Source organism: Elaeis guineensis, chromosome 3 (genome assembly GCF_000442705.2).
Source record: "Elaeis guineensis isolate ETL-2024a chromosome 3, EG11, whole genome shotgun sequence".
NCBI lineage: Eukaryota > Viridiplantae > Streptophyta > Magnoliopsida > Arecales > Arecaceae > Elaeis > Elaeis guineensis.
The window spans coordinates 3,865,764-3,934,574 of NC_025995.2; the positions used below are offsets into that span (position 1 = coordinate 3,865,764).

Consider the following 68,811-nt stretch of genomic DNA (forward strand, 5'->3'; position numbering starts at 1 on the left):
AACCTTACCGAAAAACCCTAAAAACAATCAAAATCACACAAGAACTCTAAAAAAGAGAAATGAGTACGACAAAAAAACGAAGTAATCAACGTAAAAAGGATAGAACAGCAAGATTCTCGAGACTTGAAGACAAGAGATACCGCTGCTATCGTTCTTCAAATACTCCATCAAGCGAAGAGAGACGAAGAACGGCCCGAAATTTGATCATGAAGGAAGGATCCCGCGGAGAAGACGTAAGAAATCTCGTTCCGGCGAGCTTCTCCGGCCGTCGGTAGCCGGAAAAGTATAACGGAAATCGAAAAGAAAACCCTAGTGCCGTCACCGATGCGTCAGACAAGATACCTTCGTCGAAAAGAAAAGAACCAAGGCGAAAGATGTAGGTAAGTTGCCCGTCGGCATTCTTGAAAAAAAAAAGATAACACAGCTACAGGGCAGTCCAATGGCGTTTCTCTCGTTTTTTCCGTTTCCCCAAGAAGAACTCGTTTCTCAGACACCGGGCTGGTCCGGCTGGACCTGACGATGGCCATGTCACGAAAGTTGGAGCTTTGGGTTAACTAATTTACTTTAAACAGTGGATGGTTGTGATTAGGTTTGAGATCTTTTATTTTACAGTGGAGTGGATGATAAACATACCCTCTTGTTTTTTTTCTTTTTTATTCACATCCTACATATTTTGTTCGTGGTCTTTTAAGCAAGAGGATAAGATACAGCAAGCACATATTTATTCAGCTTTGATCTAACTTTGGACATGAGGATAAAGTTTTATGGGATTGAAATAGTTTTAGATTCGAGTTTCTCGAGTTGTTTATCATTTTTCTTGATTTTAGTTATTTATATTATTTTAAAAATTAATTATAAGGATTGAAGGATTAGATTTGCTAGGTTTGATTAGATCGATAAAGGACTGAGTCTTGCAAAATATATTACGTCAGAGTCAAATAGGTGACTTAAAATGACTTATTATTTTTATATGGATCCAGAGATCTTGATCTGATTTTATGTTTGCTCGAAGGGCCAGCTTGATTAGTATTGGACTCATGATGGAAAAATTGGCTTAGGAAAGGAGAATTTTTTTTTTTTTTATTTATATAGGCAAAGAATGTTTTTCCTTATTCAGAACAATACCCTAATTTGAATTCTAAATCTTTGCCAATGGAAAGCTGTTAAGAGATGTCAACCAACAGAAGCACCAAATCTATAATCTAAGAGGGCTAAAAATGGATATGATGCAAATTGTACATTGATTTACCATTTCCAGATCCATATTTTTTATAAGTAAGAATATAAAATATTAATTGAATCACAAATTGAGATCTGTATTTAACTTAAACAAAATATATATGAATGAGATATTAATCATATTTATATTTGTACCGAACGAAAAGAGATACTAATGAGATATTAGTTTACCCATATTTTCTCTATTCAAATATAGTTATAAATTGGATATTATTTGAATACAAACCAGACTTTTTTTAGCATTTTAATAACGAAAACCAAACTAAATAATATAGGCATAAGGGATGAAAATGGAATTCAATATCCAAATTGCACGGGATATACAAATAACTACGGGTCTAGATTTATAGTTATTCAACTTATATGGATATCGATCCGGCCAACAGTCTGGGTCATCAGTTAGTATTTTTCTTTAGATTTATTTTTATTTATTTTAAATAAGAGAAGGGTTGGGACTTAAGCCGGCCCTATTTGGAAGCGAGATAAGCAAAGCAAGGACAAGAGAGAAATTTATTCCCGGTGGTTTACTTTGTGTAAACCTTATCTGCTAATTTGGAAGAAAAAAAAAAAAGGTTATCTTGTGTAATCATTGCAGTTATCCTACTTTCGGCATTTGGATACAAGGAGGTAACAAACCATGAATAAGCTAGAGCTAGGCCTCTGCTTGCATAAAAAATGAGCTAAGTTAGAGCTTGGCATAGCTTTGCTCACGTTGAGCTCATTTCCACACCTAGTTGGTCCTGCATTAAATAGCCGTCACTAGTTACCATAAGGTCATTTACAAGTCTATGGTGGTTGTTGTAATTAAGTAGCACGGCCTTCTGATTAGATCCAATGATTGACATACACGCTTTGCAGTTTTATGCAAATTATTTGATGTACTTATCTATATATTGATTAGTTTAAATGATAAATTGATAACATAAATATTATATTTAATTACATTTATACTATATTAAGCTGACTACAAGCAAGCTAGATTTGATCATGTTTGCTTTATTTATTTACAAGCTTAAAAGGTTGGCTTGTGTTCGGCTTGTTTGCTAATCCAATAAAGCTACAGCAAGCTCAATATAATCAACCCTACTTTGAAATAGCTCATCATTTGACCATTTTACAGTATTCTATATTTTCTACTATTAATTTTCTCAAAAGAATAGCGTGTTGGTTAGTGAACTATGTATGTTAGAATTTAAAACTTGATCAAATCAAATTTAGTTATTGATAAAATGATTATTTGGTTTTTCCCCCATATGCTTTCTCTTGGTTATAGCATATCATTATTTTCCACTTGATGAAAGGCTTGGTATTTTCACTTGATGAGTCCAACAAAGAATACAAATATTTTTGCATTTGAGGAATAGAAATCTAAGATACTTTAGAAGTAAATTATATTCGTAATATAGGATTTTGTTTATATGCCTAGGGCTGGAGTGGGCCTGGGCTGTCCTGAGGCCTGTCAAGCTAAGCTGATCTTGGAGCGGACTAAGAATCTATCTTTATTTCATTTCTAATAAATCCACCTATATTTTTTATATGGATGGATTTATTACATTTTCATAGCTGCATCCAAATAATACTGTTGAGTTTTGTATTTTGACTATATCAGGGGAAGGTCACTTAATATTTTGTTATTGTGAAGCACTTCTGGCATCAGATATTATTTTTTGCCCTCAAATCCAATAATCTCATTGCAATCGAGTGCAACAGCAGCCATTCATTAAAAAAAAAAAAATGAATGTTCTTATATCTATTCTGGATGCTTTATATAGACTATATGCAGATTATATTGAACACGAAATATTCAAAGCTTTATAGGAAACATCCAAAACATTTCTTATATTTTTATTATAGAAAAATATGCAAAATTCAGAAATATTTATTATTCATTTTTTTTTTTTTTTTTTTAAGCTACTGAATGAAAAAAATTCAGAAAAGTTATTGAAATACTGATGGATTTGCTAACTAATGTCAAGGCTTGCAAAGGTGTGAAAAGGGTTATGTCAAGATTTTTTAGAATTTTGCATGGCTTCCTTAGATGCATATGAGTATACTTTTATATCTGATCTGTCTATACTCAGGTTGGATGTAAGTTGTTCTCTTTTACTTATTTAAGATACAGTTGATGCTTATTTTGACCATGCATTCTCTTGGTAAAAGTGTTAGAGTGCGTTTAGTTCATAATCAAAATTAAAATCAGAACTGCAATGAATTGAAACTAGCACTCAATCCTCGCATTGTGAGAGTTTAATTGATAATATAATAATAATAATAGTAATTTTTTTATGCTATTAATGTTAATAAATCTAAAAATCAAGAATGCTATAAGATAGGTTTGTAGAATATATTTTATAAATATCAAAAATAAAATATAGGTTGTTTGATATCTAGAAAAAAGAGCTGTCTTTCTGAATTTTATCTTGACAATTCTAGCATATAAAATTGTAGCATAAAGCTTAAAAATAACAAAAAAAAGAAATTCAGACTCTACAAAAAAAAAGAGAAAAAATTGAAAAATAAAAAGTTAGCAAATCTATTTTAAGAAAATAAGATTTAAAAAAAAATGATACAGACTATGATCCATGATGACTTTTGAAATAGTAAACTCTACACATTTCAAACAAAAGAATAATATTTAAAATGAGATTTACAATAGGTTGAAAAGAAATTTTACCTGTAAAGAAGAAAAGTAAATTGCAGAGTTCATGCATCAACTTAGCTTCAATTCTTCGGTGCAGTATACTGCTACCATTGAAATATCTAATTGCCAATGCTTTTGTAGAACATATTATTCTTTTTTCTATGACAGGCCACCGCATTATGCAACAGGTATTGTCTTTTTAAGAGTAGCAAAAAGAACGTAATAAGCAAGTAAAAGTCCCAACAATTACAAACACATGAACTTGATGAGAGGCAGAACAATCTAATTCGTGCAGCTTATTGAACGTAAAATCGCAATTACCAATTGAGAAAAAGACAAACCAAAGTAGCACCTGCAAAGCAACTCCTCTATTTAGACAAATAACACATTCACACAAACAATTTATAGATGACTACAGATATAATAGCACCATATCTGAAGCGTATTCCACGAAGAGTCCAACCAATTTACCAAATGTCCAACTCATCAAGTCTACTCACATTTATTGTTAAGAAGCAAGATAGGATACATCAGGCAAACTGCCTTGGGATAACATTACGACACAATAGGAAAGTACCAAGCAAGTCATGTTACTCCAGTGCAAAGAGCCCCAACCATTGTCTTTAACCTAATAGTATAACAGAAAATATGAAATAACTAAAAAAACCTCGGTTCACACTTGAATTATTTTTTCATATTTTTGCCTTATGGATGGCTTTAATCGACCGCACGAAATCCCATGGTGGATAACATGCCATGTTACCCCTTGTATTTCATTATTCCTAATTGCACGCTGTCCACCATGCATATACTCCGTGATTTGCCCTGATTCACTTCGACCTCCCTATTCTCTCGCCGCCACCTCCCATCGATCTCCACTGTCACCTTCGTTCCCATCGTCACTTGCATCAACCTTCCCCTTCGATCTCCCTCAGGTGCTTTCCTTCATCATCACCATCGTCACCTTCTTTTCTATCACACTGTCCTCACGGATGCCCACCTCCTGCCGATCTTCACTGTCGCCTTCCCCTCATGGATGCCCTCACCGGTGTCGGCCTTCTCTCTTGTAGACACCCACCTCCCGCTCATCTCCACCGTCACCTTCTCCCTCATGGATGCCCACCACTCGTTGGTCTCCGCCTTCACCTTCTCCCTCACGGATGCCCATCATCCGTCGATCTTTACTGTCATCTTCCCCCTGATGGATGCCCTCACCGACGTCGACCTTCCCCCTTACGGATGTCCACCTCCTGCCGATCTCCACCGTCACCTTCCCCTCACGAATACCCTCACTTGCATCAGCCTTTCCCCTTGTGGATGTCCACCTCCTGCCGATCTCGCCATCATCTTCTCCCTTGCGAATGCCCACCTTCCACCGGTCTCTGCTATCACCTTTCTCCTCACGGATGCCCTCACAGACATCGCATTCCCCCTCCAATCTCCTCTATGCTTTCCTTCCCACAGATCTCTAACAGAGAAAAAAAAAAGAAGGAAAGGAAAAAAATTTGATTAATCTACATGGGAAAAGAAAAATTTTTCCTTTTTCCATCTTTCTTTTTATATTTTTTCTAGTTTTTTCTTCTATTTTTTTCATTCTGTAGAGTAACTAAAAGGGAAGGGCATTTAGGATATTTCATAAAATTGAACCTTTAGTTACTCTCACGTTGTAACATTGCCTAATAGAGACAGATGGCTGGATCATTTTACCGTATTTAAAGTTTTGGTGGATGGTTAAAATTTTTTTCTTTTGAGATCTAAGTGTAAAGCGGTCAAACTTTAAGAATATCTCTATAATTTTTTTTTCAAAAAAAAACTATAAATTATAAAAAAGAAAATCAATTCTGAGAAAAAAATCATCTATTCAAATTAAATGGAAAAATTAGTATCCACATCTTGAGCGGCATCATTTGCATCACAATATTTGTCATCTTTATATTTCTCCAGCCAATATAAGCAAAATTTTGAGAACTGCAAAATTACTCATCTGAAGAGCTAGGTTAAAGCTTTTTCCAATACCTACAACACCACTGATAAAGAAACGATTGCACTGCATAAGCTCATAGGCGCTACCCAAGGTTTCTTTTGCTTTTCTTGTGTATTTTCTTGGTTTCGCCCATCACCTTCCTTGCTGGAGTCCACTATATGAACCTTGCCAATTGTGGTGACTCTAAATAAAAATGGAATCATATCTATAGAACACCACCATACTAAATTAACCAACCATTACATAATTGAAAGTAGTTAGAAAATAAAGGCATTATAAATTCATGAACCCATCCAAAACAATCAAAAGAAAATAACAATAAAAGACAATTCAAATAATAAATTATTGCATGCTCAACATCAATTTCCCTGTGTCAGCCTCAATATCATACTAAAATCCTATTTGATTATTTAGTTCCAATAGGAACTGATATGCTTTCTGTTTAAAAAAATAATATAAATCTTATTTGAATGTGTCATCACTCAAAAAAAGCATTTACATATGTACAAATTGTCATTATAAAATAGATTATATTTTTTGATTTGATTTTATACAAATAGACTTGTATGGATAGCACAATTTAAATTTATACTTGGCTTCTTTGAAACTTCTCCGTAGCTTAATATCAAGTATCATTACCAGTCAAGCCAACAATATGCCAATCTGTTCTAAGCATTATAAATTTCAGTTTTAAGTTTAAAATATCAAGCTACAGTTTAGTTAGCTAACGAATCATCTATGTAATAATATTAGGACGTCTAAAATGTATAATATGAATTAGGTGTTGAATTTCTACAAAATCAATTGAAGATGATTTTTATAAATCAACATAAAATCTGCCTTTTAAATCTAATTGCATAGCAAATGCTTCTGAATCAAAACACTTTAAGAAGTTAGCTTAAAAAGAAGAACCAAATGCTTCATAATAGCTTTCTCTAAAATTTTCAATTATGTGACAATGAAAATGTTCTTAAAAATTGAAACAATAGTAATTCAAATTAAAAATTTCTTGAACATCTGATAAATTGAAATATGATCATCAAAATTAGAGAGAGAAAAAGAGATAGAGAACATACCTTGGTGCCAGTGGAAGGTAATAGAAAACTTTAGCTTCTGATCGGTGGTAGAGAGTAAGATATGCTAGTTGTCCAATCATGACCGACACCAGCAACCATGGACATATTTTTTGTTTTTTTTTATTTATTTTTTTGGTCGAATTCTTCTATTGACAACAAGGGAAAAAAAAAATTTTTTTTTCTAAATTTAATACCACAGAGAGTGAAAATGAGGGCTATAAAGGGTGGTGCATTTGGCATTTTTGTGTTGATTAGTTTTTGGCCATAATGTCTTGATGCGTGAAAATTTGAGAATTTTAAGAGATTTTATTATTTTCAATGCTAATATTCATGAATATGAGAAAGTCATAAATAATCAATTGATATAATTTATTCCTTTTATGTACTTTGACTTTACACTTAGCACAATAGCTTATTACTTTTATATTACTTTTATGCCGTGCTCATGTGGCATCTTAAGATTATGTTTAAGATCCAACTCGTCAACATCACATTTCACCTTAAATCACTTGTTTTTTATTTTATTAATATTATATAGATAGAAATTGAAATAGCCATATCTTCATATTTGATTTATAACTAGAATCAAAATTGAAATGGAATTTGAATAATCGGGGAGAGTAGAGATTGGATTTTAGGGGTTTGGGGCATTTCTCTATTTTCTAGAATAAAAATGAGACTCCTCCAACCAGATGGCTAGAATGTGAGTTAGTTATTTCAATTCCCATTTTAGAGTCCCACTCTCTGGGACCAAACATGCTCTTAGTTTTTTTTACCAGTAAAAGCTGTATCTCCCATATCTTCTGCTACATTTTACGCATCATGTACCATATGTTGAGTGTGGTGAATCCAAACCAAATTAGCCACGATGCTTATCATGTTTCTCATGGAGCTATCTAGAAGAGAACCTTGGAGATGTGATGGCTGAAAGAAATGTATGGGCAACATGCAGCATAGGAGAAACATTTTGCAATAGCGGGAAATCTTTGTTTGGTTTGGCTGAAACAATCATGAAAGACAATGAAAAACAATGTTTGAAACGATGTCTCCATCTTGAGTCCTCAAAATATTCCAACAAATTTCTATATTGATTACCTAATTCCAAAATATCGAGGGCTATTCTTCTTCTTCAAAAAAAAAAAAAAAAAAAAAATTCTGGACTAGCCAGACCATTTGAGAAGGCAATAAGATGAGTGGCCGAATCAAAGTTTATTATAGTTAAAAAATAATTTTTCTGGGGCATTATCCAGCTTGACGTACTTCTAGCCCTGTATGTGTTTTGTGTGAAGGAATATTAATTCCTCTTTATTGGAAATCAACAATTATGACAAATGTAGAAAGTCTAAACTAACAAAATAAACTTTTGCATAGAAAAATCTAAAAATACACATTAGAATTGTTATTGGTGGAACCTTGTGGAACTTCGAAAATGTTCGAATATGCACATTGAGGAGATGTTTGGTTGGAGAGAGTGGGATTTGGAATCGGAATCGAAATGGGTGACTCTCATTCCAACCATTCGATTAGGGGAAGTCTTATTTCGATTTCGATTTCGGGATGGAACGGAATAGCTCAATCTATATAGAACTCAATTCCTACTCTCCTCTATGGATTCAAATTTTCATTCCAATTTTGATTCTGATTTCGGTCACGAATCAAATACTTTGGAGGATTTGACTATTCCGATTCCGATTCCAAGTCATTCTAATTTCTATTCCCATTCTGATTCCGATTGCGAACCAAAAATCCTTGATTTTTTTGTAAGGGCACGTTGATTAGCTCAAACATATGCAATTACTTCTTCACCAAAAAAAAGTGCCATACCTATTTTAAAATATGTCTAGTGAATAATAAGATCTTGCACTGCTAAGTATTATGGTATGCATTGAATAGTCTAAAGGGGTGTTGGTTTGCAATCGAAATCAGAATGGGAATGAAAATCGGAATGGCTTGGAATCAGAATTGGAATAACCAAATCCTCCGAAGCGTTTGGTTTATGACCGAAATCGAAATCGGAATAAAAATCTAAATTCACAGAAGAGTAGGGATTGAGTTCTATATAGATTGAGCTATTTCTGTTCCATTCCGAAATCAGAATCGGAATAAGATTTTTTTCAATCAAACGATTGGAATAAGAGTCATTTCTTTCGATTCCTATTCCAGATCACCACTCTTCCCAACCAAATACCCTTAATGTTATTCATAAATATAATTTTTTTTCTTTCAATACTGAAAACTTTCTAATATGTATATACTTAGATGGGGAGGGTAGGAGGAGAGAGGAAGGGGTTTCATCATGCTTGCCATGATTAAAGATCAAATAAGACTAGCTTGGTTTGTGGGAAAAGGGAGAGACAGGTGTGGTCAACGGTAAAAAAAAAAAACTTATATTTTTTTTAGTAAAGGTAGAAAAACTTATATTTGATTGGAGGAGAGAAACGAGAAAGTATATTTCCCTTGGGAATTACTTTCTTATATTTCATGGAAAAAAAAGAATTATGGTAATTTTATTATTCCAAAAATGGTCCTAAACCATCATACTAAAATAGATCAAATTTGGTCCCTGTAATTAATTTGGAATGTGTTAGCATGACTAACTCTATTTCAAAACTAAAATACTCTTGTACTGATAATTATTCTAAAAGTGGTTACCATGATGTTACGAGAAGGAATAGCTTTGAAGGCACTACAATGATATGTCTCCTGACTCAAGCATTCCTAGTTCACAAATTAGGATAGACAATAAAGCACTAGTAGAAATATTCATGTTCTCCTTCTATTAATGCCATTGATGTTGGTGTTCCAAATATTGGAAGTGATCAAAATATTATATCTAATTCTAAGTGCATAACATGAATTTTATATGATCTTTCTAGAAAAATAGATGCTCAACTATCTCATAGTCTACTAACATGCAAAAATCATTTTCTCATATATCATATATCGTATTAGCTTTTCAAAAAATATATTTTAGTGGGGTGAAATTTTCTACAAAGTAAATGATCCTCAACAAAAACGGTGGTGGTAGCTTGGCTGGTGCGTGAGTGGAAGGAGAGGGAGTGAAGAGGAATAATAAGAGGTGGGATGCTCAATGGAGCTACACGTCATCCAAAGCCAATATCAACGGCTACATGGTTATTTTTCTATATCTTGCACACCGAACATCATCCCACGTATCATAATAGAATTTTGTTACGACACTCCAAAAAACTATTTTAATATTTTTATTTTATATTTATTTTTGATCATCAAATTAAATATAGATCACTCGAATTTCAGCTCTACAGCGTATTCATATGCACGATTGATACAATAAATATTTCAAAAAATTAAAATTTACTCATACTACAACTAACTTAATTTTTTGTTTTGAAAAATTATTCTCCGTGGACCCCTGAAGGCAGAGGAGGCATTGGGTTGGTTGGGGGGGGGAGGAGTGGCGGGGACAATGCCAACATTAAAGGGGAGAGGACTGTAGAGAAGCCACAGGCTGCCACTGGCAGCGGCCAAGCGGGTAGGTGTGGTAGAGGGGAGAAGTTGCAGGCCATGCTGGGGGTTAGCGGTGATAAGGAGAAGTCATGGCCTCCTCCGCACCATCTTCTTGCTCTTCACCCTCACCTCCATCTTCCTCGCCCACTACTTCCTCCTCCATCCCCGCCCCTCCTCTTCCCTCGAACCCTAACCCTAACCCCTCCCTCAAGCCCTGTCCTCCCTCCCTTCCTTCCTCCCTTGGTCCTTCTCCCCCCCGCCACTGGCCCACTCTTGCCAGGCCTACTTTGGCCATGGCTTCTCCTGTCGGATCAACCTCCTCTACTCCTCTTCCTCCACCAACGGCGGGGGGTGGTCTTGATGCTTCTACAACGAGACCCCTTGCAAGCTCCATCTGCAATGGGGGGCAGGGTAAGGATGGACCTGGGGAGGATCTCGATGACAGACTGTCACGCCCCGAATCCGGGACATAACACGGCCATGCTACCGAGGGATGAGCCCACGATAATGCGAAGCCAAAATTCATCTTCTTAAATATAATAACAGGTGCATCATAAATAAATATAATAATAAAGTTCAATTCAAATATTTAATTAAACTAAAACTGGTTCAGAGCATCTAAATCCAAAGATGAAATAATCCAAGTCTCAAAATTCATAATAGCTATAATCCATAAACATAAACTGAATTTCTAGTACAAAATTTTCAAGCTTGCTTTGCCGATCCCCAAGCCTGGATTCTCTTTTTACCAGTCCTAGCCTTATTTCTCTGTACATAAAAAAAAAAACAAAAAGAATATGAGCTACATTAGCTCAGTAAATAGACTTCCGCTTCCTTATCGGATCAAGCATAAATTTTTTTATGATAATGCATCATGTAGCAAATAATAATTATTGTAAAAATAATATTTCATAGAGCATATAATAAAACAAGTTATAAGCTCATCATGTATGCATAAATCATGTATATTTTACAATCATGAATCATAAATCATTTTTGTCATATATTTGTGTCATATTTCAAAAAAAATTGCTCATAGATGTTCGTGCTAAGATCACTATTATACCTATGATCGGGCTATGTTTCTTAATCGATAGAGTTCTTAATTCATGTGCCAACTTTATACCCACTGGCAGGGCCATGTTTCGTGTGGATGCTAGCTCTAGATGTCGACCTTCCCGAAGGGATTCATTCATAGCTATCTGAGAGCTTTTGAAATCTTTATATCTTTTTTTTAAAACATACATATACATAGATGGAAAACAATAAAATCTCATGCTTCATAATCATGCAACTTTTTATAAAATACATTCATGCAATCAATGCTCATAATAAAACATGCTTTTTCATATCACATATGCTGATCCTTATTTTACGAAAAATATGACTCATCAATAAGAGATCATATACATGAAAATTATGGAGATTTAAAAATAAATAAGGAGCGTAAGATCTACATACCTCGATCGTTCTGGACCTTTTAATCTTCCTTAAAGGAATCAGATAGTCCTATTTAAAATATTAAATCATCATTAAATTTTATTTCATATATTTAATAAAATTACATAATATAAGAAGATGACCGACTTGATGATCAGTCCAATAAATCCCTCCTTCGGCTTTAAATCGATTTAAGGTCATAGGTCCCTAGGAGTGGAGAAGATGGCCTAATAAGAGATCCATAGGGCTTCTTAGAGAGAGAATTTTTAGAGAGAAAAAATTTTTAGAGAGAGAAAATAGAGAGAGAAAGTTCAATTCTAGAGGAGAAAAAGAAAAAAAATAGTTTAGACTTAAGAGAGAGAGAGATGAGAGAAACTTTCTCTCATAAGTATTTCTTTTTCTTTTTCTTTTTTTTTTCTTTTTTCTTTTCTTTTTCTTTTCTTTTTTTTTTCTTTTTTTCTTTTTTTTTTTTTTTTCGTGGCCTTCTTTGGCCGAAACAGGGGACCAAGAGGTCCCCTTGCCTTTGACTGGCCGATCATGGTCGTACCTCACCCGATGTGGTCAGCGGCAAGGGGCGACCCTTCCGAGCTCGGAGAGGCCACAGCCGGCGGTCGGCAGTGACCGTCGGTGCCATAAAATCAGGGAAAAGAGAGAGGCCGAACAGAGCTTTCTTCTCCGACGAAATCCGATGACTCCTATCACCGACAGTCGTGCCCGCAGGCACGGGAAAGAAGGGAGAGAAGAGAGGAAGAGGAAGAAGGACTTACCTCAGCCTCCGATGACCCCCACCGGCGTGAAATCGTGGCAAGCACGAGTCAAGGGGCCGCGGCTTCAATCAGAAAAATCGGAGAGGAACACCGACGATCATCGGTGATTGCTATGTCCTCTCTTAAAGGAGAGGAGGGGTTCTTATAGGGCTCATCCTAGGGTCTTTTGATGGCCCTAGGACTCCGATTTCAATTGGAACTGGGGAAGGAGAAGACTCCGATCGGGAGTCTTCTTCCCCTTTTTTTTTTTCTAGGTGGGCTTAGTGGGCTTTAGGCCCAACGGGCCGGATTATCACATTATTTTTTTCTTTTTCTTTTCTTTTTTTTTTCTTTTCTTTTTTTCCCGTGGCCTTTTTTGGCCGAAACAAGGGACCAAGAGGTCCCCTTGCCTTTGACCGGCCGATCACGGCCGTACCTCGCCCGGTGGTGGCCGGTGATAAGGGGAGATCCTCCCGAGCTCGAAGAGGCCATAGCCGATGGTCGGCGGTGACCGTCGGTGCCATAAAATCAGGAGAAAGGGAGAGGCCGAACAGAGCTTTCTTCTCCGACGAAATCCGACGACTCCTGTCGCCGGCAGTCGTGCCCACAGGCACGAAAAAGAAGGGAGAGAAGAGAGGAAGAAAAAGAAGGACTTACCTTAGCCTCCGATGACCCCCACCGGTGTGAAATCGTGGCGAGCACGAGTCAAGGGGCCGCGGCTTCAATCGAAAAAATCGGAGAGGAACACCGACGATTGTCGGTGATTGCTATGTCCTCTCTTAGAGGAGAGGAGGGGGTTCTTATAGGGCTCATCCTAGGGTCCTTTGATGGCCCTAGGACTTCGATTCCAATCGGAACCGGGGAAGGAGAATACTCCGATCGGGAGTCTTCTTCCCTTTTTTTTTTTCTAGGTGGGCTTAGTGGGCTTTAGGCCCAACGGGTCGGGTTATCACACAACAGTGAGGAGAAGCTGGAGACGGTGATGGGGTGTGAGGAGGAGGACAAGCTCCCCAAGTACAAGCTTGGGGCGTTCAAGATCAAAGCCGCAGCATCAGGTGGGGGGGGGAGGGGTGGCGGGGGATCCCAAGTCCCAATGGGGGGTGTTCTCGTGAGCACAGGCGAAGGGGGGAGGGGTGTACTCCACGGGCGCAGGGGAGAGGTGCGGGGCGTACAGAGGAGCCAAGCCACTGGAGAGTGTTCTCTAAAGGCGTAGGGGAGATGTTCTCCACAAGTGCAGGGAAGGGGTGGTGGCACAAAGGAGCGATTGATGACGTTTGGAAAATTGATGATATGTAATGTCTGAAATATCTTTTATAATATTTTATTATAAAAAAATATTTTAATAAAATTCATCATAATATTATTGACAAACTACTGCATTTTTAGCATTGATAGAAATAACTGATGCAATCATCGTTGTGAGTGATAATATGACCCTTTGGAAAGTCTAATCCAAAGACTACAAAGCACTTCTTATCAGATTCTGACCTTGAAAACATAGGACGACCTTCGCTGAATTTTGTTCTTGAAGATATCTCTAGTGGAATAATTTAGAGTTTATTTAATAGGAGATAATTTGGTATAAAAAAATAAATTCTATACTAGATTATCATATTTGAAATGAAAAGTAGATGAAAGAGATGGTGAAATAAATAGTAGATCTGATATCTATTTTTTTAAGAGAAAAAATCAAACAAACACCACCAGAAAGGTGTAATTATTTTTGTCATACTAGATTATCAAGTAGAGATAATCTAAAAATATTATTTCTTGATGGAAATACCCTCACTTATATTATATTAGTTATATTAATAATTGATATTAAATATATTAGTATATATTATATTAATATTATAGATATACTAATATATTGATTAATAATATTCATGAATAATTATAATAAATTATTAATTATCAATAAATATAACATAAAATTTAATTATAACTAATATATTTATTTATATACTAAAATATATTTAGTTTTATTTATAATAAGAAATATATTTTCTAATATATGTATGATTGATTTAAAATATTTATTAACTTATGTAAATATGTTTCAGTATTCAAAATAGCTAATATTGATAATATTTATATAACTAGGCTATAAATGGTCAACAAATGGATTAAGAAAAAAGGTATCATTACTTGAATTGCTTCTTCAAGAGTATTGTTGGAAATTTGGCAATATTCATATATAAGATTATCTTCAATCAACATACTAATTTTTTCATACTACTTTTTTGAATAATTTTTTCACTAACCAAATATGATAAAAGTTATTTTTCTCCATTATTCTTTGTTTAGATAAATAATTTTTGGAAACATATCGGATCTTAAGGTAGGAAATAGAGATGGAAATCCAAAACTACATATAAAGCTTTTTTATTTCGATCATATTTAAAAAGTTCTCATTTCCATGTTTAGAAGAAATAATCACAAGTTCTTTTTTCCTTTTATTCTGGTCTAGATAGGGAAGAAAATTGACTCAATTCCACGGGATTCTTGCTGTGATAGCTAGCAATCTCAAAAAGATTTTTCTTTTTTAAACAATTGAAGGGATTTCACTAGAGATCAGATTTCTTCTTCATCTTCATTTAGCTAGATCGATTTTAGTATGCTGGATCAGGACTGGCACGGACTCAAGTCGACTCATGAACAGTATGAGTCGACTCTATCAAAATAGATAGAAAGTAAAGTTTTCAAATCCTATAATCGAATCAACTCATACAAAGGTCGAGTTGACTTGTAGACAGCTCGAGTCGACACCAGAAGAATCGAAATCAAATTCTAACATCGGAACAGCAATAATGACTAATTTTCTATACTTTTTTAATAGCTAGTTCTTGACTTTAGTAGTTATTCTAAATTTTTTAACAATCAAGACTCACTCTCCAGTAACTTCCAAGCATACTAAAGACTAGAGAATTAATTGGAAAGTAAGATTAAGAAAAATTAAAGAGAGTTATGCTTTATGTATTGAGAGAATATTGAATATCATTGGAAAGGAAGAAAAAAGAGAGATTTACGCAATGAATTCAGAGAGCTTTCAAGAGTGATTATTTCCGACATCTTTTGCATCCTCTCAAGTATCAATTGAAGAGAAGTCAAGTTTCAAAAAAGAAGCAAATTTTCAGTAACTTCTCTACACTTAAAAGAGTTTATTTTTCAGTTTTATGTTGTTCTGAAACTTTACTTATCATATTTTATTTTCTTTATAAGTTTTTTTGGAAAAAAAAACTTGGGATGTAAGTTCGTCCAAACTTGAAATTAGATATTATAGATTTTGATTGGTGAGCTCATAAAACTAACTGGGTTGATTATAAATCAAGAAAATAATCGGTGTAAAAATTTTAGTTAGTGATCCCAAAAAATTAACTAGATTTATTTATGATCTCGGATAAAATAAATACATTATAATCAAACTTATTATAGTAGAATTTTTAAGAGCTTTGAGAGTAGATGTAGGTGTGGAATTGTATTGAACTACTATAAAATTATTTTATTTGTGTCGTATCTTTTACTCTATTACTTTACTTATCTTGCATTATTTTAATTCTTGCATTGTTTTACTTATTTCCTAATTCTGCTGTTGTACATTGTTTATACTTCGTAAGTACTCCAGTTAGTTTTAATTTGGAGTATATCATTGTTTAGATATCAATTTGGTTGAAATTTTTAAACAACCCAATTCATCCTTGGTTTGCTACCTTTTTAGGCAACATAAAAGTTATTTTTCTCCATCATTATTTGTTCAAATAAATAAATTTTAGAAACACATTGAACCTTAGGGTAGGAAATGGAGATGGAAGTCCAAAACCATAGACAAAGCTTTTTTATTTCAATCATATTTAGAAAGTTCTCATTTCCATTTTTAAAAGAAATAATCACAAGTCTTTTTTCCTTTTATTTTGGTCTAGATAGGAAGGAATTGACTCAATTCCTTTGGATTCTTGCTATGGTAGCTGGCAATCTTGAAAAGGTTTTCCTTTTGGGAACAATTGAAGGGATTTCACTAGAGATTAGATATCTTCTCTATCTTCATTTAGCTAGATGGAATTGATCCCAACAGATCATTTAAATATCACATAAATTTGGAAAGAAATTAATTTTTTGATGATTAATCATGCCAAAAATCTTGAACTATTTAGGGTTTTCAATTTCCTCCAAAACTTTGATTTTGTGTAATCAAATTATCAAACTTTTTAATTTTGTAATTCAAATCTTGATCGCGAATTCTATTTGGCTACCATAATTGAGTGATCATGCAGTATCACATGACTTGCTAATGTGGCAGATGTAGATGATATGGATAAGATTTGTCCCTCATTTTAATTTCTTTGGTTAGGATTTTGATTTTTCTTTCTTTGGATGACGAGCTGCAGTCAATTGACAATAGTAGGAAAAGAAAGAAAGGAGGAGATGGATTATGTAAGAAAAGATAGTTCAAGTGGACCTTAGTATTTTTATATTTTTTTGTCTTTGTTTCTCTGTTTTAGGGTTTCTTGAGGTCATAGTTTTGATTTGAGGAAGAAAGTGTGGTAACAAGAAGTCAAATAAAAGAGAAATCAAAGAAGCAAAGATCAATACAAACACAAGATTTACATAAAAAATCCTTTAAATCAAAAGAAAAAATCATGGACAGAGATGGATGGAGATTTTTCACTATCTTCAAAGTTTAGAGATTACAGAATATAAAACAAAATTCTAAAAAAGCATTCACGCCTCAAAGATGACATATATCACTAAAACAGGTATATAGAGATATTATTAAAATCAAAGTTTATGCTTCGTCCAACAAGATGGAAAGGCCCCATATTATCTCTATGACTAGAGCTAATCTAAATGGAAGACACCTCTATAGAAAGATTGAATAATTTTGATATGGAGAAATGGCACGTGTTTAACTATTAATTCTTGTCTTTCTTTCTTTTTCACTTTCTCCCTTAAGATATTCAAGAAGTTGGATTGATATGGACTAAGATAAGAGATTTTCCTGGGTTTACTAATTATGATTCTTCTTTCTTTATCTTAGTTTTCGTTGGTTCTCTTATTTTAAGAAAAAAGAAGAAGAAGAGAGGAATGTTTGTAATGAGTTGCTACAATGCGTGCTCTGAATATTGTCACATAGACTGTCAAATTAAAAAAAAAAAAAGCTTTCAAGACCCCCCAAGTAATGGATTGGAACCCATTGTCATATTTTCCTCCCTTTGTTCTTTCTATTCTTAATTTCTTAATTCCATTGTTTGTGTTTCAAGTGAGAAGAAGGAAGGACTTCAATTTGTAGGAATCAAAAACACTATAATAATTAGTCTTTTACTTCCCCATTCCTTATTGTTTTGTTTTTTTTCTTTTCTTTTTCTTACTCTTGCTACTCACCTCACAGCCATCAAAAATCTCTAGTCACCGAATGGGAAGAAGAAATCGAATTAGGAAGTGAAACCCAAGCCAAAAGAGGAGAGAAAAAGGAAAAGAAAGATTTTAGAGTTTTTTTTAAAGATAAATTATAGAAACATCTTATCTACTTTAGCTCAATTTCATTTACACCTCTATATTTTAAAAAGTGTCAAACTAGTCCTTCTAACTATTGATATATTTCGATGCAATTCAGCTATCTACCAATATTAATAAAATTTTTTAAAATGATAAAAATATCCATCTTCTTCCTCCTCCATGGCCGGTGTCTCTCTTTCTTCCACTTCTTTCCTTCTTCCTTTCTCTTCCTCTCTTTCTTTTTATCTATTTCTCCTCCTTCCTTTCCTCTTCTTTCTCCTTTCTCTACCTATTCTCCTCATCTCCTTTCTCTATCCATTCTCCTTCTCTCTTTTCTCCTCCCCTTCCTTCCTATCCACTACTATTCATCTTTTTCCTTCAAACCGTCTATAAACTATTTCCTTACATGGCAACCTCCTTTCCTAGCACATGAGAGAGAGAGAGAGACTTAAGTTGGGGTTCAATTTTTCCATCACTTCGAGGTTTAAATGTCGACATAAGTCTTCCAATTTTATGTTCTTATGGTGATTTTGGGTAAAAACAGTTGTTGAAAACGGAAAAAATGAGGTCTTGAATGGTTGTTTTCTTTGATTATTTTTGAAGCGATATTTGACTTTTTCCCCCCTAATTTTTGTTCATTTTGATCTGTGCTTGTCTTTGTTTCATGTTATTTTTTGTTATGTTTTGGATTTGGCCTTTTACTGGTGCAGGTCTGAAGATGTTGTTGTTGGGGGAGAGAGGGGAAGAACAGAGATCGGAATGATTTATTTTTTATGCTTTTTGGATAGCAGACTCTCGTGTTTGGATCGCTAAAACCTTATAAATACTTAGATTCGGAGAAAGAAGCATTTTTTCATGTAAGCACTGTTGTTCACAGAGAAGATATTGGGTAAAGGTTTCTTTTTTCCACATATTGTATGAAGAAAACCTACAAATTTGAAGTCTTTTACGTTTCTGCTTCATTTCTCTTTGCCACCAGTTCTTAATGTGGTTTCGGCTAAAGAAACTTTAAAAGCTTCTTAGGTTCCGATTGGGGGTTTCTCAAGCATTTGGGATGTTGTAAGAGTTGTGCTGATGTGAGTAGGTCCCTTGAGATTTTGAGAGCTTAATTTTGCTAGAAGCATGAAATTTTGTGAGGTTTGGGGAAGAAATTAAATGGATGGATCACAAAAATTCTATTCCATGGGGAAAAAAAATTAATAAACACCACAAACAAAAGGATAAACAGCAGTCAAGAGGCTAAGGTGAGGAAAGACCGATGGACCACGGAGGAAGACCCCATCATGGTGGGAGAAAGAAGAGGCAGGGAAGAAAGAGAATGGCTGGAGAAAAGGGAAGAGGAGAAAGGAGGAGAAAGAAAGAGGAGGAAGGGGAGGAGAAGAAATGGATGAAAAAGAAGGAGAGAAGAGAAAGAAAGAAGCATGAAATTTTGAGAGCTTAATTTTGCTAGAAGCATGAAATTTTGTGAGTAGGTCTCTTGAGATTTTGAGAGCTTAATTTTGCTAGAAGCATGAAGGTTTGGGGAAGAAATAAAATGGATGGATCACAAAAATTCTATTCCATGGGGAAAAAAATTAATAAACACCACAAACAAAAGGATAAACAGCAATCAAGAGGCTAAGGTGAGGAAAGACCGATGGACCACAGAGGAAGACCCCATCATGGTGGGAGAAAGAAGAGGCAGGGAAGAAAGAGAATGGCTGGAGAAAAGGGAAGAGGAGAAATGAGGAGGAAGAAAGAGGAGGAAGGGGAGGAGAAGAAATTGATGAAAAAGAAGGAGAGAAGAGAAAGGAAGAAGGAAGGAAGTGGGAGAAAAAGAGACATTGGCCATGGAGGAGGAGAAAGGAGATAGATATTTTTATTATTTAAAAAAAAATTATTAACAGAGGTAGATAGCTGGACTACGGTTGAACATATCAATAATTAGAATAGCTAGTTTCACACTTTTTAAAGTACATATGTAAATGAAATTGAACTAAAGTATAAGAGATATTTTTATAATTTATTTTTTTTAAGCTAGTTAAGAAAATAATAAATCAGTAATTTTTAACAAACTATATGGTAGCACATGATTACACTATCATAATAGCCAAATAAAATTTATTGTCAAGATATGAATTTAAAAAAATTTTAAAAATTTGATGCTATGACTATACTAAATTAAAATTTAAAAGGAATTAAAATTTCCAAACAGTTCATCGTTTTTGGTGTGACTAAACCTTTTTTTTTTTTTTCCGGGTAGGCTTCGCGTTACAACGAGAGAGGAAGGAGTTAGCTTTGCGGAAAGAAACCAGAAAGCTAGGGTCTTGGAAGGGACTTGTGGGATTTCTCCAGATCCGAAGTAGCAAAATTCTGATCTTTGGAGCAATCTATTAATGAGAGAGCAGGGAAAGAGTAGAGAGACTGAGAGATGGGTAAAGGAGGAGGTTGCGTGCCGAGCAAGAAGCGGTAGCCGGCGGTGGCATCAGAGAACGCCACGGGCGGTGCGAGGAACGCCCCCATCCTGCCCGAGGAGAAGAGCCACGATGCCTTCGACGCCGCGGCGGCGCCGGCGGAGGTGAAGCGAAGCTCTTCATCGTGTTCTACTGCATGTACGGCCACGTGGAGGGCCTGGCGAAGCAGATGAAGAAGGGGATGGATGGCATCGACGGCGTCGAGGGGGTCCTCTTCCGTGCAGCCGAGACGCTCCCGCCGGAGATCTTGGAGCAGATAAAGTCGCCGCACAAGGACCCGGATATCCCCGTCATATCAGTGGCGGAGCTGGTGGAGGCGGACGGGATACTTTTTGGGTTCCCGACGAGGTATGGGTGCATGGCTGCGCAGATGAAGGCCTACTTTGATTCGACTGGGCTGCATTGGAGGGAACAGAAGCTCTTCGGCACGCCCGCCGGATTCTTTTTCAGCACCGGGACCCAGGGAGGTGGACAGGAAACAACCGCGTAAGAATCCATCTGTTATTCATCTGTTCCATTGGTATAAAGAATTGGATCATTTTATTTTGTTTGTGATGAACAGTGAGAAGTTTTCATGAAGTAGACTTGTACTAGTTCGTGTTCATTGAAAATTTGGCATTTGTTAGTGCTTCATAACAGGAAAGAGGGAAGGCATCAACTATAGTCCCTTATGGTTCTTGGTATATGACTGCGATGTTATATTGCTTCTTTTTCAATGCTTAATGCATGTTTTGCTGGATCATATGTTAAGAAGTTCATGTGTTGTCAAAGATTTGGATTGATCCTTTGCATGCAAAGTTCTCAAATTTAATTATTTGTCTTCAAACTTAATGTTGAACTAGCCCACAAAATATAGAGATAAGGCAATATAGAATACCTGTATTTATTATTGTTGTCCTTTATGCATCGTGATTCTTAGATACATATTTTCATTCTAAATTATAGAGCTGATATTTGTTCCATCTGGTAATTGATTTGGTACTGTACAAGAATCTTTTGACAGGATTTCGGAATGCCTCTTTCTAGTTGGGCATGTGGCTTATTTAGTATGTGTTCCCTGCTATCTTGTTTTCTTGGTGGAGCCATATACCAATGCTACTGATGCAAGTAATATCATTAATGGTTTTTTCGATTAACTGGTTAAAAATGCAAGCCCCTAGGTATGCTATATTGGTTGTTTGTTCTGCATAGAATTTACTTGAGAGAATTCAGTTATTTCTTTATGCTTGCTGCTTTATCATATATTAAATGCTTGGTGAACTGTCTTGACTAGGTGCATCAAGGTCATTAGTGTGGAGTTTTTTAACTGCATTCAGGAACATGCATTGGATTTTGCATGTTCTTGTGTATATCATGATTATGTGCTGACTAAATCTCTGCTTAGCCAGTTGCAGATTAAATCTTAGATTCCTCGGAGTCTACAAAACTTGACATCTGATATGCAAATTGATAGACTAAAAAATTAAGAAGAAAAAGAATTATGAAGAAGAAATAAAAGAGAATGAGGGGAAGAAAAGAAAGGGAAAGGAGATAAAGAATGATAGAAGAATGGCTGGAGAGGGTTTGTCCTGCTTAATATCAAACAGCAATCCTTGTGTCTACATTTTTGGAAGATAAATTGGTGAAGTAGGTACTGATCACTTATGCAATGTTTGCAGTTATTGGCGGTTCTGAAGTCTATCGTCGAATTTTTTTTGTAGCTTAGAATGGTGATACTCTTTTCTGCTGTAGCTTGAGTATAGCTTCATTCTCAACTCAGCAGGATAACATACAAAGACTAGAAAAAATAGATGATCGAGAAGAAACAAAAGACATGGAAAAAAAAAAAACACCAAATAAGGGGAGGAAAAACCAACCAAAAACATTCTGGAGGAAAAGCCTGTATTTCTAGTTGCTTGTATGTCAGGCATTTGTCGATAAATAATGGGTGGAAGAGACCAAATGATCAAGATGATTAAATACACAGATTAGCACTTTAGCAGCTTTGCTGTAGAAGCCCCACTTTGGGCTTTCTAACACTCAAAAAATACCATCCTTTGAATCAACTTATGTCCCACCAGCACATCTATCATTAGGAGCTGAGTCTGATGCTTCCTCAAGCTTTTGTCATAAATGCAGAATCAGAAATAGATACAAAACTCAATTAGTAATCTATCTTCCTAATATTTTTTTTTCCCATCTCAGACTTGCTGAAATATTAGCTCTCAATTGTTATGTGGATCTACTCCTTCATTTGCGCTAAACTCAAAAGGGTTACCCCTCTTCTCCTCTATATATAGTACTGTTAAAAGAATTCACTTCTCCATCTCTGTGATAACACCACAAAGAGCACATTCTGCTGCGTAGGGTCTCCTAAACCCACTAGTCCAAATATCAATTATATTTATTGTCTATGAAAAAATAGATGGGGTTTTATGAATCTGTCCTCAATTCCGGCCAAGTTAGGTATTCATTTCAGTTCCTATTGAGAAAGGAGGAGTGAAAAAAGAAGATCAAGAACATAAATCATTTCCTCACAAATTAGGGGATTTCCAGCAACAAAACGTATCTCTAGTTGTTTATTTTTTGATAGTTCAAATGTAGCTATCTCAAAAGTACCCACATTTTTTTAGCATGATTATTGATTGATTTGGTTCTTAAGCTTGTATTTTCTTGGTTAGTGTCTGTTTTCTGGCAAAGTGTTTACAGCAGATGTCTCACAGATTACCACATGTATTTGTTTGTAGAAATGTGCATAGCACTGCATGCTCTTATTTACAGGTAATTCAGAACATCATGTTACATGAGATCTGGCTGATGCACAGATGAATAAGGATGTCATAATGTTATATTATTTTTTAAAGATGGTTCAGAAAATTAAACAATGTACTGTCATCTTGGAAGTTTCTTGTAGCTCTCCTGATGCAACACTGGATAGTCTTATACACATGAAATCAATTATTAAGGCTATAATGTAATTTTGAAAATATGTGAGTTAGCCATAATTGAGAACATCAGATTTCTGGTATATTTATCATTTGGCAACATAACATTTCTTTCTTTATAGTGGAGAAATATTCCCTTTTGTTTATAGTCTTTACTTTTGCTGAATTTTGGCAGCCTCAGCATGAGTTAGATACATGTCTCCTTTGTAATCACTAAACTTATTTGATCTTTTGTCACAATGAAATGAAATCAAGAGGAAAGATACAAAAGCATATTTTTGCTCTGTCACTTGCAGAAATTTCTACTTAACAGTGTGACAAGTTGAGTTTGATCTTGCACTTGAATATTTCCCAGATGTTTACCAATGTAGTTGAAGATTTAGTATCATTTGAGATTGATGTTCCACTTGAATATTTCCCAAATGTTTAGAAATGTAGTTGAGGATTTAGTATCATTTAACCAATAGATATTGGTTGAGATGCTTTGGGCATGTCCAGAAAAGCCAAGTATGCCATTGTAAAGTTGATTGAAATATGTCTTGAAGGGTCAGGAAGGGATGGCCTAAACTAATGTGTTGTGGGAGAGGATTCGGAAAACCTTGGGTTACTTGAAGTCCTTATTGATTTTATTTTTTTTCTAATGAACTTTACTGATATGAGTACTAACTATTGCCTTTGTTTAATGCTATTGCAACTGCTAACCGGACTAGACCTGGAGGTTGAACCATCAACCAGCAAGCTGTCTTGTCTGGTTTAGCCCCAAACTTGTTCCAAAGGGAAAACTGTTTTATTTTGTGAGTATTGTTTGAACAGATGGTTTAGTTGACGACCCAAATGAACAGTTCTGGTTCTCAAAGTGAACCATTTGCCTTTTTATTTTTTTCATATGTCTATTATAAACCCTCACTTTCCCATTGGGTAAGGGCTCTTTATGCTTCCTCCTGATCAGCCACCCTCTTATCCATGAAACCTTGAGACCTCAAGATCAGTCTTTCTTCTTTAATCTCAGAGCATCAGGCCTACCTGAGCCTCTGTCCTTCCCCTCCAAAAGTGCTAGTGGTGATCAGGTGAGATGGTGGAATGGCAAGTAGGCATTAGAGAGGCTGTGAGTTCTCCTCCCATTCCTCCACATTTCCCCTTGTATGTCCCATGATATTGTGATTTCTAATGAGCAGAATGCAATTTGGAAACCGGAGAATAGGGCTTGAAGAGTGAAGGGATGAGGGTCCTTCGGTGATTAAATTGGATGTTTGGAAAAGTTTTTTGGATTGGGGGAACCATGGCTCTTTGAGGTGAGAATAGAGTTTTATTAGACAAAGATGAGATGAAACCATTTAGGAAGAGACAGAACCAGCATTTTTGTTCATCTTCTTCTTTAGGAAGAGAGTGTTAGGATTTGATGCCTCGAGATTCAGTCCACAATGAGCCCGCAGCGAGGTTCGCGGCGAAAAATGGAGTCCAACGAGACCAAGATCACCTGAAACGGAGCTCGGATGGAGGAGATACGAGCTTTTGAAGTCGGCACAAGATTCGAGGTGGTGGAGGACCGCCGGCGACCGGCGGCGGGCGGCAGCGGCGCGCGGCCGCAGGCGGCGGCGCGTGGGACGCGCGACCCAGGCCCGCGCGGGACGCGCGACCCAGGCGCGTGTGCGGCCCAGCCGGGCGTGCGGCCCAGGCGAGCGCAGGCGCGGACTAGGCCCCCGCGCGCGGCCGGCCCAGGCCCAGGCGGTCTGCCTGGCCTTTTGCACCGGTCCACCGTGGACTGGGCGGTCCACGGATGAGCCTGTGGACCGCGTGGGCATTTCCCACGCGTTTCTCGCGGTCCACGGCACTATTCCGTGGACCAGAGCGCGATCCGATGGCATGGGTGGCTCCCGATCTTGATCCGACGGTCCAGGGGGTTTTTTGGCTTTATTTAGGACTCCTAATCCCTCTCTAATCAAGTTTAAACCTAGTTTTAATCCTTTAAAAGCCTGTGCGTGGAACAGTAAAGGGTGTGGTTGGTCTCGCGCTGTACGAACCCGAGAAGAAAGAGAGAGGCGGAAGCGTTGCTGTGAGAGAAGGAGTAGGGCTCCTGGATAGCGGTCGCCAGGCACTTCAAGGGTTCAGGGGGTCTTCCAGAGAGAGAGAGAGCTTTTGTCAGGGGAACTTCTAGAGAGAGAGAATTGGGTGTACAAGGGTTGAGGGTGAGGTCTCCTCTTATAAAATTTCTTTTTCATAATGAAGTTTGCATGCCCCGTGGAGGCGAGCCCTTTTTTGTGGCTGATCCACGTATTTTGATTGTTTTCCTTTTGTTTTGTTTCTTCTTTCTTCCTGCTGCATCGCGTGGTACTGAAAAGCTCTTGGGGGTGGTGTTCTGACCAGACATCCACCCAACAAGTGGTATCAGAGCAAGGCGGTACAAGAACGCAGATTGCAGCGGTGGTGAGCAAGACTAAAGATGGAGAAGACAGGAACGATCAAGATGGAGATCAACAAGTTTGATGGTAAGAGCAATTTCTCCTTATGGCAGGCAAGGGTGAAGGACGTGCTCATCCAACAGGGGTTGATCGATGCTCTCTTGTGCGATGAGAAGCTGACCACCATAGAGGTGCGGGATTGGAAACGGCTACAGATGCAGGCGGTGCGGGATTGGAAACGGCTACAGATGCAGGCGGTGAGTGCCATCCGCATATACCTGGCGGATGAGGTGGTGATCCATGTGCTGAGTGAGACTTCCCCGACGGTGCTGTGGTCGAAGCTCGAAGAGTTATACATGGCAAAGTCTCTCACCAACACTCTTTTGCTCTGGAGGCAGTTTTACCAACTGCGGATGACTGAGGGACAGAGCGTTCAGGAGCATCTCAGCCACTTTCAGAAGATCCTCACCGATCTCCTCAGCGTTGGCGAGAATGTTGAGGAGAAGATCAGGGCTCTGGTTTTGCTGGCGTCGCTTCCCCCTTCGTACGAGTCCTTGGTGACTGCTCTTCTAGTGGGGAAGAGCACTATCAAGATGGACGAGGTCACCGCAGCGATACTCCAGAACGAGGTTCTCAAGAGGAAGAACCCAGCTTCGAGCTCAGGTGGCGGTAGCTCAGCTTTGGTGGCTTCTGGAAGAGCAGGAGGCGGTAGACGGAGCGACAGGAGATCGCAATGAGGGCGGTCCAAGTCCAGGAGGGACTTGAGCAAAATTAGGTGTTACCGGTGTGAGGAGTTAGGGCATCTAGCCAGAGATTGCCCTCAATTGAAAAATCGGACGGTGGCTGCTGTAGCGACGGCCGGCAGCGATTTAGATGGAGATGTCCTGGAGATATCTGACGAGGTATCTACTTCTTCCCAGCAGTGGATATTAGATTCTGCATGCCCCTATCATGCATGTTGCAGAGAGGAGCAGCTTGACTCTCTGGAGAACAGTGAGGGCACTGTATATTTGTCGGATGGATCGAGCTGTGCGATCAGAGGCATTGGGACGGTCAGCTGGAGGACACATGACGGTGCAGTGAGGAGATTGGGGGAGGTCCGATACATATCCGATTTCAGACGGAATCTTATCTCACTTAGCAGATTGGATTCGAGAGGCTATAGGACGGTAGCTGGTGGAGGAATCCTGAGGGTGCTATGCGGCAATAGGATTGTGCTGGAGGGGAAGAAGGGGAGCAGAGGACATTATTACCTGGCGGGGAGTCCAGTGCGAGGTGGAGCTCCAAGAGGTGGATCGGGCACGAGACAGGAGACTCGGGAGGACGAGAGGCGACGTCGCAAGGTGAGATTCCTATTGCCGCAGGACGATGCCCCGAGTAGGTCTCAGGTCAGGAGGAGCACAGCATACGATGGAGATGGGATTGAGCAGCCTGGCTCGACTCTCATGTTTACCCATCCATGATCAACAAGCGATTGTCCCAGGGCATGGGGGCGAGGAGATCCAGAAGCTCTCGGAGTTTGGAGGAGGTCGAATATCGAGTCGAGGTGGAGATTGTTAGGATTTGACGCCTCGAGATTCAGTCCACATTGAGCCCGCAGCGAGGTTCGCGGCGAAAAATGGAGTCCGACGAGACCAAGATCACCTGAAACGGAGCTCGGATGGAGAAGATACGAGCTTTTGAAGTCGACACGAGATTCGAGGTGGTGGAGGACCGCCGGCGGGCGGCAGCGGTGTGGCCGCAGGCGGCAGCGTGCGGGACGCGCGACCCAGGCCCGTGCGGGACGCGCGACCCAGGCGGGCGCGCGGCCCAGACGCGCGCGCGGCCCAGGCGCGCGCAGGCCCGCGCGCGCGGCCGGCCCAGGCCCAGGCGGTCTGCCTGGCCTTTTGCACCGGTCCACCGTGGACCGGGCGGTCCACGGATGAGCCTGTGGACCGCGTGGGCGTTTCCCACGCGTTTCTCGCGGTCCGCGGCACTATTCCGTGGATCGGAGCGCGATCCGACGGCATGGGTGGCTCCCGATCTTGATCCGATGGTCCAGGGGGGTTTTTTGGCTTTATTTAGGACTCCTAATCCCTCTCTAATCAAGTTTAAACCTAGTTTTAACCCTTTAAAAGCCTGTGCGTGGAACAGTAAAGGGTGTGGTTGGTTTTCTCGCGCCGTACGAACCCGAGAAGAAAGAGAGAGGCGGAAGCGTTGCTGTGAGAGAAGGAGTAGGGCTCCTGGACAGCGGTTGCTAGGCACTTCAGGGGTTCAGGGGGTCTTCCAAGAGAGAGAGCTTTTGTGAGGGGAACTTCTGGAGAGAGAAAATTGGATGTACAAGGGTTGAGGGTGAGGTCTTCTCTTGTAAAATTTTTTTTTCATAGTGAAGTTTGCATGTCCCGTGGAGGCGAGCTCTGTTTTGTGGCTGATCCATGTATTTTGATTGTTTTTCTTTTGTTTTGTTTCTTTTTTCTTCCTGCTGCATCGTGTGGTACTGAAAAGATTTTGGGAGGTGGTGTCCTGGTCAGACATCCACCCAACAGAGAGAGAGAGAGAGAGGAATTTGGGTTAGAACTTTTAAAGATGTAAGGTGGGGGATTCCATTTCTTCAAGGAGAAAAAAGGATGGGAGTTTTCATGTACACAAGAGATGGATAAATATTTTTTTTTCTTTCAAATAAAAACTGTGCTTTCATTGAATGATCATGTATGATATTTTACATGTTACTTAATTGGAGGAATTTTGAATTGTATAAGAAGATACCATGATAATATGCATTATAATTATATCATGTGAACATAAAAAGTGTTTAAAGTTGTAAGGTATGTCCTAAAAATAAACTAGAAAGTTTGGAATATTTTTCCATATTATAATTCCTTTTTAAAATAAAATGTGTTGAAATTGGTAGAAATTTACTTGACAAATAGAAATTTTTATGCTTTTATATAATTATAAATTTTTAATTTTTATTCTGTTTATATTGATGTTTAATTAAACTTGATATATTTATTATGTCACGCTGTTATCATTGTTTATTTTTGGTTGACAAGATGGTAGAACCAGTGACCCTCAGGCACTTTTTGGTTTGGTGAACAGTCCAGGATTTGAAACATTTCTTCTAATAATAGTGATGCCCAGATTACTTGATCTATATGTACAAATGCAGAACAGAGATAAGATTGGAGGAGCAAATACTAGCTCTAAGATTTTGCTTACACTTATTTCAGGGGAGGCTTCATGTTCAAGGCTAGCAAGGTCTTTCGCAGTTGTATGACATGGATAGATTGATAGCACTGCCTCCCAGGTTGTTGAAAAAGAAACTCATAGATATATACTAATTAGAGTTCAAAAAGGTGATATACTTATTATTTATATTTTATCTATAATATAATTATTTAAACTGTTGAGCTTAATGACGACTTTGATACTGGACAATTTTTTTTGAAAGCCTTTAGATTTTGGATTTTGGTACAGACAAGGATTGTTCTTGGCATGTGGCTGGTGGCTACCTGAGCTTGATGCTGGCTTGAGGTTCCTAATGCATAAATAGTACCCACCTTAAAGCCTAGCATGTAGGATCATATTGGGTCCTGATGGCCTCTACTGTGCAATGTCTCTTAGGTGCCTAGCTTTGGTAAATTGATGCAAGTGGGGATGATCAAAGGTCAGGGAACAATATTTTGGCTCACTAAATGAATGTGTGAGAGGCAAAAACAGATCTTGGCTTATTTCTTAGAAAGAGCATACGGTACTTCCATTGCTTATATTTTGTATAGGATCGCTCTGCTCTTGGCATAAAGATTTTTGTTAAATTAGTTCTTATGTAGTTGTGGTTGAATTGGCTGGATTAATTTTGAAATCACATGGTCATTTTTACATTCGTTTGAAGACACCAGGCAAAGAATTATGGATGGCAATAATTTATTATTTGTTTATAATGATCACCCATAACAATATTTTTGAATTTGCTGTTCTTACTTTTCTAGGAGGTATGGGTCTATTGATTTTCACACATCTCTGATGAAACATCTGGTGAGTAGTCTACTAAAGATTTTTCTTCTCTGTCTATCCATTATTTTTTAAAAAATGATGATTTGTTTAGTAGAATCATATGATTATTGCATATTGTTGGAAGATTTAGTCAAAAAAATTGTTATATGATGGAAATAGTATGCATGTGTCTATAAAAAGAAAATCCATTTCACTATAAGAATATATTGGGATTTTCTGTTTTCACCTTTTTAAGAGAAACTCCAAGTCCATTGAGATTTGATGCATTTATGCTGAGAAACTTAGTGGTCTCGGCAAGGTTCTTTTTCTCTGCATATCTATTGTTTTTTTTTTTTCTAATAAAAATGAGGATCTGTCCATTGAAAACCTTGATTTGGAGCTGCTTGTTGGTTTTCTGAAAATCGCACAAAAAAAAAGAGATACTTTGGAATGTCAAACATAAAATTATCTGTCTTCTGGCTTTCCAAGACTGCTGTATCGTGGCTCTTGTGAATGTTGCTAGGTTATTTAGAACAGATGAGTTAATTGCGAGCCTCCAAGATCAAGTGGATGAGCTATTTGCTAATTATTAATGCTAAATTGCTTAATGGTGAAAGGGCTTAACAAATTTCTGACATTTTAGTAGTGCACATATTGCATGTTCTTATCCTTGAGGCAACATTTTTAATTGTGGTTTTGATTCCATCAACTGTTGTTGGTGCTTGAGAAAAACTTAGAACCTTTCTCAAAATTGGGTTAAACTATGGTAACTCCAACATCTGAAGGAGATCCATTACTTGCTCTATGAGCTATAGCTTCTTTTTCTTTTCTCTTTTTTTTTACTGAAAATTTCAGGAAATTGATGTTGTCAGCAGCTAAATTATACCTCTGTTTTTATTTTTACAGATGGACTGCAATCACCCAGTAAGCCCACCATGGGATGTTATATGTTCCCATCAGTTACACTTTTGGAGTAGGTCTGTTCAAGATGGATGACGTCGGAGGGGGTTCTCCATATGGTGCTGTTGTTTCCACTAGCGATGGCACGAGGGAACCTTGCGAAATGGAGCTGGCTTTTGCTGAAAATCAGGGAAAGTATATGGCTTTGATAATCAAGAGTCTTGTGCATCCTTAAGTTATCCAGTCAACCATAATGTCCTTCATAATTTAAATCTTCACGATTACTCTATTATGCCCCTCTTGATTTGAAAGTATTGCTTTGTGATTCTTCTTCCCTTCTTCACTTTGATTTGGCACGTCCTAAGCTTTGCACCTTCACTGTCTTATTTTTGTGTTTATTATTTGCTGAAGTACTGCAAAACACTGTACATGGTTCACAACAATGGTATCATATCACTAGAATAAAATAGATTGTGATTTTTTTTTTTTAATTACATTCCAAGGTACATTGTATATTTCTATGTTAATCCAATGTATGAGTTTGGTTAACGGTTTTCCACTGCAAGTTTGTCTAACTTGCAATGACCAAGAACGGAATAAATGTGTAGAAGTCTGGATGCTGCTCTTTGTTTCATGCTTGCAGTTATTGAGCAACAGTCGAGCTTTAGTAAGCTCCTAACCCAATACTGCTTTGATACCATGGGACTTAATTGGAGCAAATTTGTTATATATTGCCAAATTTTTTCTCATACATGCCCCCTCTAAATATTATTTGCATATATAAATCCTCATTTTAGATCATGTTTCTTCTTACAGATGTTCTTGCAATTAAATCCAGCTGCGCAAGTTTGAAATTAGAGGTCTATCTTGTAAAACAGGTCTATCTTGTAAAACGGTGAGCAGGAGACAGAAAATGCTCTGGAGCCTAAACTTGGTACTAAAAAAAATCTTAGAATTGGCTCCTTACACCAGGGGTGTGCTATGTATGGCGTTAAACCTTCCAAATTGCCCCAGTATTCTTCTGTTGCATGGGTCTCCATTGTGAAATGCACTGCAACTTTCTAATAATTCCCACAAAAAGCCTGTCGCCAAGGACACTCTCAATTTTTTGATTGAAAATAAAATTAAACTTTTTCTTTCATGAGGAAAAATACTTGATATAGATAAAAAACCTAGAACAATCAACATACCCGCAAACTATGATTTGCAAAGAAAAGATTGTTTATCCAGCTCTAAGAGACTCTGCGCTGTATATGTTAAGGTCTGGCACACTTTCTAGTTTAGTTTGTAGAAGAATTGCAACAATAATAACATATTTTGAAACAGCCTCACATACATGCAAGGAAAGGAAAAAAAAAAAAAAAATTAGGAAATTTTGAGATAACCTTCAAGTGCTGCTAGATATAAGCATCTTTGCAGTTGTTCTTAGCAATGACACACACACACACACAAAAAAAAAGTTGAAGAAGAAGGGTTCATATATATATAGCATCATCAGCACAAGAATATTTTATTTCTAAAAACGGTAATGTGCATCCATGTCATTACTTACACAGATTATTGTTTGAATATAAGAGTCATAATTCTGAACAAACAATTTGGTTAAAACACCAAATAACTGATGTTCTACATTTAGCATTATCCAACATACATAGAATTAAAACAAATACTGAAATACAAGTTTACCTGAATAAAGGAGAGCTTCAAGGACTCGCATGAGGATAGAGGAAGGTCTGATTTCTCCTCCTCTCTTTCAACAAATCAAGATAAGATCAAAAGTCAAAAAAAAATCTAAATATAGATGAGTGCCTAGAGTCAGATTTGCTCCATTCGCTTGTGCAATGTTAAACTTCTTGTACTGATCTCAAAGCATCAAGATCCATCGAACAATTAGGTTCGCAAAAGAAAATCAATCATTTTTGCCCATCTCTCTCCTTTGAAATAGAGCTATATTTGGAAAAAAAAAATCAAGATATGCTACTTTTCCTCTCTCTTATTTGAAAATATCAACCAAACATGCAGTCTTTTTCTATGTTTCTGTTGACCACACTTCTCCCCCTTTTTCTGCAAACCAAATCAGTCCATAGTTCTTCATTCACCCAACAATTTAATTACATTAGCTTGGTTCTACCTAAATTAATATAAAAGGAACTATCTAAATTAATATAAAAGGAACAGAGAAAAGAATCTAATTTCTAGATTTCTTTTTAGTTAAATTTGAGAAAACCCATTTTCTCAATTTTTCTAGTTTGCCATTATCCCTAAAGGTCTAAAAATTTTTTCTTGAGCCTGAGATAGGCAACCAAATAGACTTTAAGCTGCTTTTTGATGTTGTCAAATAGGCAGTATGCCAATTGAACATTAATTGCATATTTATCATTGTGAAAGAAAGTAGTAGAAATTTTACCCCATGTAAGAGTAAATGTTTAAAATTAAGTTCCATGAAATTTTATTTAGAATGGACTAATTTAGATGGGATCTATTTCTATTTGTATTAAATATATTTTACTAATAAATTTTACATACATATTGCAAATTTTGTAATATATAGCTAATTTTTTCCTCATATATGTCTCTTGAAAATATCCCTTGCATATATATAAATCCTCATATTAGCTTTTTTTTCGTCTACGGTTGCTCCTGCCATGAAATCCTTATACGCAATATTGAAATTAGAGGTCTATCTTGTAAAATGGTGAGACTAAGGCAAAAAATGTTTTAGAGCTTAAAGACGGTGCCAAACAAATCTTAGAATTGGTTCCTTACAATAGGGGTGCGCTATGTATGGCATTAACATTCCAAATTGCCCCAATCTCTTTTGTCGCATGGGTCTCCATTGTGAAATGCTTTTTTTGGTGCAATGCTTTGGCTATGGGATTTCAAAGAATGATGAGTTCTGGGCATCAGAACTGCTACTTCCAATAATTCTCACATAAAGTAGGTTGAAACGTAGGGATGTTTAAAATGTAACTTGAAAAGTAGCAAAAATGCTCCATAGCCCACACATTGTTCTACTGGCCGATCTTTATCGATTCCATTGAGCACATGGTTGTCAGGCTCCAAGACCTAGTCTACTCCATCACCATCAAACCAGCTGGCTCCTCAATATTGCACCAGACCTCCACCAATAGCATGTCCCCAACTACTTTTCTCCGATAATTCTTCTCTTGGCTCCCTCCTGTCACATCTTTTTTGAGAAGTCCTCGCCGCTTCTCAATTACGATTGAACCACCACATACAAGTCTCCATTTATTTGAATCAAGACCTCAGTGGAGAAGATCAGAGCTTTTGTTAGTTCTCTGATCTGTTAGGAAATTTTGAGATAACCTTCAAGTGCTGCCAGATATAAGCATCTTTGCAGTTGTTCTTAGCAATGACACACACACACACACACAAAAGGTTGAAGAAGAAGGGTTCATATATATAGCATCATCAGCACAAGAATATTTTATTTCTAAAAAAAGTCATGTGCATCCATGTCATTACTTGCACAGATTATTGTTTGAATATAAGAGTCATAATTCTGAACAAACAATTTGGTTAAAACACCAAATAACTGATGTTCTACATTTAGCATTATCCAACATACATAGAATTAAAACAAATACTGAAATACAAGTTTACCTGAATAGAGGAGGGCTTCAAGGACTCGCATGAGGATAGAGGAAGGTCTGATTTCTCCTCCTCTCTTTCAACAAATCAAGATAAGATCAAAAGTCAAAAAAAAATCTAAATATGGATGAGCACCTAGAGTCAGATTTGCTCCATTTGCTTGTGCAATGTTAAACTTCTTGTACTGATCTGAAAGCATCAAGACCCATCAAATAGTTAGGCTCGCAAAAGAAGATCAATCATTTTTGCCCATCTCTCTCCTTTGAAATAGAGCTATATTTGGAAAAAAATTCAAAATATGCTACTTTTCCACTCTCTTATTTGAAAATGTCAACCAAACATACAGTCTTTTTTTATGTTTCTATTGACCACACTTCTCCCCCTTTTTTTACAAATCAAACCAGTCCATAGTTCTTCATTCACCCAACAATTTAATTACATTAGCTTGGTTCTACCTAAATTAATATAAAAGGAACTACCTAACTTAATATAAAAGGAACAGAGAAAAGAATCTAATTTCTAGATTTCTTTTTAGTTAAATTTGAGAAAACCTATTTTCTCAATTTTTCTAGTTTGCCATTATCCCTGGAGGTCTAAAAATTTTTTCTTGAGCCTGAGATAGGCAACCAAATAGACTTTAGGCTGCTTTTTGATGTTGTCAAATAGGCAGTAAGCCAATTGAACATTAATTGCATATTTATCATTGTGAAAGAAAGTAGTAGAAATTCTACCCCATGTAAGAGTAAATGTTTAAAATTAAGTTCCATGAAATTTTATTTAGAATGGACTAATTTAGATGGGATCTATTTCTATTTGTATTAAATATATTTTACTAATAAATTTTACATACATATTGCAAATTTTGTAATATATAGCTAATTTTTTCCTCATATATGTCTCTTGAAAATATCCTTTGCATATATATAAATCCTCATATTAGCTTTTTTTTCGTCTACGGTTGCTCCTGCAATGAAATCCTTCTACGCAATATTGAAATTAGAGGTCTATCTCGTAAAATGGTGAGACTAAGGCAAAAATTGTTATAGGGCTTAAAGTCGGTGCCAAAAAAATCTTAGAATTGGTTCCTTACAATAGGGATGCGGCATTAACATTCCAAATTGTCCCAATCCTCTTTTGTCGCATGGGTCTCCATTGTGAAATGCTTTTTTTGGTGCAATGCTTTGGCTGTGGGATTTCAAAGAATGATGAGTTCTGGGCATCAGAACAGCTACTTCCAATAATTCTCACATAAAGTAGGTTGAAAAGTAGGGATGTTTAAAGTGTAACTTGAAAAGTAGCAAAAATGCCCCATGGCCCACACATTGTTCTACTTGCATTGTTTCTGGCCGAACTTCATCGATTCCATTGAGCGCATGGTTGTCCGGCTCCAAGACCTAGTCTACTCCATCACCATCAAACCAGCTGGCTCCTAAATATTGTCAAAGAAGTGGTAATCTGGATAGCCATCCATTCTCAAGATAATCCAAATTACCTTCCATGAAGTAATCTGGATCGCGACTTAAAAAACATATCAAATACAATAATCCAAATTATTATATTAAATTATCAGTAATCTGAATAGATCGCCAGCTACCAAACACAATCTAAGTTCTAGTTGGAATATCTTCTGTGTTTTCCGATAAAAAATACCTTAGTGGTGTTTAAAGTGTAACTTGAAAAGTAGCAAGAATGCTCCATGGCCCACACATTGTTCTACTTGCAATGTTTCTGGCCGATCTTTATCGATTCCATTGAGTGCATGGTTGTCCGACTCCAAGACCTAGTCTACTCCATCACCATCAAACCAGCTGGCTCCCCAATAATGCACCAGACCTCCACCAATAGCATGTCCCCGACTACTTTTCTCCGATAATTCTTCTCTTGGCTCCCTCCTGTCACATCTTTTTGGAGAAGTCCTCGCCACTTCTCAATTACGATTGAACCACCACATACAAGTCTCCATTTATTTGAATCAAGACCTCAGTGGAGAAGATCAAAGCTTTTGTTAGTTCTCCGATATGGTTCTCCAATCATCCTCTAGAATCATGGCTGAATTTGCGGTAACAGCTGCCAGTCCTGTTGTCAAAATGGTGGTGGAGAAGTTGGCCTCTGGGCTATGGGAGCAGCTGGGACTGGCGAGGAGTGTTCACACTGACTTTGAGAAGCTGCAGAGCATGCTATCAAGGATCAAGGCCGTGCTTAATGTTGCCGAGAGGAGATCCATTAATGATGAAGCTGTGTTTGATTGGCTGAAGAAGCTCAGAGATGCTGCTTTTGATGCTGATGATGTGGTCGACGAGTTCCAGACTGAAGCGCTGCGGCGAAGAATAGAGAGACGTGACCACATGACTGGAAAGGTGCGTGACTTCTTTTCCTCAAACAATCCAATTGCATTTCGATATAAGATGGCTCGCAAGATAAGAGAGATTAGGGAGAGATTTGATGAAATTGCAAAGGAGAACAAGGATTTTGATGGGATTGTGCAATCTGAATCTGATAGGCCTGTGAACCGTGAGACCAAGTCATTAGCTGTTGAATCTGAAATTTATGGAAGGGACACTGAAAAAAATGAGGTGATACAAATCTTAGTCGACAAAGACAATGACAAAAATATCTCAGTCCTCCCAATAGTTGGCCTCGGTGGTATTGGAAAGACTACCCTGGCTCAAACAGTCTATCATAATGATAGGATTGAGCAGCACTTCGAGCTTCGAATGTGGGTGTGCGTGGGTGAAAATTTTGATGAAGAAGTGGTCTTGCAGAAAATGACTGTACAGGTTCCAGGGGAACCAAAAAATTCGTCCATCCTGGAGACCAAGTCATCTTTCTTGGAAAAAGAATTGAGAACAAAAAGATTTCTTTTGGTTCTTGATGATCTGTGGAATGAAGATGACTTGGAATGGGAAAAACTAAAACCCTTGTTCGAGCATGCCAAATTAGGTAGCAAGATCATTGTAACGACACGCAGCGAACGTGTTGCTTCTATAGCTGGAACCATCGTCCCACCATGCAGACTTCAAGGGTTAGGAATTGATTGCTGTTGGACTCTGTTCAAGCAAAGGGCATTTAGGTCTGAGACGGAAGAAGATAACCCCGAATTGGTGGAAATTGGACGGAAGATCATTAAAAAGTGTGGAGGTTTGCCTTTAGCAGCAAAAGTTCTGGGAAGTCTGATGAACTCTTACACAAAGGTACACGAGTGGTCCGCTATCTGCAAAGATTTTGAAGCAGGAGGGTTACCAATAGGCGAAGATGGAATTCTCCATGTACTAAAGTTGAGTTATGATCATTTACCTTCTCACTTGAAGCGGTGTTTCACTTACTGTTCTGTGTTCCCGAAAGATCATATATTTGAAATGACGAGATTGATTCAGTTGTGGATGGCCGAAGGACTCATTGATACATCACGTACTTCCCAAAATGCAGAGGACATTGGCAAGCAATACTTTGATAATTTGTTGTCGAGATCATTCTTTCAAGATGTCCAAATGTATGAGAAAATTAATCTAGTGACTTGTAAGATGCATGATTTAGTCCATGATCTTGCATGTTCCATCACAAAGGATGAAGCTTTAGTCATGCAGGGGGGTAAGAAGAGCATTTCACTAGTTGAATGTCGTTATCTATCGATACCATATTCTTCTGGGTCATCAATTGATTTCAAGACAACTTATGAAGCCAAAAAATTGAGATCGCTGATTTTGTTGGGGGCAAAATATTGTAGTAACGTTGATGTGGATGAATTTATCTTCAATGCAACAAAAACTTTCACCCAGTTACGTGCATTGGGTTTAAATTCTCGTGGATTTGCGAAGTTGTCTAATAGAATAAGCAGATTAAAGCATCTACGGTTCCTTGCCCTATCACATACTATGATCACAACATTGCCTGCCTCGATCACCAGACTTTACAATTTGCAGACATTGAATCTTTCCCATTCCGAGATGCTAAAAGAATTGCCTGAAGGTATAGGTAACTTATGCAATCTTAGATATATGGATATATCATGGTGTCCTCAGATTACAACGTTGCCTGCCTCGATCACCAGACTTTACAATTTGCAGACATTGAATCTTCGAGCTTGCCACATGCTAGAAGAATTGCCTGATGGTATAGGTAACCTATGCAATCTTAGATATATGGATATATCATCGTATATTAAGATTACAACGTTGCCTACCTCGATCACCAGACTTTCCAGTTTGCAGACATTGAATCTTTTCGATTGCAGGATGCTAATAGAATTGCCTGAAGGTATAGGTAACCTATGCAATCTTAGATATATGGATATATCACGGTGTCCTAAGATTACAACGTTGCCTACCTCGATCACCAGACTTTCCAGTTTGCAGACATTGAATCTTTCCTCTTGCTGGATGCTAGAAGAATTGCCTGAAGGTATAGGTAACCTATGCAACCTTAGATATATGGATATATCAGAGTGTAGTAAGATTACGATGTTACCTACCTCGATCATCAGACTTTCCAGTTTGCAGACATTGAATCTTTTCAATTGCAGAATGCTAGAAGAATTGCCTGAAGGTATAGGTAACCTATGCAACCTTAGATATATGGATATATCATGGTGTGAGCGTGTTACAATGTTACCTACCTCGATCACCAGACTTTCCAGTTTGCAGACATTGAATCTTTCCTATTGCAGGATGCTAAAAGAATTGCCTGAAGGTATAGCTAACCTATGCAACCTCAGACACCTAGATATAACAGAATGTTACCATCTGGCTTGCATACCTCGTGGCCTGGGCCGGTTGAGTAACCTTGAGACATTGACGATGTTCATTGTTGCTCAGGAGAATGGGCACACCATCGCGGAGCTGCAACATCTGAACTCTATTCGTGGTAGCTTGAAAATTAAAAATCTGCATCATGTGAAAGATCCAGATGAAGCCATGCAAGCAAACCTGAGGGCAAAGACGAGATTGAATCGCCTGAGTCTTGAATGGAACGAAGGTGGGGATGAGGAACATGAACCATCATCTACTGAAGTGGAAGTGGCAGAGGGTGTATTTGAAAGGCTCCAACCTCACCATAATCTGGAGAAGTTGGAAATCTATTCTTATATAGGCACCAGATTCCCCAATTGGATGTCACCTTCTTTCCCGAATCTAGTTGAGCTTACAATGGGGAACCTCAAGAGGTGTGAACATCTTCCACTTGGTCCATGGCCCTCATTAAAGAGTCTGAGATTGTATTCTATGCATGCCGTGAGGAGAATCGGAGAAGAGTTTTATGGGGATGGTGGCGGCATCACATTCCCGTCACTAGAGGATTTGACTTTAGAAGACATGCCCAATTTGGAAAAATGGCATGCAGAATCATGCCCTCGCCTTACCAAGTTGGAGATAAGTTCATGCCCCAAATTAGTCGTTATCCCATGCTCCATGGAGACTCTTACAATAAGAAGCAGCAATGAGATGCTGTTATCAGCAGGGAGCCTTGCAAAGTTGTCCAAACTCAGATCTCTACAAATTTTTCGCTGCGGAATATCATCATCATCATCATCTGGGTGGTGGGATGGGCTGCAATGCCTCACCGCCCTGGAAAAGTTACGAATTGTACAATGTGATGAGCTAACGTGTTTGCCCGAGGATATTATGTACCTGCCCTCACTCCAAACCCTTCAGTTAGTGAGAAACAGAAATCTAAGGAGTCTAGAGAGAGGAGGAAGGAAGCAACAGCAGCCCACCCCCTTCTTCACTACCCTCCAATATTTATATATACAAGAATCCGGCATGTTGACTTCTTTGCCAGAGTGGGTAGGAGGCCTCACCTCACTCCAAGAGCTGAATATCTCCGACTTGCCCCAGCTAGCAATGCTGCCAGAAGGCCTACGACACCTCACCGCACTCCGACAGCTGAATATCTCCAACCTGCCCCAGCTGAAAATGCTCCCAGATGGCCTACAACTCCTCACCGCACTCCAATACTTGTGGATTGGAGGCTGTCCCCAGCTAGTGAGGCGATGCAAGAGGGAGACAGGCGAGGACTGGCACAAGATTGCTCACATCCCACACATCTCCATCTGGCCAAGCATACGAGAGGAAGAAGATAGAAGGGAGGAAGAAAATAGCGAAGAAATGAATGAAAGACGCACCTTCGCTGCAAAATTTCTTGATCGATTTGGGTTTGCACGCTGCACGGGTCATAGCTGAGGTGCTAACAATCCCATTCACAGGCAAACTACCTTTTCTGGTGTGACACTTTTCTTTTTGCTCTCCTTTCTTTATTTTTTAATCTTTTTTCTACAAAATTGTTCTCCATTTTTGCACTTATTGTTTGTTATCAGAAATCGGTGGTATCTGGTACAGAGGAGAGAAGTGGAAGGTATTCTCCTTTTGAATTATATTAGTTTTCTCTCTTCCTAAAAAAGAACGTCACCATTTGTCCACCGGCTTTTCTCTTGCATATGACTTGGTAATTTATTAAATTTCTCTTTCTATCGTTTTAGATTCTCATAATCTACTCTGAGTCATAGTCACAATTGATTAAATTAAGTTGGATCCTATTTGTTGCTTCATTTATGACTGTTGCCATTTTGCTTGAAAATTGTTAGATTCATCCAAATATATACCAACTGGATTGCTTCCTTGTTCTCATATATTTTACCATTTTATACAAAATCTGTGAGAGTGATTAGAAGGTTCATACAATTTTACTACGTTATGGAATCTCTAATTTAGTTCTCCTTTATTTGCCCATGGACAGATCTTCCTAGATTGTACTCTGGTTCAAGGAGCTCCATCATTGTTATCTTTAAGGAGCTTGATGATCATGCCGATCCACCATTAAAGCCTTGCGGAGCTTAATTTAGCGCTTGCAAATCTTTTATAGCCTCCAGAGAGATGATGCTAAAAGGAAGGAGTCAAAAAGCATCAGAGTGCTTGCTTTCAATTCATAAACAAAGATACCCATATTTGCTTCTATTTCTGTTTATTTGGTCTTCCGTCATGTGCTGTCTATTATCGTTATTATAACAATGTCACAGTTTCTTTTTTATTTCTACCTTTTCTTTTTATAGTACACTCATGTACGGTTTCATTAGAATTATATTGTTAGAATGTCATCTAAGATTTTTGATGTCCCTTGTCTTTTGCTTTATCATTTTCTCAAACAAGAATTCCCATTATTCCTTCAGTTGTGTTCCGAGAATGAATGGATTCCATAGATTGTTTGATCTTTTGCTGTTATTGGTGTATTGTTTCATCAACAGCATAACACTCAATTTTCTTTCATATTTATTTATTATATAACATCCGGATTATATTGTATCATCTTCAAATCATGTTGCATTATTAGTTATTTTCATTTTTCAGAAATAAATATTTAAAATTTCTTCATTTTTATAAAAATGTCATGTGTTAGTAAATACTACCAATAAGTGATGATGCCTTCGCTTTCGCTACCTCGGAACTCTTACAAAACCTTCTGATCCAAATAATGTCTTACACCATGATTGCATATGGCATCACAAAGAATGCCCGTCAAAGAAAAATTCCTTAGGATAAGGTAAGCGATACTTCTGAAGATAAGGTAAGCAATCAGGCTTGAGGTGATAATCTTTTATCACAACGCCTGCTTCTCATAATGCCTTTTTATATTATATCCATAAATGCTACAATCTGCTATACATATTAGTTAAAAAAAATTGTGTAATGGCATGTGGAACAAAGAATGGTACATGTTATGCGGACAAATATGATTGGTTATTTACGGCGGCAAGTTTCGCAGCCGGTAGACCTTGAGTCCCTACTTTCTTTAGCCAAAACCCACCCCATCCCCAAAAGAGTGGAGAAAGGGGGAAGGAGAGAAGGTTAGAGAGTGAGATAGAGAGATAAAGAGAGAGGGAGGATAAAAGAGAGAGAGAGAGACAAGGAGAGGCGGTCGTGGCCCTGCTGCAGCATATTTTCCCAACATAGACAAGGAAGCGGAGGACACCAAGGTGCCATCATGGGATACATAGCATCTTTGCCAATCTTAGAGCCCGCTTACTAGAGGCAACGTAGAGGTGAGGCTCAACCACAAAACAAGGGAAAAAAGGAACCCTTTTGGTGGCTAGATCTAACAATTATCAGCAATTGACCACCATTTTGAGGTGGACATTGCAGAGAGGACACAAAATCCTAGAGGTTAGGGAGGACATACAAAATGAGAGAGGGAGGAGATGGTGCTGGACATAGACTTGAAGAAATAGAAGGCAATAGCATCCCTCCTTTCTCCAAGCCACACTCGCCAAACAAGCAACCATACCGAATGGTGTCTACATACGGAGGAATGGAGAGAAAGAGTAAAATGGAAAGTAGTAAGATGGACAAAATCTATCATGTATCCAGGATAAAATAAAATACATAATAATTTCATCATAAGAAAAATGAATCCACCTGAGTGATTTCACTCTAAATCCATCTAGTCCACCTAATAATTTCCTAAGGTGTGCAACGCTGATGAAGTGGTGACAAGGGATCAAGAGAGAGCATACATCTTTTTTCATGTTGCTAACAAAGATATGGGAAGGCATGGCATGTGTTGAGCTACACTGTCCTTCTTGTATTTAGGTTATGGGAGATGATGGATGGGATTCGAAGGATAGATATCCTCTATCCATCATTTGGTTTAAAAAATTTTAAAAAGAATGAATGGCAAAAAAGAGATTGTCCATCTATCCTAGTCTACTAATTTCCATCATCTAATTTACAAAGATGTAAAGAAAAATGGATGGAATATATAAGAAGTAGAAATCTACATTAATAAAATTATTCCTTATTAATTTTTTGATAAGACTGAACACTTTTTTACATTTTCATTCATTATATATATATATTTTTATTTTATCTATAATATTAATCCTATAGAATTAAATTTCATTACTATTAATTTTAATTTCAGTATATAATTATATAACTATAAGTAAATAATTAAAATCATACTCGATTTTCTAATTATATTTTCTATTTTTAATTGGCTATTTGTATAGAATTATATAACTATTTAAATTAAATTATATATTAATTAGTTACTTATATAACCAAAATATGTAAATAAAATTAAAATAAAATTATTATTAAATTAGATTAAATTAAAATTATTTATTAAATTAAATTAAATTAAAATTAAATATTTATTAATTTTTAATATAATTATATTTTATAAAGATTATAAATTTATATAATAAATAAATATACTAAATTCATGATAATATCTTTTTAATCAAAGAATAGTTTATTTAGAATATCATATAAATATTATCCTTCTTTCTTTCATTCTTTCTATACCAAATGAAGAGAAAAATCTTCCATCCATCCTCTCTCTCATCAATCCTTCTTCCAATCGATTCTCCATACCAAATGTAAGGTTAATATTATTAAATAGATTTTGATTCTCATAATCTTCAAAAACAAAAATAGAGATGGGATGGTCCTGAAATAGGATGGATGAAAGAAGAAAAATTCAAAACTCTATGTTAGGTTATAGAACACAAGATATGATATTTAATTTCCCACTGAAACTTGTTAATTGAAAACCTCATTCATATGCATTAAGTCTTTTAGGAAAACCATTTTAGGCATAAAGATTGGTTACAGACAAATTTAAGAGGAAAATCCATGAAGTAGCAGCTGTTACTCAGCAGCTAGGCTTCATGGTATCAGTGCACTACCAGGTCCTAGGCTGAAAAAGATCATTACTCTAGCCGGGTAATTTTGCCCAAACATGTATCGGTGATCAAGTTCATGCTCATAACTGTAGTAATTTTTTTCCTTGGATAGTTGACTCTGGAGCATCCAATCATATGACTAGATCCTTTAGAGATTTTGCCTTATATTCCTTGTTTCGGTTGTAATAAAGTTTGTCTTGCTGATAGTTTCTTTGTCCTTATTTCTGAGAAAGGATCTATCAAATGCACTTCCAAATTATCCTAATCATCTGTTCTACATGTCCCTAGATTCTCTATCAATCTTCTATCCATTAGTGCTATTATGAATGATTTTGATTGTACCATAATTTTTTTCAAAACACATTGTGTCTTTTAGGAGCCAAAGACAGGGAGGAAACTTGGGATTGATGTAATGTATAATGGGCTCTACTATTTGGAGGGAGGAGTGTCCGGAGGCTACTCAAAGACTACTTTGGCAGTATCATCTTCACGAGAGAAAGACTTGTTGCTTCAGGACCGTAGGCTTGGCCATCTTCCATTTACTCTCATAGCTCGTATGTTTCCAACTACTTTTGAATCATATAATAAAGAGAAGCTAGTCTGTGATGTCTGTGAACTAGTTAAACACACTAGAAATGCTTATCCAGGCTCAGGCCTGTATAGTAAAACAATATTTGAGGTAGTTCATTTGATGTGTGGGGATCCTGTGGGACCACTGCTATTTCTGATCATCAGTGGTTCATTACTTTTATTGATTATTTCAGTCTCGCACTTAGGTTTATCTATTGAAAAATAAGAATGAAGTATTTCAATCATTTAGAGATTTTTATAAAATGATTGGTACTCAATATAGAGCAACTCTTAAGATTTTTTGCTTTGATAATGGGACAGTATCTTAATAAAGAATTTGAGGAGTATACACATAATAATGGTATTATATATCAAACGACTTCTGTTGACACACCAGCTTAAAATGAAATTGCTGAAAGAAAGAATAGGCACTTGCTTGAAGTGACAAGGTGTTTGATGTTTTCTATGAATGTTCCTAAGTTTTTATGGGGAGAAGTAGTGTTAACTGCAACATATCTGATTAATCGAATGCCACTTCAAACTCTGGACTATAAGACACCTCTTGAATGCCTGCAGGAAACTAATTCTTTCATATTTCCCCTCAAGATATTTGGTTGTGTTTATTTTGTTCGGGATCATCGACCTTCGATTGGCAACCTTGACATGTATGCCCTCAAGTGTATTTTTGTAGGCTATTCTTCCACTCAAAAAGGGTACAAATGTTGGTGTCCAACTGAGCAAAAATTGCTTATCAGTATGGATGTAACATTTCGAGAGTTTGAGCTATTCTATATATCTTTTGTGTCCTCTTCCTCTCCCATCACCTCTGGTACTGGTCAAGAGGGGGAGTTTTTTACTGGAGAGGGTCCTATTGCTATGGATGTTGGCAGCTCTACTATTACAAATGATGGTTCTGACACTCAAAGGGAGACTACAGATGGTGGTTCTGTCACTCAGGAGGAGACTACGGATGGTGGTTATAACACTCAGGGGGAGTCTATTTTTGTTAATGCTGGTTCTGACACTCAAGAGGAAGCGTCTAAGTCTCAGTCACAGCTTGTTGCTTCAGTTTCACCTATTTCATCTCCCCTCTCAGAGCTTATTATGCATTCTCCAGTCTCCAGATCTTCCTCTCCTGTCCCAATGGCTTCATCTTATATGTCTCCTTCCAGGATGAATGGTAATTCTCTTGTGTCTCCCATTCATTTTACATTAGATAATGATGATCTGAATATTCTTATTGCTTTACGTAAGCCTACTCGTCATGCTGGCATTTTTGCTCGACTTAAGGATGGAGTGGAGTACAAATAACTTTGGATCCTATGAGTCTCTCTCCCCATCTTATCAGAGTTTTATAGCTTCTCTGTCCTCTATCTTCATACCCGAGAACTGGAAGGTTGCTAAGGAAGACTCTAAGTGGAAAGCTGTCATGCTTAAGGAGATGCGAGCACTAGAAAAAGATAATACATGAAAACTTGTATCTTTGCCAACTGGTAAACAAACTGTGGGATGTAAATGGATTTTCATAGTTAAGTAGATACCTGAGGGTATTGTTGAACGTTACAGAGCTCGTTTGGTTGCAAAAGGATATACATAGACTTATGACATCGACTATGATGAAACTTTTGCACCCATTGCAAAAATAAACTCTGTAAGAACCCTTATATCATGTGCTGCTAACTTTGGATGGGATCTATTCCAACATGATGTAAAGAATGCTTTTCTTCATGAAGAACTTCAGGAGGAGGTATATATGGATATTCCACCAGGGTTTACTACAGCTCAGATAGTGGGCAAAGTATGCCAGTTACGGCGATCTTTTTATAGTTTGATTGTCTATGTTGACAATATTGTGGTCACAGTAGATGATTCTAAAAACATAGCTCATTTGAAGGCTCAGTTGGCACAGGTGTTTAAGGTGAAGGATCTTGGACATCTTTGATATTTTCTTGGGATAGAGTTTGTCCGTTCTTCAAAAGAGATTTTCCTCTCCCAAAGAAAATACATTCTGAATCTTCTTACAGAGATCGATATGTTGGGATATCGACCTATTGCCACTCCTATCGAGCAAAATCATCGACTAGTAGCTAATGCTGGTGTTTCTGTTGATCGAGAATGTTACCAACGATTGGTAAGACGTTTGATTTATCTGTCCCATACATGGCCTGATATTGCATTCGTCGTTAGTGTGATAAGTCAGTTTATGCACAACAACCCATGTTCAGTTCATATGGATGCTGTGACATAGATACTTCGATACCTTAAAGGCTGTCTTGGCCGTGGTTTGCTTTATTCTTGTCATGACAACCTATAGGTGGAGTGTTATACAGATGCTGACTAGTTTGGATCACTTGATGACCGTCGTTCTGCTTCAGGTTACTGCACTTTTGTTGGAGGTAATCTAATTACTTGACGAAGCAAGAAACAGAATGTGGTTGCTTGATCTACTGCAAAAGCAGAGTATCGAGCTATAGCACATGGTGTGTGAAATTCTATGGTTGTAGATCTTGTTATTGGATTTAGGTCTTTATCAGTCATCATCCCTTATGCTGTATTGTGACAACAAGACAGCGATCAATATTACTAATAATCCTGTTCAGTATGATCAGACGAAACACATCGAGATCGATTGATATTTTATCAAGAAAAAGCTTGATGCCAGAATCATTTGTATGCCTTATGTGCGATCTGCTAGTTAGCTGGCAGACATTCTAACGAAAGATCTTAGTTTGCACTCTTTTTCATTTATTCGTGACAAGATGGGTCTTTATGATATCTATAACCCATTTTGAGGGGAAGTGTTGAAATGAGCTGGACCCCTCTAATCAGGAATGTAATCTTCCTAATTAAAGAGAAATATGGTTGTAATTAGAGGAAAATATGATTGTATAATTCCTAAATTGAGATCTTGAAGATTAGTAAAAGGACCCTATAGGTCTTAGAGGGTGTTCATTCCTTCTCCCACTGAAATCTCCATCTTCCTCTCTTCTTCTATCTCTCTTTCCCATCTCTGTTGCCAACAATTTGCAGCTTGAAGATTCCAAAAAAGTAATACCTTGGAAAGCAAAAAGGGGTGGCAAAAGTGAATTGATTCCTATAGTGAGCTAAACTTTGTGAAGTCCAGACCATGCATAAAGAAACGTTTGAAGTACATCACATGGTTGAAAACAATTTCAGTTAGGTCTCATGCTTTTAGTTGGTTGGATGTTTACAGAATTTCAAATATAGAGAATTTCTAGGCCCTGTCTCGTCAGAAAAAGAAATAGGTATTAAATTCAGAACCAATGCATCTCTTTTGCATGCGTAACACAAGAAAAAGGTTGTTGCACAATCCAATGAAGTATCAACAATGGCCAGTTTTCCAGAAAAAAGAAATAGAAACAAAGTATGACAATAGAAATAAAATATGACAACACAAGGAAACAGTACCTGCCGATATAGACACGACTGAAACTTGATGTCCAACAAGAAGTAAAGGTCACAACTTCGCAGAACAGGACCAGGATGAATTCCCAAGTGTTAATCAAATATTTAGAAAGACCACTTCCTAACACAGTTTGCAAATGGCACCAGAGGTACCCATGAGTCCAGTGACAGCACAAAAAATAATAAAAGTAGAGTACATGTATATAGTTAATTAAAATTGGACCCACAGCTCAATTACTTGGTTTTGAATTTTACAATATGGAGGCCATGAAACTAGATATAGCTTGCTTAGTAAATACAAGGGCAAGAGGAAAAAAAAAAAAAAGAGAAAACAAGACCAATTAGAAGTTACATATAAAGACCAAAAACTTCAATTATTTACAGTTTGTGGCATATTTTTGGAAACTACATATGAAAGCAATTCACACAAAGACATGTTGCCAATACCAAAATTTTCCTTTATTATCACTTATTAGAATGAAAATCACATCGACATCAAACTGACTAGTGTATATTAACTAATATGAATTAAAAAAACAATAAAAAAGAAAATAAACACATCACTGCAGGTTTTGGAGTTCCAAAATCCTGATCTAACAAGCTTGAATTGAGTTTGTTCGATGCTCCAGCACCAACATCAGAAGATCAATGAGATGAGCCAAGCTCAGTTGTACCTTGCCAAACATACCATGCGTGGCAAGTAGAGTAGAAGGGATTATAGCCAAGCACTAGATCCACAGCTTACCTCCACATTTATGAAGAGAACTGATCAAGTTTAACCAATAATATCATGTGGACTCTTTAATCCTTCAGAAAAACAAAGATATAGTAAAGGTGGTAAATCATGGTCAATCTGTGGTATAGCTCCCATACAAAAACTGATTCCATGTTCTTATTACTCTTTGATTGCCTCCAAGGAAAAAAATTGTACCTAGAAGATCATATGAATAAGATGGACCAAAAAACTCCACCCCAGCACCCAGCCCAGATTTTAAAGAAAACATACAATTAAAACAGCCAGTCTAAAGCTAAGCTTATCGCAATTATTTAAAGTCCTGTTTTTCAGCTTATTTACCATTATATGGCCTTCATTCCTAGGTGTAGCAGGAAGGTTTGAGGCCTAAAGTTGCTTTACTTTAGAAGTTTTCCTATGGAACAAAAATTGAACATGTAAAAACAGACCATGGTTGATACACTTTACCGAGGTACTCTATCAGGAAGCAGCAGTATATCGTTTCCTTTTAATTGTATCTTCTGATGTCATGCATCGATCTTGGTCTTCAAATTATTTGAATCATCATTAAGTCTTCAATCATTAACAAGATATTGAAAGTACAATCAATTCTCCTTCTCCAGTTATGTATGTATCTCTTTGTATATGCATAGGCCTTTTTAATTGCGTGAACAATTTAGCATATATTTCTTTTTACTTATTTAGGGATATTGAGAGAGCAAAGGAAAGCAAAAATAATAAGAAAGTGATCGCCAAATTAAGATAGATAATTAGGATGAAGAAGAAGAATTTTGATTCAGATTTTCGAAGTGGGCCGCATATGCCAAATAGGTCAGTTCAGGTTGGGTACATTTTTTGTTGATCCAAATTAGATTGGATAATATATGGGCTGTGGTAGGTCAATTTGGAAAACACAAAACCCAAATCTGACCTGGTTTTCTTACCAGGTCCATTTTTTGACCCCAATTCAACCCATGTGTCTTCAAATACACATCAGATGAGGTCTAATTTGGTTTGGGACTGTGTCAACCGAGCCAATTCGCAGCCCTAAGGAGTGCTTTGGGTAATCAAAGAACTTGGGCATCATTGTGCAATGAAATAGATTACAGATTTTTGGGATTATAGCATTATCATCCTAGTTGGAGACAAGGTAATGTAACTAATAATATTTACATTATTGACATTCTAAATTTCCATTGGCCAATTAATTCCTGACATTGCATATGTAAAAACCATGTGCACCTATAGTGCAAAATTGTGATAGACATGACAATAATGTAATGATTAAGAGAAATAACATATATGGTGAAGAACCAATCTATACATTTCAATCTGCCCACTTTGCTACTGGATATATTGGGAACAGATCATGAAAGGCACTTCTTTGCTTTAAACATCACGCCGAAGATGGAAAGGAGAAAACCCATTGTTTTAATAAATCACAACGTCTCTAATCATCATATTATATATATTTTTTAGATCTGATAATCAGATACCTAAACAAATCACTTAGGCATCTCCAGTGCACAAAGGAATCTGAATACAGATTATTTTACACAATCAACTTAAAATCACATGGATTGTCCCAACTACAATCCAATGAAAAATAAGGATTGATGTGCTTAAAGTAAAGAAAGCTTAAGAAAGCCACCTACTATTGCCGTCCTTCCTCTGTTCCTTGAGAACTTCACTATTGTGCTTAATAGCAATGCAAGACTACAAGTTTCTACTTGCTCTAGCTCACTGAGATTCCACCTACATTTGATGAGTCATATCTTTTGATTTTTGTCGCACCCCCGATCCGAGATTATGAATCGAGGGTCATGGCAACCGCCGCATACTCATAGAAAACTCTTCCCATAAGCATGCAAGGCATCTTATCATGCTATCCTAAAACAACAACGAAATAATTAGTCAATAATTTAAATCTAAAACATAACGACCTAAATTTCTTCTTTAATATCTCAATAAATTCAACAATGATTCATAGGCCTTACATCAAATTCAATAAGACTTTCAACCTAAAATAAAAGTATAAGGATTCTGCTTCTGATCACTCTTCCATTTATATCTTGTATCATCTTAATTCCTCAACATCTGTAAAAAATAATAAAATAGGAGGTAATGAGCTAGACAGCCCAGTAAGCAATGATCACTTCTCAACAGATTTCATCAGGCATTTAAGTAAATAATCATTTATAGAAAATAAACATATAGAGTTCATTATGAAATTAATTTTTAATTATGCAATATAATTCATGCCAAATTCATTTCTTTTTTCGAAAATTCAAGTTTCTTTCCAGATTTTAATTTCTTTCATTTTTAAATTTTTTTCATCAACCATGAGCTATGACCACATTTTTCCTGTGGCAGGATCATAACCCGCGTATCTTCTTGAGGTGAGCTGCGAATCATCTGGCAGCAAAGTCCTTCGGAACTGCTGGTCTCTCTGACGGTTTGTCGCTGGTCTCTCTGGCGACGTAAACCCTCAGGACAAATCAATTGCCAACGTATATGCCCCCATTGACAGGATCCTTTACATAGTCAGGTTGTCAATTCATATTGTTCTTATATCAGAATTCTTCATAAATCATGTTTCATATTCTAATTTCGATAATAAAACATATAATCATGTAGTATCAAAATTAATCAATATAATGCATCATGAAATCAATTTGTTCAATCATGTTTCATCATAACATTTCAAATAAGATATTTTCATAACAAAATACCATTCATCCAATTCATACATCGTTTCACAAATCATGTCAGAAAAATACATTATAATTTATCGATAAATCTAGAAAAAGTGAAACATTACTTACCTCGAACGTATTTCAATAAATCTACATAATTCTATATATTTTCTTCCAAAAATTCTGTTCGTAGATCATATCGTGATATCCCATGATCAAACATCCACAATCCTATACAGAATCAATTTCAATAATTAGAAAGAATACGAATACCATATTTCAACAGTTTAGATTGGGTCCGATCATCTAATTTTATCTAATCAAAATCTAATTAGGACCTAAACGATCCAAAGTTTGACTATCAGATCAAATCGGATTCGAAGTGATAGGACCGAGATTTTTTCATCGATTTTATAAAATCAAGTAGAGAGAGACAATTAGAGGAGAGAGAATTCATGAGGTACAATTCGAATTGATTAGGTGACACAATCCAACATTACGATTGGTCCAATATCTCGATTGATGAAATCAATATGATCAAATCAAGTCATGGCTAGATCGGGATTATGGATGATCAAATCTAAAGATTCATGATCTGATCAAGGTGGGTGCCAATACACTACCCAACAATCATGGATCAAGATTCTTCATCAGATCAGAAATATTAAAAGAAACTCTCATTGATAAATCAATCAAGAGAGAAAAATCGACAGAGAGAGAAATGACTTTAGAGAGAGAAAATTCTAGAGAAAAAAAAATTTAGAGAGAGAAAATTCATCTTGGACTCCTTGGACGATATGATTCAACAAATCCGATCGATCAGATCAAATCATGCTAAGATTATCACGTAAATAATTTAATAAAATCATGAAAAATAGAATCTTCAAAATACCTAATCTGAATAAAGTGGATGTCGGTATACCGTCCGACGATCGCAGATCAAAAATCCATCACTATGATCATTTAAATTCATCATCATTCTTCTCAAAATTCTAAAAAATCTTAGGAGAGAGAAATAATCTAGAGAGGATTCTAGAGCAAAAAAGTAGAGAGAGAAAGTCCAATTTTAGAGAGAAAAAATACTAGTTCAAGCTGAAGAAAGAGAGGGAAGAGAGAGAGAAACTCTCTTTCTCATATTTTATTATTTATATGATACCATATTAATTTATTTTATTTTTCTTTCTTCTTTTCTTTTTTTTTCTTTTTCTTCACGAAAGAGAGAGGAGAGAAAATCCTATTTATTATTATTATTTTATTATTATTTTATTTTTCTTCTTCTTTTTCTTTTCTTTTTTTTCTTTTCTTTCTTTTTTTCTTTTCTTTTTTCCTTCTTTTCTTTTTTTTTCTTTTCTTTCTTCTTCTTTTCTTTTTCTTTTCTTTTTCTTTTTCTTTTTCTTTTCTTTTCCTTCTTCTTCTTCTTCTTTTCTTCTTCTCGGTTTTAACTTGGGCCGAAATAGGGGACAAGGTGGTCCCCTCCTTTGCTCGGCCGACCAAGGGCCGCAGCCGGCATGGCGGTGGCCGGCGACAAGGGCCGACGATCCCATGGCCCGGAGGGACCAAATCGGTGGTCGGCGGTGACCACCGGTGTCGGAAAATCGAAGAAAAATAGCAAAAATAAAAGTTTCTTCCGCAACAAAATCCGGCGACTCCGATCGTCGGTGAGCGTGCACACAGGCATGGGAAGGAAAGGGGAAAAGAGAGGAAGGGGAGGAGGCTTACCTCCGATGCCGGCGAGGCTTTTCGGCGAGAAAATTGGATGGGCACAGGTCAGTCTTCCGCGGTGGTTTTCCAGCGATTGCCGTCGATTGGATCTCGGGTCTTTGGTGAGAGGGAGAGAGGAGGGTTCTCCTCCTTAAATAGACCCAGAGGGGACTCTTTCCGACTCCGATTGGGAGCCGGCGAGAGGAGAAAGAAGACTCCCAAAGGGAGTCTTCTCCCCTATTTTTCTTCTTTTTTTTTTTCATTTGGGTTTTATGGGTTGGGTTTGTTACATGGGCCGGGCTGGGCCATAACATTCTTCTCCTCTAAAAAAAATTTCGTCCTCAAAATTTTTTTTGCTTGAGTCTTCGTATTTTCTTACTTGAATCTCATCCTCAAATATTTTAAAATTCTAATTCTTAATACAAATTCATTCTTAAATCATTTCATAAGAAAAAAGTCCATACATCAATATCGATCTGAAACGGAACCATTCATTTTTTTTATCTATCAAGACCAACATCTCAAAATTTTTTTTTAATATTTTAAGATTTCAAAATTATGCTCTCATTCCCTATAAAATAATGTTCAATACCTCATGACTAGATCAAAATCAAATCTATCTTTTGTGAATAGAAGAAAATCAATATCTTAGTTCTTGAATAAGAATTTTATTTTTCATCATCATTTATTTATTTTTTAAAATATTAACCACTCTTAATTTCAACCCATCATAAGATAGGAAAACATACTTCTATGAATTATTTGATGACATCCTAATCAATCAAAATTCAGAAATATTTTCTCTTATTCGTACTTTCAAAGATTGAAGATTTATCATTTCAATCTCATTCTCGAACTTTTGATATTTTAATTCTCGATACAACTTCATCATTAAGTCATTTCATAAAGATCAATATCACCATTATTGATTGAATCAATATCACTATTTCTAGTTATCGAAATTTTTTTACTCAAACCCTCAAACTCTTAAATATTCTAATTCTTGAAGCAAATTTTATCATTAAGTCATTCCATAATAAAAATCAATAACTCAAAAATTGATCTAAATCAAAACTATATTTTTTTTATAATCAAAATCAATGTCTCTATTCTAAGTAAGTATATCAATTTGCTTTATCTAAATATTAACTATTCTTAATTAATCGATTCATTATCAAATTAAATTATAAATAACTCCAATTTATCTTTTGTAGAATAATCATCAATATCAATAGATAACCTCAATCTTTTTTATTTAGTCAGAGAAATAATAATAATCAAAAGAATCTAAACTTCAAATTTTATTATACTCTGGAGATAAATATTTGAGTATAATAATCTAAGATCAAAATCATTATTCGATAAATAATCTCAAATTCTTTCTAATAAATAGAGAATTATAAAATTTAATTCTAGGATACAAAAAATTTATCTCTAAATATTCTAAATCTAAAATCAAAAATCAAGGGTCCACTCATCCTAGAATTAGGATGCTAAATATTTTTTTTTTTGGCATAGTAGACAGAAGTGCTTTTTGAAAATCACATTAGGGATATCCAAAAATTATTCAAAATTTTAAAATATTATTTTTTCTAATATCAATAAATTTTTTGTATCAAATCATATTATCTATCATAATTCTTTAACTCAAAGAGTCAACATTCCTGACTTACTCAAAGAAATCCAGATTACCATGCTTCCGCTGCGCACTCTATTCTAATAATCAATATTTCTTAGGTTCATCAAAAAAAAGTTTGATCAAATTATTTCTTTATCTTATCAATAGAAAAGATCTAAAATTTTAAATTTCAATTGAAGTCAAAGATTAACTTTCGATTCTCATTCATACTTTTACTGGTGTACAATAATCTTGATTAATCCTTGAGTCCAATATCATATTTAAAATCATATAGATTTACTATAATCAATATGAATCAAATCTTAATTCTCATATCAATTTAATTCGATTATTTCCAAATCAAATCTTGATAAGTCAAATCAACGAGAAAATCTTTCGATGCTCCACCAAATTTAGACATAATCAGAATATATAAGAATTTCAAATCATTAATATTATTATTTTTTCTAAAATTTCTATCATTAGGATCTTCAATATCTATCAAATATCCTTTCATAATCAATCATACAAACTTCAAAAAAAAATCAATTTTCTACTTAATAGATTCAATCAGAGACCTCATTAACAAAAGTAAAAGAACTCCATATCAATTTTTAAATCCAAAATTTCTAAATTATAAATTCACATAGATCCCATAATCTGAAATAAATATAAATCAGATCTTTTGTCTTAATCTAAAGATATCAATTTTTCATTAACAACCTCAATAATAATATCAGAAAATCTCTTGATCAACTTAGATACAAAATCTTTAAATTAAAATTTCATACACATCATGTAGTCTCCAAGAGACATAATAAGATCTATTATCTAGATCTAAGGATGATGATTAAAGATTTCAGTACGATGAATATTCTACAATCTCATAATCTATTTCATCCATAAAAAATAAGTTTCTTTGCAATATCCTCAAATATGCATTCATCCTAATATGCCACTTTATATATATCCACATACCAAGTTCAATTTCGATAAATATTCCAATCAAGCATCATAAGAGACTTTCTTAGTCCATCCTGGAATAATATTTTATCATCAAATCTTTATCTTGTCAATAATAGTCAACTTCTCAACCAGAAGTAATATCATAGTATTATTCTCACATCAAATTTGAACTTACAATTTACTTGAATAATCAATGATCAATTAATAACCACAATGCACAATAAAATTTTAGGTCAATCTTTTTGTGATTACTTTCGATCAAGACCTAACTAATTATATCATGATCTATAGATTATCCATCATATTTCAAACTCCATATGTCATAATCTCTTGTGATCTTTTTATACATAATCTCAATATTTAACCAAAAGTTCATAAAGATTTCTCCCACTACAATCATCAAAGATCTACATCATAATGTCCTTAGTGTCTATCCACTAACACTCCTTCTATACACATCTTAGTTCATCTACTAACGCTCTGATACCATATTAATTATCACACCCCGAATCCGAGATTATGAATCGAGGGTCATGGCAACCACTGCATACTCATAGAAAACTCTTTCCATAAACATGCAAGGCATCTTATCATGCTATCTTAAAACAACAGCAGAATAATTAGTCAATAATTTAAATCTAAAATATAACGACCTAAATTTCTTCTTTAATATCTCAATAAATTCAACAATGATTCATAGGCCTTACATCAAATTCAATAAGACTTTCAACCTAAAATAAAAGTATAGAGATTCTGCTTCTGATCACTCTTCCATTCATATCTTGTATCATCTTAATTCCTCAATATCTATAAAAAATAATAAAATAAGAGATAATGAGCTAGATAGCCCAGTAAGCAATGATCACTTCTCAACAGATTTTATCAGGCATTTAAGTAAATAATCATTTATAGAAAATAAGCATATAGAGTTCATTAATTTGAAATTAATTTCCAATTATGCAATATAATTCATGCCAAATTCATTTTTTTTTTCAAAAATTCAAGTTTCTTTTCAGATTTCAATTTCTTTCGTTCTTAAATTCTTTTCGTCAACCATGAGCTATGACCATATTTTTCCTGTGACAGGGTCATAACACCGCGTATCTTCTTGCGGTGAGCTGCGAATCATCTGACAGCAAAGTCCTTCGGAACCGCTGGTCTCTTTGGCGATTTATCGCTGGCCTCTCTGGCGACGTAAACTCTCAAGACAAATCAATTACCAACATATATGCCCCCATTGGCAGGATCCTTTACATAGTCAGATTGTCAATTCATATTGTTCTTATATCAGAATTTTTCATAAATCATATTTCATATTCTAATTTTGATAATAAAACATAAATCATGTAGTATCGAAATCAATCAATATAATGCATCATGAAATTAATATGTTCAATCATGCTTCATCATAATATTTTAAATAAGATATTTTCATAATAAAATACCATTCATCCAATTCATGCATTATTTCACAAATCATTTCAGAAAAATACATTATAATTTATCGATAAATCTAGAAAAAATGAAACATTACTTATCTCGAACGTATTCTAATAAATTCACATAATTCTATAAAAAATTTTTCAAAAATTCTGTTCGTAGATCATATCGTGATATCCCATGATCAAATATCTACAATCCTATACAGAATCAATTTCAATAATTAGAAAGAATATGAATACCATATTTCAACGGTTTAGATTGGGTCCGATCATCTAATCAAAATCTAATTAGGACCTAAACGATCCAAAATTTGACTATCAGATCAAATCGGATTCGAAGTGATAGGACCGAGGTTTCTTCATCGATTTTATAAAATCAAGTAGAAAGAGATAATTGAGGAGAGAGAATTTATGAGGTACAATTTGAATTGATCAGGTGACACAATCCAACATTACGATTGGTCCAATATCTCGATTGATGAAATCAACATGATCAAATCAAGTCATGGCTAGATCGGGATCATGGATGTCAAATCTAAAGATTCATGGTCTGATCAAGGTGGGTGCCAATACACTATCCAACAATCATGGATCAAGATTCTTCATCAGATCAGAAATATTAAAAGAAACTCTCATTGATAAATCAATCAAGAGAAAAAAATCGATAGAGAGAGAAATAACTTTAGAGAAAAAAATTTTAGAGAGAGAAAATTCATCTTGGACTCCTCGAACGATATGATTCAACAAATCCGATCGATCAGATCAAATCATACTAAGATTATCATGTGAATAATTTAATAAAATCATGAAAAATAGAATCTTCAAAATACCTAATCTGATCAAAGTGGGTGTCGGTATACCGTCCGACGATCGCAGATCAAAACTCCATCACTAGGATCATTTAAATTCATCATCATTCTTCTCAAAATTCTAGAAAATCTTAGGAGAGAGAAATAATCTAGAGAGAGAATTTTAGAGAGAGAAAGTTCAATTCTAGAGAAAGAAAATACTAGTTCAGGCTGAAGAAAGGGAGGGAAGAGAGAGAGAAACTCTCTTTCTCATATTTTATTATTTATAATGTACCATATTAATTTATTTTATTTTTTTCTTTTTTTTTTCTTTTTCTTTTCTTCACGAAAGAGAGAGGAGAGAAAATCCTATTTATTATTATTATTTTATTATTATTTTATTTTTCTTTTTCTTTTTTTTTCTTTTCTTTCTTTTTTTTCTTTTTGTTTTCTTTTTTCCTTCGTTTCTTTTTTTTTCTTTTCTTTCTTCTTCTTTTCTTTTTCTTTTCTTTTTCTTTTTCTTTTCTTTTCCTTCTTCTTCTTCTTTTCTTCTTCTCGGTTTTAACTTGGGCCGAAATAGGGGACGAGGTGGTCCCCTCCTTTGCTCGGCTGACCAAGGGCCGCAGCCGGCATGGCAGTGGCCGGCGACAAGGGCCGACGATCCCATGGCCTGGAGGGACCAAACCGGTGGTCGGCAGTGACCACCAGCGTCAGAAAATCGAAGAAAAATGACAAAAATAAAGGTTTCTTCCGTAACAAAATTCAGCGACTCCGGTCCCCAGCGAGCGTGCACACAGGCATGGGAAGGAAAGGGGAGAAGAGAGGAAGGGGAGGAGGCTTACCTCCGATGCCGGTGAGGCTTTCCGACGAGAAAATTGGACGGGCACAGGTCGGTCTTCCGCGGTGGTTTTCCGGCAATTGCTGTCAACTGGATCTCGGGTCTTTGGTGAGAGGGAGAGAGGAGGGTTCTCCTCCTTAAATAGAGCCGGAGGGGGCTCTTTCCGACTCCGATTGGGAGCCGACGAGAGGAGGAAGAAGACTCCTTCGGGAGTCTTCTCCCCTATTTTTCTTCTTTTTTTTTTTTCATTTGAATTTTGTGGGCTGGGTTTGTTACATGGGCCGGGCTGGGCCATAACAATTCTTCTCTAGAAAGGACACACCATAAACATTGGATAAAGTCATAATTTATGCTAAATTGGAAATGAAGTCTGCATTACCCTAATGAAAAAATAAATGAGAAAGAAAACAAGTACAAAAATATTTATAGTTCTCTTTTTGATGGAGCATGCATTCCAGAATAAATCTTTGCTTGGACAAAAATCTGACTTGTATCCCCTCTTTCTTATTCACCTTTGAAGATCCATCTTCATCTACATGCAAGGGAAAGATAATGGTCCTACCAAGTAACAGTATTAACATGTAGCATACCATAATAAAAAGAGTTATTAGAAATTCAACATTAAAACACTACAGGAAACAGGCTTTCACTGCAGCATTTGTTGTTGCTAAATCCTTGCTGCTAATTCCACAGTTTCTGGTATTGTCACAAGGAGTTGATCCTCTGCAGTGCATCATTCGCACCACAGACAGCTACGAATACATGGATCGCCACCATGTCATCAATCTTATAAATGGAAGGTTCTCACAGAGACCGTTGCATTGGAATATCAAACACATGGGTAGTTACCAAACTCATTGGATAAGGAGACTGTGCAAGAGCCCTCCATTTTGAGATGGATGACATGGTGACAATCCAAGGATGCACAGCCCTCTACGGTGCAAAAGATCCACCATAGAGGATCTCGATTCTGACACAAGGCATTTTCGTTGACTTAATTCCCCCTATTGCCTGTTTATGTTGAATATATTAAGTACCTTGTTCAAGGATTAGCCTGTTAAAAATCAAATCTACCATAACAAAGCACAAATAAATTTGACACAAGTGGTTCATGTGCCTAGATCAGACAACCATCTGCAACATAGATGAGGATATTTATAAATAACTTGACTTCGACTTCTCCACATACAAATATAGTAAAATAGACAATAATTTGCAAGAAGTACCAATAGGGATAATAAGAAGCATCTCTCAAGCATAGTCCTTAAAATCATAAAAGTATATTAATAAAGCCCATTCTGCCTATTGGGGTATAAGTCATTTGTGTGAGCCATTTTTTACCAACCAAGACACTTCGGCCTAAGACCGAGATGACTTGGACCATGATATAACCGCAGGCCAAGGAGAAATAGCAGCAAGTCTATGATTTCGGTTTTGCAACCAGAATTAGAATAGGAATGAAAATTGGAATAGTTTGGAATCAGAATTGGAATACCAAATCCTTCGAAGCGTTTGGTTTGTGATCGAAATCAGAATCGGAATGAAAATCTAAATTCACAGAGGAGAGTAGGGATTGAGTTTTATATAGATTGAGCTATTCTCGTTTCACTCCGGAATTAGAATCAGAATGTGACTTTTTCCAATCAAACAATTGGAATAAGAGTCGTTTATTTCGATTTCGATTTCAGATCCCCACTCTTTCCAACCAAACACCTCCTAATGTTATTTATGAACATAATTTTTTTCCTTTCAACATCGAAAACTTTCTAACATGTCCATACTTAGATGGGGAGGGTAGGAGGTGAGAGGAAGGGGTTTCATCATGCTTGCCATGATTAAAGATCAAATAAGACTAGCTTGGTTTGTGGGAAAAGGGAAAGACAGGTGTGGTCAACGGTAAAAAAAAAAAACTCATATTTTTTTTAGTAAAGGTAGAAAAACTTATATTTGATCGGAGATCTCAAAAGAAAGAAACAAGAAAGTATATTTCCCTTGGGAATTACTTTCTTATATTTCATGGAAAAAAAATGAGAATTATGGTAATTTTTATTATTCCAAAAATGGTCCTAAACCATCATACTAAAATAGATCAAATTTGGTCCCTGTAAATAATTTGGAATGTGTGTAGCATGACTAACTCTATTTCAAAACTAAAATAATCTTTTACTGATAATTATTCTAAAAATGGTTACCATGATGTTACGAGAAGGAATAGCTTTGAAGGCACTACAATGATATGTCTCCTGACTCAAGCATTCCTAGTTCACAAATTAGGATAAACAATAAAGCACTAGTAGAAATATTCATGTATCAACATTCTCCTTCTATTAATGCCATTGACGTTGGTGTGCCAAATATTGGAAGTGATCAAAATATTATATCTAATTCTAAGTGCATAACATAAATTTTATATGATCTTTCTAGAAAAATAGATGCTCAACTATCTCATAGTCTACTAACATGCAAAAATCATTTTCTCAGATGTCATATATCGTATTAGCTTTCCAAAAAATATATTTTAGTGGGGTGGAATTTTCTACAAAGTAAATGAGTTTCTCAACAAAAATGATGGTGGCAGCTTAGCTGGTGCATGGGTGGAAGGAGAGGGAGGTGAAGAGGAATAATACGGGGTGGGATGCCCAATGGAGCTATGCGTCATCCAAAGCCAATATCAATGGCTACATGGTTATTTTTCTATATCTTGCACACCGAACATCATCCCACATATCATAATAAAATTTTGCCATGATGCTTCAAAAAATATTTTAATATTTTTATTTTATATTTATTTTTGATCATCAAATTAAATATAGATCACTCGAATTTCAGCTCCACAGCGTATTCATATGCACGATTGATACGATAAATATTTCAAAAATTACTGAAGGCAGAGGAGGCGTTGGGTTGCAGGCGGAAGGAGCGGCGGGGGACAATGCCAACATTAGAGGAGAGAGGACTGTGGAGAAGCCACAGGCTGCCGCTGGCGGCGGCCAGACGGGTAGGGGTGGTAGAGGAGAAGTTGCAGGCCATGCTTGGGGTTAGCGGTGACAAGGAGAAGCCATGGCCTCCTCTGCACCATCTTCTTTCTCTTCGCCCTCACCTCCATCTTCCTCGCCCACTACTTCCTCCTCCATCCCCGCCCCTCCTCTTCCCTCGAAACCCTAACCCTAACCCCTCCCTCAAGCCCTGTCCTCCCTTCCTTCCTTCCTCCCTTGGTCCTTCTCCCCCCGCCACCGGCCCACTCTTGCGAGGCCTACTTCGGCCATGGCTTCTTCTATCGGATCAACCTCTTCTGTTTTTCTTCCTCCACCGACGGCGGGGGCTGGTCCTAATGCTTCTACAGCGAGACCCCTTGCAAGCTCCATCTGCGATGGTTGGCAGGGTAAGGATGGATCCGGGGAGGATCTCGATGACAGACAGCAAGGAGAAGTTGGAGACGGTGATGGGGCGTGAGGAGGAGGACAAGCTCCCCAAGTACAAGCTTGGGGCGTTCAAGATCAAAGCCGCAGCATCAGGTTGGGGGGGAGGGGTGGTGGGGGATCCCAAGTCCCGATGGGGGGTGTTCTCGTGAGCACAGGGGAAGGGGGGAGGGGTGTTCTCCACGGGCGCAGGGGAGGAGTGCGGGGGTGTACAGAGGAGCCAGGCCACCGGAGGGTGTTCTCTATAGGCATAGGGGAGATGTTCTCTGCAAGTGCAGGAAAGGGGTGGTGGCACAAAGGATCGATTGATGACGTTTTGAAAAACTGATGATATGTAATGCCTGAAATATCTTTTGTAATATTTTATTATAAAAAAATATTTTAATAAAATCCATCATAATATTATTGACAGACTACTGCATTTTTTAGCATTGATAGAAATAACTGATGCAATCATCGTTGTGAGTGATAATATGACCCTTTAGAAAGTCTAATCCAAAGACTACAAAGCACTTCTTATCAGATTCTGACCTTGAAAACATAGCAGGACCTTCACTGAATTTTGATCTTGAAGACATCTCTAGCAGAATAATTTAGAGCTTATTTAATAGGAGATAATTTGGTATAAAAAAATAAATTCTATACTAGATTGTCATATTTGAAATGAAAAGCAGATGAAAGAGATGGTGAAATAAATAGTGGATCTGATATCTATTTTTTTAAGAGAGAAAATCAAACAAACACCAGCAGAAGGGTGGTAATTATTTTTGTCATACTAGATTATCAAGTAGGGATAATCTGAAAATATTATTTCTTAATGGAAATATCCTCACTTATATTATATTAGTTATATTAATAATTGATATTAAATATATTAGTATATATTTTATTAATATTATACTAAAATATTATAGATATATTAATATATTGATTAATAATATTTATGAATAATTATAATTAATTATTAATTATCAATAAATATAACATAAAACTTAATTATAACTAATATATTTATTTATATACTAAAATATATTTAGTTTTATTTATGATAAGAAATATATTTTCTAATACATGTATGATTGATTTAAAATATTTATTAACTTATGTAAATATGTTTCAGTATTCAAAATAGCTAATATTGATAATATTTATATAACTAGGCTATAAATGGTTAACAAATGGATTAAAAAAATAGGTATTATTATATGAATTGCTTCTTCAAGAGTATTGTTGGAAATTTGGCAATATTCATATATAAGATTATCTTCAATCAACATATTAATTTTTTCATACTACTTTTTTGAATAATTTTTTCACCAACCAAATATGATAAAAGTTATTTTTCTCCATTATTCTTTGTTCAGATAAATAATTTTTGAAAACATATCGGACCTTAAGGTAGGAAATAGAGATGGAAATCCAAAACCACATATAAAGCTTTTTTATTTCGATCATATTTAAAAAGTTCTCATTTCCATGTTTAGAAGAAATAATCACAAGTTCTTTTTTCCTTTTATTTTGGTCTAGATAGGGAAGAAAATTGATTCAATTCCACGGGATTCTTGCTGTGATAGCTAGCAATCTCGAAAAGATTTTTCTTTTTTTAAACAATTGAAGGGATTTCACTAGAGATCAGATTTCTTCTTCATCTTCATTTAGCTAGATCGACTTTGGTATGCTGGATCAGAACTGGCACGGACTCGAGTCGACTGATGAACAATATGAGTCGACTCTATCAAAATAGATAGAAAGTAGATTTTTCAAATCTTATAATCAAATCAACTCATACAAAGGTCGAGTTGACTTGTAGACAGCTCGAGTCGACACCAGAAAAATCGAAGTCAACCTCTGACATCGGAACAGTAATAATGACTAATTTTCTATACTTTTTTAATAGCTAGTTCTTGACTTTAGTAGCTATTCTAAATTTTTCAACAATCAAGACTCACTCTCCAGTAACTTTCAAGCATACTAAAGACTAGAGAATTAATTGAAAAGTAAGATTAAGAAGAATTAAAGAGAGTTACACTTTATGTATTGAGAGAATATTGAATATCATTGGAAAAGAAGAAAAAAGAGAGATTTATGCAATGAATTCAGAGAGCTTTCAAGAGTGATTATTTTTAATATCTTTTGCATCCTCTCAAGCATCAATTGAAGGGAAGTCAAGTTTCAAAAAAGAAGTAAATTTTCAGTAACTTCTCTACACTTAAAAGAGTTTATTTTTCAGTTTTATGTTGTTCTGAAACTTTACTTATCATATTTTATTTTCTTTATAAGTTTCTTTGGAAAAAAAAAACTTGGGGTATAAGTCCGTCCAAATGTAAAATTAGATATTATAGATTTTGATTGGTGAGCCCATAAAACCAACTGGGTTGATTATGAATTAAGAAAATAATCGGTGTAAAAATTTTAATTAGTGATCCCGAAAAATTAACTAGATTTGTTTATGATTTTGGATAAAATAAATACATTATAACCAAACTTATTATAGTAGAATTTTTAAGAGCTTTGAGAGTGGATGTAGGTGTGAAATTGTATCGAATTACTATAAAATTATTTTATTTGTGTCGTATCTTTTTGCTCTATTAATTTACTTATCTTGCATTATTTAAATTCTTGCATTGTTTTACTTATTTTCTAATTCTACTGTTGTACATTGTTTATACTTCATAAGTACTCCAATTAGTTTTAATTTAGAGTATATCATTGTTTAGATATCAATTTGGTTGAAATTTTTAAACAATCCAATTCATCCCTTCCTTAGTTTGCTACCTTTTTAGGCAACATAAAAGTTATTTTTCTCCATTATTATTTGTTCAAATAAATAAATTTTAGAAACACATTGAACCTTAGGGTAGGAAATGGAGATGGAAGTCCAAAACCATAGACAAAGCTTTTTTCTTTCAATCATATTTAGAAAGTTCTCATTTCCATTTTTAAAAGAAATAATCACAAGTCTTTTTTTCCTTTTATTTTGGTCTAGATAGGAAGGAATTGACTCAATTCCTTTGGATTCTTGCTGCGGTAGCTGGCAATCTTGAAAAGGTTTTCCTTTTGGAAACAACTGAAGGAATTTCACTAGAGATTAGATATCTTCTCTATCTTCATTTAGCTAGATGGAATTGATCCCAACAGATCATTTAAATATCACACAAATTTGGAAAGAAATTAATATTTTGATGATTAATCATGCCAAAAACCTTGAACTATTTAGGGTTTTCATTTTCCTCTTAAACTTTGATTTTGTGTAATCAAATTATCAAACTTTTTAATTTTGTAATTCAAATCTTGACCGCAAATTCTATTTGGCTACCATAATGGAGTGATCATGCAGTATCACTTGACTTGTTAATGTGGCAGATGTAGATGATGTGGATAAGATTTGTCTCTCATTTTAATTTCTTTGGTTAGGGTTTCAATTTTTCTTTCTTTGGATGACGAGCGGCAGTCAATTGACAATAGTAAGAGAAGGAAGAAAGGAGGAGACAGATTATGTAAGAAAAGATAGTTCAAGTGGACCTAAGTATTTCTATATTTGTTTTGTCTTTGTTCCTCTATTTCAGGGTTTCTTGAGGTCATAGTTTTTGATTTGAGGAAGAAAGTGTGGTAACAAGAAGCCAAATAAAAGAGAAATCAAAGAAGCAAAGATCAATGCAAACACAAGATTTACATGAAAAATCCTTTAAATCAAAAGGAAAAACCATGGACGGAGATGGATGGAGATTTTCTACTATCTTCAAAGTTTAGAGATTATAGAATATAAAACAATATTCTAGAAAAGCATTCACGCCTCAAAGATGACATATATCACTAAAACAGGTATATAGAGATATTATTAAAATCAAAGTTTATGCTCCATCCAACAAGATGGAAAGGCCCCATATTATCTCTATGACTAGTGCTAATCTAAATGGAAGATGCCTCTATAGAAAGATTGAATGATTTTGATTTGGAGGAATGGCACATGTTTAACTATTAATTCTCGTCTTTCTTTCTTTTTCACTTTCTCCCTTAAGATATTCAAGAAGTTGGATTGCTATGGACTAAGATATGAGATTTTCCTGCGTTTACTAATTAGGATTCTTCTTTCTTTATCTTAGGCTTCGTTGGTTCCCTTATCTTAACAAAAAAGAAGAAGAAGAGAGAAATGTTTGTAATGAGTTGCTACAATACGTGCTCTGAATATCGTCACATAGACCGTCAAATTAAAAAAGAAAAATGCTTTCAAGACCCCCCAAGTAATGGATTGGAACCCATTGTCATATTTCCCTCCCTTTGTTCTTTCTATTCTTAATTTCTTAATTTCATTGTTTGTGTTTCAAGTGAGAAGAAGGAAGGACTTCAATTTGTAGGAATCAAAAACACTATAATAATTAATCTTTTACTTCTCCATTCCTTATTGTTTTCTTTTTTTCTTTTCTTTTTCTTACTCTTGCTACTCACCTCACAGCCATCAACAATCTTTGGTCACCGAATGGGAAGAAGAAATAGAATTAGGAAGTGAAACCCTAGCCAAAAGAGGAGAGAAAAAGGAAAAAAAAGATTTTAGAGTTTTTTTAAAGATAAATTATAGAAACATCTTCTCCACTTTAGCTCAATTTTATTTACACCTCTATATTTTAAAAAGTATCAAACTAGTCCTTCTAACTATTAATATGTTTCGATGAAGTTCAGCTATCTATCTCTATTAATAATTTTTTTAAAATGACAAAAATACCTATCTTCTTCTTCCTCCATGGCCGTTGTCTCTCTTTCTTCCGCTTCTTTCCTTCTTCCTTTCTCTTCTTTCTCTTTCTTTTCATCTATTTCTCCTCCTTCCTTTCCTCTTCTTTCTCCTTTCACCACCTATTCTCCTCCTCTCCTTTCTCCACCCATTCTCCTTCTCTCTTTTCTCCTCCCCTTCCTTCCTATCCACTACTCCTCCTCATCTTTTTCCTTCAAACCATCTATAAACTATTTTCTTACACGGCAACCTCCTTTCCTAGCGCATGTGAGAGAGAGAGAGAGAGACTTAAGTTGGGGTTCAATTTTTTCATCACTTCGAGGTTTAAATGTCGACATAAATCCTCCAATTTTATGTTCTTATGGTGATTTTGGGTAAAAATAGTCGTTGAAAATGAAAAAAATGAGGTCTTGAATGGTTGTTTTCTTTGATTATTTTTGAAGCGATATTTGACTTTCCCCCCCTAATTTTTGTTCATTTTGATCTGTGCTTGTCTTTGTTTCATGTTATTTTTTGTTATGTTTTGGATTTGGCCTTTTACTGGTGCAGGTCTGAAGATGTTGTTGTTGGGGGAGAGAGGGGAAGAACAAAGATCGGAATGATTTATTTTTTATGCTTTTTGGATAGCAGACTCTCGTGTTTGGATCACTAAAACCTTATAAATACTTAGATTCAGAGAAAGAAGCCTTTTTTCATGTAAGCACCGTTGTTCATGGAAAAGATATTGGATAAAGGTTTCCTTTTTCCACATATTATATGAAGAAAACCTACAAATTTGAAGTCTTTTATGTTTCCGCTTCATTTCTCTTTGCCACCAGTTCTTAATGTGGTTTCGGCTAAAGAAACTTTAAAAGCTTCTTAGGTTCCGATTGGGGGTTTCTCAAGCATCTGGGATTTTGTAAGAGTTGTGCTGATGTGAGTAGGTCCCTTGAGATTTTGAGAGCTTAATTTTGCTAGAAGCATGAACTTTTGTGAGGTTTGGGGAAGAAATTAAATGGATGGATCACAAAAATTCTATTCCATGGGGGAAAAAACTAATAAACACCACAAACAAAAGGATAAACAGCAGCCAAGAGGCTAAGGTGAGGAAAGACCGATGGACCACGAAGGAAGACCCCATCATGGTGGGAGAAAGAAGAGGCAAGGAAGAAAGAGAATGGCTGGAGAAAAGGGAAGAGAAGAAAGGAGGAGGAAGAAAGAGGAGGAGAAGAAATGGATGAAAAGGAAGGAGAGAAGAGAAAGGAAGAAGGAAGTGGGAGAAAAAGAGACATCGACCATGGAGGAGAAGAAAGGAGATAGATATTTTTGTCATTTTAAAAAAAATTATTAACGGAGGCAGATAGCTGGACTATAGTGGAACATATCAATAATTAGAATACCTAGTTTCATACTTTTTAAAGTACATATGTGTAAATGAAATTGAACTAAAGTATAAGAGATGTTTTTGTAATTTATTTTTTTTAAGCCAGTTAAGAAAATAATAAATCAGTAATTTTTAACAAACTATATGATAGCACGTGATTACACTATCATAATAGCTAAATAAAATTTATTATCAAGATATAAATTTAAAAAAAATTTAAAAATTTGATGTTCTGACTATACTAAATTAAAATTTAAAAGAAATTAAAATTCCCAAACAGTTCATCGTTTTTGGTGTGACTAAACCATTTTTTTTTTTTTTTCCGGGTAGGCTTCGCGTTACAACGAGAGAGAAAGGAGTTAGCTTTGCGGAAAGAAACCAGAAAGCTAGGGTCTTGGAAGGGACTTGTGGGATTTCTCCAGATCCGAAGTAGCAAAATTCTGATCTTTGGAGCAATCTATTAATGAGAGAGCAGGGAAAGAGTAGA

General features: G+C 36.0%; 1 protein-coding gene and 2 pseudogenes across 5 annotated transcripts; all 3 read left to right on the forward strand.

Annotated features, from left to right (window-relative positions):
• Positions 1-20,357: 20,357 nt before the first annotated feature.
• LOC140856385 (probable NAD(P)H dehydrogenase (quinone) FQR1-like 2) lies at positions 20,358-31,084 on the forward strand (annotated as a pseudogene).
• A 5,196-nt stretch (positions 31,085-36,280) lies between these two features.
• LOC109505218 (uncharacterized) lies at positions 36,281-41,466 on the forward strand. Of its 5 annotated transcripts, none has more exons than XR_012139544.1 (3): positions 36,281-40,581; positions 40,676-40,803; positions 41,095-41,466. XR_012139544.1 is itself a non-coding variant. In XM_029262207.2 (3 exons), exon 1 carries the CDS (start codon positions 36,387-36,389, stop codon positions 40,539-40,541), a length of 4,155 nt encoding a protein of 1,384 aa, XP_029118040.2. In that variant the 5' UTR covers positions 36,281-36,386; the 3' UTR covers position 40,542; positions 40,676-40,713; positions 41,095-41,466. The 5 variants fall into 5 exon arrangements, 2 of the variants coding, with proteins under 2 accessions (XP_029118040.2, XP_019703174.2); XR_012139545.1 differs by having other exon boundaries at positions 40,676-40,713; XR_012139546.1 differs by having other exon boundaries at positions 36,281-40,542.
• A 27,186-nt stretch (positions 41,467-68,652) lies between these two features.
• Positions 68,653-68,811, forward strand: part of LOC140856386 (probable NAD(P)H dehydrogenase (quinone) FQR1-like 2) — a 7,660-nt pseudogene continuing 7,501 nt past the window's right edge.

What these genes read in the sequence shown, in the direction of transcription:
- LOC109505218 (XM_019847615.3), top strand. Translation starts at nt 36,387, where the DNA reads ATGGTTCTCCAATCATCCTCTAGAATCATGGCTGAATTTGCGGTAACA.